Source organism: Amblyomma americanum, chromosome 2 (genome assembly GCF_052857255.1).
Source record: "Amblyomma americanum isolate KBUSLIRL-KWMA chromosome 2, ASM5285725v1, whole genome shotgun sequence".
NCBI classification, from domain to species: Eukaryota; Metazoa; Arthropoda; class Arachnida; order Ixodida; family Ixodidae; genus Amblyomma; species Amblyomma americanum.
Window position 1 is genome coordinate 60,249,521 of NC_135498.1, and position 69,764 is coordinate 60,319,284.

General features: G+C 48.3%; 3 protein-coding genes across 3 annotated transcripts in view; 1 reads left to right on the top strand and 2 right to left on the bottom strand.

Annotated features, from left to right (window-relative positions):
- The window catches only part of LOC144118596 (uncharacterized), a 33,114-nt gene extending 25,877 nt beyond the window's left edge, over positions 1–7,237 (top strand). The window contains exons 6-7 of the mRNA XM_077651491.1: positions 4,885–4,966; positions 6,949–7,237. Coding sequence (XP_077507617.1) covers positions 4,885–4,966; positions 6,949–7,172 — 306 coding nt within the window. The 3' untranslated portion in view covers positions 7,173–7,237. The remainder of the gene's footprint in view (positions 1–4,884; positions 4,967–6,948) is intronic.
- A 23,676-nt stretch (positions 7,238–30,913) lies between these two features.
- On the bottom strand, positions 30,914–34,185 carry LOC144118598 (uncharacterized). Its single transcript, XM_077651492.1, has 3 exons — positions 33,963–34,185; positions 32,409–32,659; positions 30,914–31,476 (listed from the first exon to the last, which is right to left on the bottom strand). Exons 1-3 carry the CDS (start codon positions 34,068–34,070, stop codon positions 31,215–31,217), a joined length of 621 nt encoding a protein of 206 aa, XP_077507618.1. The 5' UTR covers positions 34,071–34,185; the 3' UTR covers positions 30,914–31,214.
- Positions 34,186–64,192: 30,007 nt separating this feature from the next.
- LOC144121312 (uncharacterized) overlaps positions 64,193–69,764 on the bottom strand; it is a 6,464-nt gene continuing 892 nt past the window's right edge. Inside the window, exons 2-4 of the mRNA XM_077654466.1 lie at positions 66,096–66,118; positions 65,596–65,655; positions 64,193–64,553 (exon numbers count right to left, since the gene is read on the bottom strand). Coding sequence (XP_077510592.1) covers positions 64,332–64,553; positions 65,596–65,655; positions 66,096–66,118 — 305 coding nt within the window. The 3' untranslated portion in view covers positions 64,193–64,331. The remainder of the gene's footprint in view (positions 64,554–65,595; positions 65,656–66,095; positions 66,119–69,764) is intronic.

The window sequence follows — 69,764 nt, forward strand, 5'->3', positions numbered from 1 at the left end:
TGCAGTGCAGGGTCCCGTTAGCACGTTTAATCTGGTAAGCGCAACAGCTTTCGGCACAGAGAGCAATATGCGTACCTCATCACGGATATATACCCGTTGTTTTAGGAAAGCCGGCCATGAATACTTTAAAAATAGGGTTTCTGAGGTTTTCTGAGGTAAATAGAACCTTTTTGCGGCATAGTAATACCAGAGTTGGGGGACGTCAAAAAGCAGGCGACGCATGATCACCATAGTGAAGTGATTATTTAAATTATAAAGATAGCATTTCAACTATTACCTATAGGCTCATGATAGCCATCAGATATTTGTAGCCGGCGGTTAGTAATAGCCGTGCCATTTTTTTTTATTTTCAAACGCACGATTACTCTCGCCGCTGTGGCTCACCCAGTTTGGTCCATTTCTCGCGCCATGCGAAAACCCTTCACTTGCGGAAGGGCGCCAAGCGATGTCACTCAAATTGCGGCATTCCATGACGCAAGTGGCACGCGACAACCTCAGCACTGCCCGTGCTGCAGTGCTCCCCCTACTCACCACCTCGCTGCTCCTGTGCGGGTGGGGATAAGAATGTCACGTTGTACCTGCGTCACGGAGTGTCGGGATTTGACTGGGCACGGCCAGTGGCCCAGCCCGACACCCGTCCATGCTACAGCGCTTGCGCAGGAGGCGTCCGCTGAGCAAGTATGCACCATAAGTCTCCGTTATATACAGTCTACAGCGCGCAGTTCTTCCCTTCGATACCAGATGGCGCCACAGACGCTCTGGGATTACGGCGCCATTACGGGCCTCTAGGTCACCGGCGTGCACGCCTCGACGCAGTAATGGAAATATCGCGGGTGGTTGTCGAAGTGTTCTTTCTGCGAAGATGGGGCAATTCAGAGGAAATACATGCTGTATTGTGAATTGCAAGAATTGCGACAGAGAATTAGAGGTGCGAGATGCGATCGTTCGAGAGTTTCACGGAAGCGAACTGCACAAGGAAGTACTGCCCCTGCTCGCGCCCGTTCGCCATGCACCCTTTCCGAACCGGCGAACGCAGCAAACACGTTCTCCAGCGTTATATAGCCAATATAGAAAGAAAGGTTTCAATCACGGAAAATCTGCCAGGGTGTGTATGTATATCAAGCCTCTTCATATTGAAAGTATCGCATTTATGTGAATTTTGCCGCCTGCAGCGAACCCTCGCACATCCTCCTCGCCCGACTCTCTGCTCGGAGCTTTTCTGAACGATGATAGGCCCGCTCGGCCATCGCCCAGGCAACGCTCTGGAAAGGATCGTTTTCTTGTGTTTTCTTATTTCGTCGGCGCCATGTGCAGGCCCTCTGCCTCTGCTGCGGGTCCAGCTCCGTTGAGTTACGCGCTGACAATTCGAACTCAACTTTTACTGCCTCGTTATGCACGATTGCGGCGCATTTCAGTGCACAAGCCGGAGTGAAAATGGCGTCGTGCTGTTAGCGATTTCTCGAGGAAAGAATGACATCAGCCGAATAAAAAAGCGGATCCACAACATCGCCTATAAGGAATTTGTTCTGACAAAGCACACCGTCCTCGGCGAAGTACTGTGCATTTCTTGGTACCTAAACTAATGTGCATACTTAAAACTTCTTGCGAGATCATCAGCAAGCTGATAATCTTCCTTAATTCGCGGATCATTGTGCGTAGTTTCACATGCTAAACTTTCAATTTGTTGGCATTGCTCTGTGTGTTCTATTCGCGTCTGTTGGCCTGAGGATTGCGCCTATCACTTTAATTTCTGAATCTCAGTGTGGGTTTCCGCGAAAAACGTTTGCATCGTCAACGTTAATTTTTTTTTTGCTAATAAAATACGCGTGCTCCTAATCTTGCCCAAATAGAAGACACGTTGATTTTCGTAGCGTGTACGGCAGTCACTCTCCCTTGTGCCCCAGAGCTCTGGCGTGGTAGCTTAAAGTGTTATGCCATCGTCTGTCTGAGGGATTATAGAGGGTGTGAATCTTTAGGGAGATTAAGGCGCTCGTTCCACCGTCGCAACTACGCGCAACTTTACCGCGATTGTAAGATCTCATGCCACCTGAGGAGCGAGTCACAGAAAAGGTGCATTTTAGAGCCAGCTTTGGATAGTCGCATTCGAAATTGTTATAACTTCATTTAATGGTGTTTTCAAAATAACATCAGATTCTTTAGCTCTGTAGTTCATAAGTGTAGAAATTGTTTCTGTGAGACTCACTATAGTAACGGAATGAATACATAATTTCTTATCGTGCTTTACAGTAAAATTGTAAAATTGCTTTTTAGGCAAAAGAAATGGCGCAGTACCTGCCTCACATATCGGCCGACACCTGAACCGCGCCGTAAGGGAAGAGATAAAGGAGGGTGTTTGAAAGAAGAAAGAGGGGCCGTAGTGGAGAGCTCCGGAATAATTACGACCGCCTGGGGATCTTTAACGGGCACTGACATCATACAGCACACGAGCGCCTTGGCGTTTCGCCTCCATCGAAATGCAGCCACCGCGGTCGGGTTCCAACCCGGGAACTCCGGATCAGTAGCCAGGTTCCCTATCCACTGAGCCACCGCGGCGGGGCACTTTACAGTGCTGAATATTTATTCAGCACTGGCATCTGAAGCATTCCTTGAATACGTTCGAGGGATTAGCGTAGATGAGTCATCAAGAGAATATCGTATCTTTCCGCCACTTAATAAACTCTTCTGTTGGCACCAACAATCACCCCAAAATTTTAAGCCAAACCCTTGGCCAGGCTCGCTCCTACAGTAGTTAATAAAGTTAACGAAGCAACTAGAAAATAAAGTTCTTCTCTTCCAAACAGCCGTGAAATTTGTAATGACGGCAATAAAGCCGCGGCGTGTGCATCACTCCGACGAGCCAAGCTTAAAATTTTTGGTCTGAAACCTGCTAAAAAATACATAACACGCATTAAATAAAATTTCCCGGCATTTTCGCAGCCACTCACTCACTCGTGAAACGACTTCGTTACCTAAATTACCGCAATTTTTAACCTCGCTGGGTTGCAAAAGAACAGCGTCGTGAACAGTATTTCCGCGAAAATGAAGTGCTAGGTCAAATCTACATTTATCGGAGCGTCAGTGAGGTGAGAAATGTTTAATAAAGAACTAAACGCAAATCGCAGGCTAATAAAAACTCTGCCGTATTGAGGAGCACGAAGTGCGGTTTGATTGCTCATGCCGTAAGCGCACACGTTTAGTGCTTTCATTGCTCGAACGATCAAGTGATAAATGTGGTTCGCGGCAGAGCCACGCATGTCGCATCACTTTCTTGTGGTTGTGTTTAATAACAAAGTGTGAAAAAAAAGCGCGAACTTCGGCGCGCTCACGTGTGCCTGCGAACACATCGGGCCAGCGAGCGCGCGATAGCCTGCGAAGCGTGCCGTGCGCAGCGCGCACAGTCGGCGGGCGAGGATGATCAAGGAGGAAAACGCGGGAGTGGAGGAGAGTGTCGCTACTTTCAATATCAAGGGGCTTTAATGTAGTATAGCGAGTACCGCCACCTCTACTGCTGGCTGCGTACCGCGCGCCGTCATGCAGTGCGCCCCGTAGAGCCCAGATGGCGCCCGGCACCGGCCACCTGTAGAGTTGCTGTATAGTGCCTAGACATTCCCGTAGGTCCAACATATTGCTTTCCCAAGCATTCAAATTATGAGGGGAAGCCGCAACTCTTCCATGTAGGAGGCGATCTAGGTGCAGTGGTTAGAGCGAGTGCGGGCATGAATCCGCTTGATTCTGGCTGCCGAACTTGCTTTATTGTAGGCATTGAATGACGCAGCTTTATTGTAGGCACTGTTGCATTCAATGGCACAGCTTCCTAGCAATGCGTCAGCTCCACCAAGGCCCATGTCAATGAGTGATGAACAAAATAAGCTCCATGTGTTGGATGGGTGGCGCCATCTGCTGTAAACGGCGCAAAGCACCAACGTTTTATTTTTAACAATCGGGCAACACTCGTGAAAAAATTGCGTTTAATTGCTGACAAAACCTCGATTAGAGTGAATATGTGCGCTCGAACAAAATCAGGCCCCGCCAAGCACTGCGACAGTAGGTGTATGAGTAGACTGCCAACAGCGGTCTAGTGATAAACGATGCAAAGCAGTTTGCCTCTCCGCTGTGCATGGATCCTTTTCAACAATGTGATCGCGTTTAGGCAATAGAGGCGCGAGCGGCACTGGGAATACAAACGCGCAGCTCTAGGTTCTTGTAAAGTAACTCTAGCCCCCTGTAGGATCTATCTAGCTGCGTCTGAGCAGTGGCAGCGCGCCCTATGAGGTAAGCAGTATCGGTGGAGTTACGTCCTTTGCAGAAAGTCTCTGTTTGCTGTATATCTAAACGCCATGCTGATTCCCTATTTTGACGATCCGCGACGGCTTTGCTGCTCTCAGAAAGCTTGCGGTTCAACCTGTATTCACTGACGTCTAGCTTGCCAATTTAAAAACCCGCTAACAAACCATAGCAACAGCCATAACGAACGGTGTGGAGTGGGTGGTCTTACTACGCCACCCTTTCTCTTTGTTTTCATGGCTTCTTTTCTTACCGAATGAGGCGAGGAGACAGGCAAGATCAGCTCTCCAACGTTGGCGGCAAATCCGGCTCTACCATGACTGGAAGTGGGTCGTCTGCCAGATGTTGTACCCTGACTGGTTCGCCAAAAAGAAGATAGCTGACCTCAAGCGTCTAGTTTCGCATGTCTGCGAACAACGTTGGAGAGCTGATCTTGCCTGTCTCCTCGACCCTTTCTCTGTGCCGGCGGCAAGCATTCGCAGAGGCACACAAGTGCTACTCAATATTATCGAGTTCCTCCCTGTATCGAGCATTTCACATGTATTCACGCTGATATAGGCCATTGTTTAAGCCAGTTTCTTTTTTTTTTCTTCTTTTCAGCGTCCTCGGTGCAGGTGGCTGATCGGACGTCGCCGCAAGAACCCTGCCTGCTCAGTGTCGAATCACCGCGACGCGGCTTCGGGTTAGTTCTGGTTTTGAAAGTGTTTTTCTTTCTCTCCTGAAATTTCGTTCTTTGCTTCCATCAATAAGCCTAGCTCTTGCGCAGTGTTCCCCCTTTTTCATTTCAGCACTTGCTCCAACACAGCGGCAAAAAAAAGTATCTTAGAACATAAGATCAAACCTAAAATCTTAGAACCTTATAACTTTTCTCGAACTTATCTAAAATATTTCCGTTCGCTTCATCCTTTCCTATTATAATCGTACCGCAAGTATCACCGCCACGAAAGCTCGACCTTCTTCTCCCATCCTCAATATCTCGCCGGCGAATCCGTCGCTTAACTCTTTTTCACAACGTATATCACGACGTCAAGCTGCATGAAGATTTCATTTCGCCACCCAAAAACATTTCCCGTCGCATTAGTCATCGTCACAAGGTCGAGATTGGAAAATGCCATACCAACGCCTGATTTCAGTCTCACCTCGCACGGACTTCTGTCGAGTGGAACCGCCTTCCCCCCGATTGTGCGACCATTAAAGATACCCTGCGTTATCGCGATGCACTAGCTAACTTTGCATACTCAGGAGAAAGCTGAATTTGTGGCCCAATAATATTTACTTCATTGTATTCATTGTTTTGTTTTATCACATGCAACCCACTCTCCTCTCTAATGCCTCTGGCCATGAGGGTACAATAAATAAATAAATAAATAAATATTGGAGTTTGGATTATATGCCTTGCCCTTAAAATAACAACCAACATCGAGAGACAGTAAGAGGAATGAGCCTATGCGAGCTTTCTTCACAACGTAAGTGCTACACGAGGTATCACCACAATCATCATCATCAGCCTGACTACGCTCACTGCAGGGCAAAGGCCTATCTTATGTCGGTCCAATTTAACCCTGTTCTTTGCAAGCTGCGCCCACCCTATGCCTGCAAACTTCCTAATCTCATCCGCCCACCTAACTTTCTGCCGCCCCCTGTTACGCTTGCATTCTCTTAGAATCCACTCCGTCACCCTTAAGAACACGGCGTATAGACCTTGCAAAAATTCCTGCCTGGAGGTGCTATACACACCTCGTCGCAACAGTCCAAAAAGCGAATGATATCAGACTTGGGCGTATCCTATGTAAACATCTATATGAAAGGTCTGAGTTTCCTAGACAAGTACGGGATGAAAAGTCTAGGTTTATGTACCTCTCCGTTAGGTACAGGCAGATGTCGAGGCACTTGCAGTTTTGGTTTGGTTTAAGGGAGTTTGACGTCCCAAAGCGACACAGGCTATGAGGGACGCCGTAGTGAAGGGCTCCGGAAATTTCGACCTCCTGGGGTTCTTTAACGTGCACGGACATGGCACAGTACGCGGGCCTCTAGGATGCTGTTTTGTACTGCATGGTGACGTCCAGGGAGCCCTTTTCAGAAAAGTCCTTAGACTGTTATAGACCTTATCAAAAAGCTCTCCAGGGGCTGATTAACTGTGCGGCGCAAATCAAACAAGGAGACGACACACGAATTACATGGACTGGCGACATTGACTAGTGTCGTTCATGTGTCGTGTTCATTATTTTTTTTAACTTGCGCTCCGCAGTCAATATGGTCACTGACAAACCAGCCTGCCAAATGAATAAGAAGCCTGCAGGCTTCTCATCCATCGCTCTCTGCGCTAGGCCATATTGCTTGCTAGACTGCTTTGGAATAGACATTTAGTAAAGAACCATACGCCTTTCCAACAACCGCTTGCTGTGCATCACCGTGTTCTTCGCTAGACTTCTGTGCGCACCGTGTGCAAGCGAGGTTAAAGTCACACCGCGAGTTTTCAGCAAGTGTTCTCAGGAACTGTTCTCATGGAAGTGTTCTCAGGGAAGTGTTCTCAAGCGTAGTTAGGAGAACAGGTGCTTTTACGTCCACGTGTACCCGGTAGAAAGGACTACACAACATAGCACGACTACATAAGTGTGGCTGTGAGTCGCGGTGTTTGACCAGCCTGGCATCCTTGGCTTGCAGACGACAGCGAGACTGGGAGCAGCGAAACTAACGCCCGCACCGCCAGACAGCTGGAGTCGAGGCTTCGCGAGATGGAGAACGCCCTCAAGTGCGCCATCTGCCTGAGCCGCCGGCGCGACGTCGCCTTCCTGTGCGGCCACGCTGCCTGCAGCACCTGCGCGGCCGAGATCAGCAGCTGCCACATCTGCCGGCGGACCATCAAGAGACGAATCAGGCTCTATTAGCGCTGCTCTCAAGGCTTCTTCTACCCGCCGCGAGAGGCAGCCAATAAATTGTCCCATTCAGAACATCGTGTTGTTTTCTTGCGACGCCCGAAGCATGCGGGGAGTGTTGTCATGACGAGGAACTTAAAAAAAATCAATGGCTTAACTGGGCTAACCCTGGAATTCAGCGAAAAGCAAGGACGCTTGCTAAGCGTCTGAGGCTCGTCCACGGCAGCTCCGCCGCACGCTCGCGACAGTCTTTTTATAATACCCTCACGACCACGTGGCTATGACGTGGTATCATATGGTCTTACGACACTCCCATCGGATGTCATCACGTGGCTTCACATCACCCCATCGGATGTTCTTAAGGTCAAAGGTCGACTCAAAAGTCCCCAATGTCAAAGGTCAGAGGTCAACGAAAGGTCATGGGTCAAAGTCAGGCGTCCAAGGCTCGACACCATAGCTTTACCACATATGGTCATACATTGCTAACGTGGTTGGGCTGAAGGTCGTTCAATGCTATTCTCCGGCCTAGGCGACGACTGCTTTGTGAAGCTTTTCGCTTCAAAACAGGAGGCCTATCCTGTGCATCACTGAGTAGCACAGGACGTCAGCGGACGAAGTGCAGTGTGAGTGTCAACTGGTGTCCTTTCCTTGTAACCTTAGTCGGCTCTGTTCTTTCAATGCTGTCTATGACGAACCACAGGCCAAGGAAACACGTTGTTGCTCTTTTCTATCCAATCAGAAAAATATTTCAGAATCAGGGCCCGATGCTGGAATTGTCGTTTTATAGGCTACAGCCCACTGGAAACACATCTAAGCTGTAGTTAAGCATGCGCTGGACCTGAATTATAAAACTTGAAGTTTCGAGGAAATTGCCTGTCCTCTCGGGATTTCACTCAAAAGGAAGTGAGGGAGGCAGGGAGGAGGTGGGTGTGCTCGCAGCGTTTCTAACCGGGCGTTTTGTTCACTGATACTGACGTGCTCCTCATTAGCGACAAATTGCAACTCAGTATGCAGGCAAATCAGCTAACCTTTTTCCATTCATTTAATATCTACTACATCATTCGTCACACCTTCACCCATCTTGATGCCCTGGGGCAATAAATTTCGCTTTAAAAAAAATTGGCTCAACAACGCTGAGCAACGCGTTAGGATCTGAGGCTGAGAAAGTATTGGGCGAGTTAATGCGGCGATGAGTACAAGCGATGTTTACCTTAGCATTTCCATTATCATGATACGAGAGGTCGTCAGATGCTAAGGAAGGCATCAGGTGAATAGAACCCAGCTGGTAGCTTGCCGGAGTAACCTGACTTGACTAAACCAATACCAAACTAAACCAATCCCAACTGAGCGGTCAAATGAATTTTCACTACTTGGTTTTCCCAGATTCTGTCATTATATGGTCCCTTTCGTTGTAAGAACCTACTTGTTGTACTGATTTCTGCATTAAGAAACAGACATGCTTGCCACTCCTCACTCCATATGCCACCTAGCGTTTCCTGATGACTACACTAGAAGTTCTGGTTTCCCCTGCCAGCCAATAGATGGCGGAGCCTTTCCGCGTACTTTGGGAAGTTATTCTTATCTGAGTGTTTATTGGCCTGGTGGCTGTTTTCTTGGCGTGCTGCCGCAGAGGAGGCGCACCTGCGAGTAATGGGCGCAGTTGGCATTAATGGCATGCTGTTTCACCCTACTAAGTCACTGTAGAGCGTAGAAAACCATGGATTTTTTTTTCCACTCAAAGATCGAAGCAATAGAGAACACGTAAGCCAAAGCAGTTCGCCTCTGGCATGTCGCTCTACACTTCCGGAAGCGACACAGAAAGTAATATGAAATCTGCAATTGCGTTGGCAATTGTGCACTGAACTCTGCAGGCCAGATTCAAACACAAAATTTTGGCAGTTCCCAAAACGTTGAAGCCCACCGCGGTGGCTCAGATGTGATGGCATTCGTCTACTGAGCCGGAGTACCCGGCTTCGAACCCGACAGCGGCGGCCGCGTTTCGATGGAGGCGAAACGTAAAAGGCCCCCATGTGCATACTGTGCGATGTCAGTGCACGTTAACTATAACTTCGATATCCAATACGGCACCTCTCTCTTCCTTTCTTCTTTAACTCCCCCACTTATCCCTTTCTTTACGGCGCGGTTCAGGTTGCCACTGAGATTTGCGAGACATATGCTGCATGATTTCCTTTCCTCCAAACCAATTTTTTAAAGCGAAAGCGTTACTGACCGCACGTTGAGCAGTTTCGCGTGATTCCTGGAGCGCCGTGCTGCGCATGCGCGAGGAGCAGTGACGACACATGGCGCATTTATTCATCTCGCTCCCTAGTCACAACTGCGCATGCGCCACTAGTAGCACCGAGCCACAGGTGTTCAGGCCCTGTGCAGCGAAGCGCCTATCCTCAAAATGCAGATTTGAATTTTCAGTTTTCTATTTCTTCTTTCCCTCCCTCCTTTATCCCTTCCTTTACGGCGCGGTTCGGGTGTCCACCGATATATGTGAGCCGGTTACTGTGCTTTGCGCGCCCGCCGCGCCATCTGATATGACGTCACACCACACGGCTCGCCGCCGTTTGGTATGACGTCACACCGCGTTCCTCGTCGTTGCGCTCGCCTCCGCTCGCTTCGCCAGCTGCGTCGCATGCCTGATGACATGTCGGAGGATTGAAAAGGACAGCTCGCATGCGCCACAACCACAGTTGTGTCGTCTTTAATGAGACAACAACATAGCTAGACAACCAGACTAACTTGGACTTGCAATCAAGATTAACCAAGGCTATAACCATGCTATGACTTAGCTTTGGCTACGTATATTCTGGCATAGCCGAGCTAAGCCACTAAGCCACAGCGTTCATCGGGTGACCAACCTCTCACGATCAACCGTTAAATTAACCGCCACCTGCCAGGGTAGGTGCGTTGCCTATCCAGTGTGCGGAACGCACTCAACGTTACAGGCCAAGCCGCGTCTACTTACCCGATACACTGCAGCTTTCGCTCTCTAACTAGATTTAGCAGTAGTTGAACCGCAGCTAATTTTTTTTTCATAACTAGCGCTTTGAGGTACTTGGCGGTGGCGTTCGCCTGCAAAACACCGAGATTTCGCATAACCACCAGCAATTATTTTTTCACAGTAGTCTGGAGAGACGCGTTGAATCTACTGTAGGCTGCAGCTGTTTTCCAAGGCCCTATGCCTCAACAATGGAGTGCATGGCTTTAGCTTTAAAGCTACCGTGCCTCTTTCGAACCATTTCACAGATCTGCCATGTACGCACGGTTAGACAGTTTCAGTAACGCTCAGCTAAAATGACGCTGAACACCATTGAAATAAACGGAGTGGTTTGTTCCAATCTGAATTTTATTTCGTGAATAATTACAGCGCTCGCCACTTTATTTCATTGCACGTCAGTTGAATATTTGCCTTATTGGGAATATAAGCTTTAAAAACGGCGGCAAGAATAAACAGAAAGTGAAATGGTGTCTAGAGAAAACGGGTCTATCCGCCGTAAAGAGAATATATGAGTCTATCCAAAACCTGGGCCATTCTCAGCTATATGATTAATCCAACGAAATCCAAGAGGGAGACCAGGCTAAATCAAAGCAAAATCAAGCATAACATTAAAGGGAGTAATGAGGACCTGCCAGATAAGATTCGCAAAACCTATGTTTGTCAAAACCCAGGTTCTCCACTACCGGAATATGAAGGCGGGGAAAATAGAAGCATTGATTCTTCGTTCGACGTTGCAGAGGTGTGGGCAGCGTTACAGAACCTGAGAAAGAAATCGGCTCCAGGTCTTGACGACGTCACCAACACCACTCTGAAGAACTTGGATGATAATTCTATCTCTTATCTAACTGAGCAAATGAACAAGTTTTGGGATGGGGAGGACTTACCGGAGGGATGTAAAGCCTCTAAATCAGTACTTACCCCTAGGCCAGGCAAAAGTCTTGATCTGGGCAACATGCGACCAATCTCTCCGACGTCTTGCTTGGGCAAGCTCATGGAAAAAGTGGTGCAGACAAGAGACTCGCGCTACTTGGAGAGCGAAGGGTCTTGGCCTGTTGAAATGGTAGGTTATAGACCGCGTCTTAGCGCACAGGAAGATATGTTAAGGCTTAAACGTGATATACTTGATGATCCCGTTAAGGCTTAAACGTGATATACTTGATGATCCCGACGGAACTAAAGGGGGCAGGGCAATCTTGGGGCTGGACCTTACAAAAGCCTTCGATAATGTGGAGCATCGAGTGGTCCTTGAAGGCCTCAGTGAGGCCGGAGTAGGCATCAAGTGCTTTACCTATGCCAAAAGATTCTTAAGCAATCGAAAGCCCACTATAAGCTTTGTAGGAACAAAGGCCTGATAGTTAATACGTTAATACAAGTTAATACGAAATGCATACAAAAGAGCCCTCGGCATCCCACCTAACTCCTCAACGAAGAAACTGCTTAGCATGGAAGTCCACAATACCTGTGCGGAGATCGCCAGGGCAGTAAGAGAAGCGCAAATTTGGAGGCTTAGCAACTCAATAGCAGGCAGGCAGATCCTCAATGACTTCGTGGAGAGCGAGAGGAAACCCCCGTATACTGCAGAGCTAATCCTCTTAGACATACGGAAGCATCTCAAAATTGCCAATATACCTAAGAACATGCACTCGGAGCATGATAAAGAAAACAGAAGACATAGAGCTCGAACAATAATGAAAAACCTTGACCGGGGCCCGCTAAGTAACATAGCCTTCTGCGACGCAGCCTGTGGGTCCGATGGCGCCTCCGTCATTGCCGCCGTTGATGGGAATGGGGAGAAAGTGACTGTGGCAGCGATTAACTCTAGGAATGCGTTAGTGGCAGAAGAGGATGCTATTGCCCTAGCGTGCGTCAGTACCAAAGCCAAGATAATCATGTCTGAGAGTAAGGCAGCTGTTCACAACTTTTGTAAGGGGGTGATCTTCAATCAAGCCGCCAAATTACTAAGAAGATACCTCTCAAGCAGAGAGGTCTCCCTCATATGGGTTCCTGCTCATGAGGTCATTCCGCGGAATGAGGCTGCTCACAGCTTACCTCGAAAATTATACATCTCAGCTGCTCTGGAAGTGCCCTTGAGAGGGAATAAAGACCCTCTCATAACGTATAAAGAAATTACCGAAACGCTTAGACTGGATAGGTGAACACTCCAAAGGAGTGCAGGGCCTGGAGGAGGCTTCAGGTCAACAGATACTTTCCGTACTCTATACTACACGATGAAGACACAGGGGACCCTGAGCTCTGCAGTAGCTGCCACAGAATGACTTCGCAAAATCACTTAATTTGGGAGTGTCAGGATTCTCCTGGGGCTAAATCACAAAGCATCTCAGACCTTGCTACATGGGAAGAGCTGATCCGGAGCCACGACTCGGATCAACAGATTCCTAATCCGTCAGGCGGAGACAGCTTACTACAAGACTCTCTCCGCGGTCTCCGGTGCTGAGAGCCGGCCGAGAGGCACCCCCTCCTAATTGCTGCGCCCCGACCGTGAGGCCCCATGATGACGGGAATAAAGTTCATTCATTCATTCATTCATTCATTCATTCATTCATTCATTCATTCGTTCATTCAGAGAAAACGGGGTTATATTGAATGCTATGGAATGTATATGATGCTTCTATATAAAGCGTGCGAAATAGTTTTACGCCACGTGCGAAATAGTTTTACGCCACGTTCTAAAATGGAGACGTAATCACCGATTAAATACGCCAGGATGGTCAGGCTTCTCCTGATTACTTTTGGGTAGTCTAGCCTATAGCCGTCAATCATCTGGACGGCTGTACGTGGATGGATAAGCGACCATGCGTGATCTTGCGGGTTTAGTACGCAGAGTATAGAAACTCAACGGTAAACTTTCAGTGAACTTTACAGAGCAGCTGTAAAGCGCCGGTTCCTTTTGCTCGCGCCGGTGTTGTAGGCGTTCGTTTTGCAAGGGGAGGGCTCATACCGCAGAAAGGCAGAGATTGGTATGGGCAGCTAAAATATTGAAAAACAAAGCGCCGTGCCCGCACCGCCCGTTAGCACAATGGGCATAGCCACGAAAGGAAAAATAATAATTTAGGCAAGAAAAATTTAGGCAAGAAGAAGTTGGGCTGTGTCAAGCTAGTTGGAGAGATATGTAGAGACCTTTGTCCAGCAATGGGCGTCGTCATTTTGATGATGATGATACCTAATGCGAGAACTACTTGTATTATAACATCATCACCTTCTAACTGGACTCCACCTCGCCCTTTCCGACCCTCTTATTCCGCGTGGAGTAGCAGCGATGGAGGCGAAAAAAGCAAAAAGGCGCCCGTGTCCTCTTCGATGTCAGTGCACGTAAAAGCTTCCTCCAATTTTTACCGTACTCGGGTAGCGCCGCGTTCACAACAAACTCCGCCCAGATTTTCTGAAGTAGAAAACACTTTTCGCTGTCAGTCAGTGGTTTGGTTTATGCTGGGTAAACATTTACTGCACGGAAAAAAACCCTCCGCTCATCACCATGCAAAGCGCCTCCAACTGCCGAAGAACAAAAGGAGCAGAAGAGCAAGACGAAGCAAATGAAGCGTCCATGATGGCGGCGGTTGAGGGTTCCACCGCAGTACTCGTTCGGCGCATCAATATCACCTGGTGGAACACCAGAGATCGGCGGAATCGTAGCGGGAGGCGCTGCGAACTGGAGACGCTGGTGAACCACCCGGCGCTGCTCCTCAACTGGACGGGCCTTCATGTGATCTTCGCCGTGCTAGGCGTTTCCATCCTGGGCTGCATGCGTGTGCATGCCGACATACTGGCCGCCGACCACGGCAAGCTGGAGCGGAACGCCCACTGCCTGCGCACATACGTCGCGTCCCGGGGCGAGGAGGCCGACCAGCAGTGCAGCCGAACTGGCGCCAAGACTGGCGCAGCCCCCCCCCCCCCTCCCCCCCGACGGCCACGAGGCCTTGCTACCGGCAGCAGCTCCGGGGAGGTTGGGATCAAGCCAAAGGCGGGTAGTAAGTTGCGCGATGGAAGTTATTTCGCCGTGGTCCAGAGCCAACTTGAGGTCCCCTCAAATGAAGTCAAATACTCTTCGTCGTGCCAGCGCCCGCACCCTGACAGTGTCGTGCTTTCGATGTGGTTGTGATGTAGTCGAACGTCTCTCTGATTGATCTCGTGTGCCAAATGCACGAATCGAAAGACAATCCCTTTGACTACACTTTCATCGTAGATGACTTGCTGATAAAGAGCTATTTTAATGAGGCAAGCACCATTATCATAAAGGTAAAGCTTCAGGGCTATTACAGACTTGAACAGATTGCTGTCCCTCTGTACCTCATCGAAGCGGGTAGAGCACCCGCATAAATAAATGTTTTTCACCACCATCACCCGCCTCGGCTACGGGAGCTTGTGGTTCGACTCCCACTATCGCCGGGTACCTACCGGTCATCCTGAAATAGGTACAAGCCATTCGCCGGCCTGGTGCTCGGCTTCTCAGGATGCATGACTTGGGAATGAAGCCCGCGCCTTCAAACCCCAATACTGTGTGAGCCGGGAAAAAGGGCCACAAGTGGGTTTCTACCGCACGAGGCGGAGATCAGTGAGTGCAGCGGAGGCGGAGCTGAGTGGAGATGAAGATTGCGTTGCCTAAGTTGTCTGTCTCTTCAGCCGGGCTCGGTTGGCGTGAGCCTTTAAAGTGGGCCAAAAGGCTGGCGGAGATTGGGTTTCCGAGAACATGGGTGAGCTCTCACCCGAGGCGACCCTACTGAAATAGGGCTCGTCTGTGCTCCCTAAAGGGGTACGGCACCTCGGGGCTGACGGTTGTTTGGAAGTGGTGAACCGCGGCCCCGACTAGAACATTAGCAGTTTCACTGATGATGGGCTGGATTTACCGGTGCCTAGTTGTCGGCTGTCGACCGGATGGTCGGCTACCTGCACGGAGTCTAAGTCTGTAGCCGGGGCTATGGAGTACTAGGTTTGTTCTCAGGACGGCTGACGCAGGGAGGGGTAGCGTCCTCCTGTTACCTAGCGGGGTGATGGCACTGCCGTTGAAGGCCCTAAGTGTAACGCTGGGAGTAGTTGCGTGCTCCTGCAATCCAGTGAATAGGAGGCGGCGCTAATGATGAACCTGAGAAGTGCTGGTGGAGATCCTTTCGAGGGACCTGAAGCGACAAAGTTCATATGCCATGGTAGTCTAGGGATAGGCTGCTGTGGCTAAGTCTCAAGCAGGATGTTGTTGTTGTAGTGGTTTATTAAACAACAATAAAAAGGAAAGATAAGATTTTTTGCTAGCCCCGGCATCTGCCATCGATAGTGAAGCACCTCAGCTGGGGCAGCGTAAATAAATGGTAGCAGGCAGAATGGAGAAATGAAATAAAAGAGGTGAGGGGAAAGGAAGACAGGATAGGGGGAGAGGTAATATACACAAATTATTTACACCACAAGAAATGTGTACAGGTTGCCCGCCTGATTAGTTCACGATGGAGCAATAAAAACACACGCGCATAGCAATATGTTGACTACGATTGGAGCGGGACATCCAGTTGTTGTTGTTGTTGTTGTTGTTGTCCTCACACAATGGCACATACCCACAAGGGGGATTGGCCATAACCAGGCGGTGACTATTTAAATGACCAGTTGCATGTGGCATGCATGGGATGACCTACCAAAATTTGGATCGCACAGTTTTCGTAGCCGAGGAGGTTGCAGGAGGTTAGGGGGGTCATACAAACTAAAATTTAGGCAAAGAAGAGGTAGGGATTACTATAAGTGGTTGTAAAAACCGAAATACAGAAGCTGATAATGGGATGGGCAGGACGAAAGCTCATGAAGGTAGACGTTTTGATTCTAGTAGATAATTTTCAACGGCAGAGCAAACATTCCCATTGGTATGGCCAAGCATAGAAGCGCCAAGAGACAGAACAACCACAGAAGACAGGCGCAAACTGAGATTCTGTATTGGAACTTCTAATAGTCGCCTCCTAATCTATGAGTAGCGACGGCAAAAAAGAAGAAAGTGCTCTATTGTTTCCGGCTCCGCACAATACGGACACAATGGGGAGATCGCCAGACCAGGCCTGTATAGGTAAAAATTTAGTTGCGGCACTCGGCAACGAAGCCTCGTGAAGGAAACTTCAAGATTGCGCGATCGCCAGACTGAGCTTCTCCATGGGAACAGTAGGTGCTGGAAGTCGTCCAAGGAAGTAAGCGCTGATGCGCCCAGTTCGTTCATTACAGTGTACCGTCGAAAGCGTGCCGCCGTGATGAAAGCAGTTGTTGGAAGCGGGTCAACAATCGGTCCACTCAGGGCTGCCTTCGCTAAAGCATCAGCTGATTCATTTAATAGAAGACCCCTGTGCCCAGGAACCCAAAGAAATCGAATTGATGTGATGTGTGGAGGGATCAGGAATTTTAGAATCCGAAAGAGCTGCGATTCAGTGGACGCCGAGAGGGAAGTGCATAAAGATAACGAGTCCGTAATTATTATTACTGCTGATAAAGAAATTGATACCTTGCGCAGAGCGAGAACCACTGCTAGAAACTCAGCCAAATAGATAGGAGTGAAATCTTGGAGACGGAGAGAAAAAGACCAGTCAAGGGACTGGGAGTAAATACCTACACCTGCCTTTTCTGCACACACCGAGCCATCAGTCGCAATTGCAACATGTGAGCTGAAGGTCGACAAATAATCCTGCAACATACCATTTACCCATGAGAAAGGCAGTAATTTTGCATTACGTGGATAAATATCATCGTAGATGATAGACACATTTGCAGAGATGGACCGCACCGGAACAATTTCAGGTATTCGCACGTTGAGTGGGCCCAGCAAAGATTCAACGAAACAGATTTGGGGAGTTTGAAGGCGAGACCATCCGACACCCAAGAACTCCGCTCGCTGCCCTAGGAAGATCAACTCGGATGCATGCTGGTCCGAGTCGCAAAACTTTAAAAACGTTTGTACTGTCAAAAGGCGAAACCTTGCAGTAAGAGACGGCACCCGCGCTTCCAGATACAAAACATTGTTTGCCACGTATTTAGGGAGACCCAAACACAGGTGCAGAGCTTCTCGCTCTAAGAGCAGAAGTGGGCGCAGTTTGTATGCAGCTGCTCCAGAAAACAAAACGCAACCGAATTCCAAGATTGGCCGGATATACATTTTGTAAATCAGCAGAAGAGCATGTCTGCGCATACCGCAGCGAGGGCTACTCATCCTTCGCAGAAGGCCTACCGCCCGAATCCCTCTCGCAACAACCTGATCTATATGTGACCGCCAAGAGAGAGAGGAGTCATAAGATACCCCGAGATACTTTAGGGAACATACCTGAGGAATGACATGATGACGATAAGACAATGAAATGTGTACCTGTTGAGTAACCGGAAAAGGTAACAAAGCGCACTTGTTTACATTAAGACTTAAGTGTAACTCAGATAACCATCGATCAAGGGAATTTAAATATGACTGTAAAACCATATACACAGAATGCAAATCACTCGCAGCAGCAAAGAAAGCTATATCGTCCGCATACACGTACGTAGTCACGTCAGGGGAAGTCGGAATCGAACTGAGTAAGAGGTTGAATAGAACAGGGGAGAGAACTGCACCTTGAGGCACACCTCTAGATTGATGAAATTTCCTTGTAGAAACTCCGCGTTGACAACAATAAAATTCTCTGTCAGCCAGGAAAGCTGACACCCATTCCACAAAATAACTTGGCAAGCCCAGAGCACGTAGTCTGTACATCAGAGGCCCATGTTCGACACTGTCATATGCTTTCGAGATGTCAAGAGTTACCAGCGCAGCATACTGTCGACGCCGGCGCGCTAGTCGGACACGGCTTTCGAGGTCAGTATGCGCACACCATATAGAGCACCCAGGCTTGAAACCAATCTGACAGGGGTTAAGTAGTCTCTTTTCAGTAATAATGGGCAGCACGCGTTCAACCAATTTCACCAGATTCGATGTCAATGAAATTGGTCGAATGTTGTCTAAGACCAACCCTTCGCCTGGCTTTTTAAGCACCGGGATAATTTTGGAAACACGCAGTACATCCGGGATCCATGGGGTTCTAATAGAGTAACGGGTGCGCGCACTGCCCTGCCGCAGCAATAGCGTCTTGATAGTGTCTGGTAGTATGTCCAGCGCCCTAATCGCTGCCATGAAATTCCCGTTCACTAAAGTAATCAGGGGTAGGGGCGTCCTTGTGTAACCCGAGCCCTAGGACCACTCGGGAGCGCTGCTTGGGTCTGTCCTCGTCCCCCTCCGTGTAACCAGGTCGATCTCCGGGAAACGCTGTGGCCTGCGGGCGTCTCAGTAGGCTGAGAGAACGAGGGCGAAGCGAAAGCAGAAGTGGCGATGGCGTCACTTAAGAGTCTCTGAGTAGTACCGCTGTACCAGATGGATGTGGGATGAAGCCCACAGTCGAGCTTCAGGTACGTAGGCGGTAGGTCCTCACTTAGTAAAAAGGGCCTGCGTCAAATGCAAGACGCTAGAATCGGGCTCTCGCTTGAGGCGCGGCGCGATGAGATTAGCCGACGTACGTCAAGGGCGCCTCGGAGTTTGGCAGCGGTGCTCAGCCCGGAAGCGCACCACGGGGAGTAGCAACCCAGCCTGTCCGAAGCTTGTGGTTTAGACCCACATACCACCAACGCGGTGGCAGTAGATGAATGACCCGCCATGCTCGTTGGGAGGACTTTCGACCCCCGAGGACGGCCAAACCTAAAGTGGTACAAGCGCAGTCTCTGGTGTGGGGGTCCACCAGTTATGGAGCCTCGCTCTATAACTTACAGGAACTCGCTCTTGGACCCGCCGCGGTGGCTCAGTGGTTAGGGCGCTAGGCTACTGACCCGGAATTCCCGGGTTCGAACCCGACCGCGGCGGCCGCGTTTCGATGGAGGCGAAACGCTGAGGAGCCTGTGTGCTGTGCGTTGTTAGTGCCGGTTAAAGATCCCCAGGTGGTCGAAATTATACCGGAGCCCTCTACTACGGCACATCTTTCTTGTTTTCATCGTTCACTCCCTCCTTTATTCGTTCTTTTACAGCGCGGTCCAGGTATCCGTCGATATGTGAGGCAGATACTGCGCCATTTCCTTTCCCTAAAAACCTATTTTCAAATTTTTAATTACTCGCTCTTGGGATGTGGTCTGGCCCTGGCCTGTTCCATGTATGGCTATGGGGAAACTCTTTTGGGAGACCGCAAACTTCTTTGAACCGAAGCCGTGGACATGTGGTAGAGCATCCGCCTCACAATCGGGAGGTACTGGGTTTGATCCCCTTTGCCGCCGGGCACACACCGGTTTTCTAATGGACTCAAGATTTCCCTCGGCCAGGTGCTCGCCTCTTCTGGTTGAGATGCTTGGGAAAAAGGGTCTTGCACCAAACCGTTGCTTTGACAGGTCAGTAACTCGTTCCGCCGTCAAGCAACCCTAAATCCGCCTCGTGCGGTAGAAGCCCACTTGTGGCCCTTTTTGCGGGTCATGCAGTGCTGGGATTTGAGGGCGCGGGCTCCTTTTCCAATTGAGTAAAGCTGAAATTTGGACGAGTTGGTATTTCATTTTTACGTTCACTATATATTACCATTTTTCGTTCTTCAATAAACTCAGTTGCTAGTCAGCGCTTATCTTGCCTTTGTCCCGCCTTTGTTGCGCTGTTCACCCACCATGACTCCTTTTCCAAGCCTTCCACCCTCAGGAGCCAAGCATCAGACTGAGGAATGGCTTGCAGCCATTTCAACATGACCAGTGGGTACCCGGTGGCAGTGAGAGTCGAACCCCACCCCCTCTCGTAGCCGAGGCGGGTGCTCTACCACGAGGAAAATTGAAAATTTGTTTTTGGGGAAAGGAAATGGCGCAGTATCTGTTTCACATATCGGCTGACACCTGAACCGCACCGTAAGGGAAGGGAAAAAGCAGGGACTAAAAGAGAAGAAAAGAAAAAAAGGGGTGCCGTAGTGGAGGGCTCCAGAACAATTTCGACCACCTGGGATATTTAACGTGCACTTACATCGCACAGCAAACGGGCGCCTTAGCGTTTCGCCCTCGTCGAAACGCGCCCGCCGCGGTCGTGTTCGAACCCGGGTACAGCGGATCAGTAGCCGAGTGCCCTAACCATTGAGCCACCGTGGCGGGTGGGTAATAGGCAGCGAACGTGGGAAGGATTTGAGGCAGCCCTGTCCGGATTGGACCTCGAGGATACAAGAGCACTCGTGGAAAAAACACGAAAAAGAAAACGTAAAGCTGAAGTGATTACGTGCGGAATAGAACAGAAAGTTGAGGAAGTTGGCACCAAATTCCGAACTGAAGCTAGCTGGTGTGACATTTTTTTCTAATTGAAAAACAATTGCCGGTTTTTGTTTTAGCACAAGCACACCTTGGTTGCGATTATGCGTATATTCACAGACAGACACAGATGACCGACAGATGGCGAAGAGCTCTGTGGTGAGCGGCAGGACTGGCCGATGGCGCCATCTGTCAGTCCTGCAGCTCACCACAGAGCTCTTCCTCATAAATCCTCCCACGTGGAGCCAACGCTGTAAAAGCGATGACATTCAAGTTTCAAATTATCGCTGCCCAACCCCCCAACACAGCCCTCTTGATCGTCTCCTTAATTGGGGAAACTTCTGCACAGTTTCCACCTGCACTGCTGATTACGACAACCACATGGCTGCAGTAACACATTCTGTGGCGCCGTGGGCTGTAGAGTGAGGGCGCTGCTTTCGCAATAAAGTAGCATACTATGTTTCTCAACCAGAGGGCGCACATTTAGCTGCCAGTCGAGCGGTTTCCGCCAAGAAAGCATACACGCTGCGCAAGACGCTCACCGCTGATGTCAGTGTCGCTCTCAGCTGCCCGAGATCGAAAGGAGGAGCAGAAGACGGCGAAGGAGAACAAGCGTTCATGGTGGCGACGGTCGCGGCTTCCACCGCAGCTCTCATTCGACGGTTCAGTATCACCCGGAGGCAGGTCCAGGCTCGACGGCGTTGGGACGGGAGTCAGCATGGACGCCCAGCTGCTGACGCTGGTGAGCCTTCCAGCGATGCTCAGCAACCGAACCGACCTTCACGTGATCGCCGCCGTGCTGGGCGTTTCCATCCTTGGCTGTGCGCGTATGCTGTCCTACTCGCCCACCAACCACGGCAGGCTCGAGCTGAACGCCGAGGATGTTGGCGTAGGGACGGGGAGCAGCACGGACGCCGAGATGCAGACGCCAGTGGACCAGCGAGGCTCAACAACCGGGCAGACCTTTACGTGATTGTCGCCGTGCTGGGCGTTTCCATCCTTGGCTGTGCGCGTATGCTGTCCTACTCGCCCACCAACCACGGCAGGCTCGAGCTGAACGCCGAGGATGTTGGCGTAGGGACGGGGAGCAGCACGGACGCCGAGATGCAGACGCCAGTGGACCAGCGAGGCTCAACAACCGGGCGGACCTTTACGTGATTGTCGCCGTGCTGGGCGGACCTTTACGTGATTGTCGCCGTGCTGGGCGTTTCCATTCTTGGCTGTGCGTGTATGCTGTCCTACTCGCCCACCAACCACGGCAGGCTCGAGCTGAACGCCGAGGATGTTGGCGTCGGGACGGGGAGCAGCACGGACGCCGAGATGCAGACGCCGGTGGACCAGCGAGCCTCAGCAACCGGGCGGACCTTTACGTGATTGTCGCCGTGCTGGGCGTTTCCTTCCTTGGCGTGTATGCTGACCTTTAGCCCACCAACCACGGAAAAGTGGAGCGGAACGTCGACGATGTGCGTAGCTACAGAGCATCTCGCACAAGGTCGGCGACAACGGCACCGGTGTTGGGACATGCTCCGACGACGTCCGCCTGGTTATATTTTGAAGGTGGATTCCTAAGATGCTTGGCGTGAACGAAAAACCTGTGCAGTACGCACGGTAGCGCGACCAAGGTTGTTAAGAGGACGATAATCTGGTATTCTGGCCTGAAATATCTTCGGCCAGTACATGTAACGGTGAAATATAGAAGCTTTGCTCGTGTATACGGATTCCATTGTGCCTTAATATTTTTGGCGACGGCGCCTGCTGGCACCTCTTGCTTATACAATGACGCGGTCGGTTTCACTAAAAAAAAGTGCGTTACAAATAACGCGCCGTAAATAGCACGCAAGCAAGAAAATTGAATTTTGAGATGGTTTATCACTCAAGTTATACAGTGTTTCTAGAACTTCCCCTGACGACATCGAATGATAGGCTCAGCAGCAGCGAAGAGAAAAAAACGAGGACGATTAAGCTTCGCCTTTAATAGTGGAATGCGACAGGAACACGTTGCAGGGCTGCCAGGGAGGCCACAGAACACCATCGCCCGTTCGGCACGACGCCTTGCCCGCTGTACAAATCACTCGGAATCTCTAGGCGACCTCTCAACGTTCTCAGCAGTTTTGCACCTTTGAACGCATTTCTCATTTTTTAAGAGCGTTCGCTCTTCTCGCATTCGAACGTTCCTTGGCCGTCAGAGATTTCAAGATGGCGGCCGGTCATGCGCGGCAGAATCGCGGAAAATGTGACCTTCTATCACGTGACCGCGCGGGCGCGCCAGCAGTCGTCGGGCCGGCACAGCGGCCAGTTTACTCCCTCTACTGGCGTTCCGTCATTGGCTCCGCACAGTGACCGCAGCGCCGCCGTGGCAGGTATGACGATACTGGGAGGGCGAACGCGGCAGCCGCACTACCCGCTTTCAAGTCCTCGCTGCGTTTTGTATACGACCGCTGGCCGTGTTCATGTGTTGCTTTTTGCGCTGTGCTTTCTAATGAAATGAAATTGACATTGGCTTTTGGGGAAAGGAAATTGCGCATTATCTGTCTCGCATCTCGCCTGACACCTGAACCGGGCCGTAAGGGAAGGGATAAAGGAGGGAGTGAAAGAAAGGAAGAGGTGCCGTAGTGGAGGGCTCCGGAATATTTTCTACATTCGGCCCATTTCCCTCTTGTCTAATTTAGTTACGTGTCTGTGTCTTCTTCCTTCGTGTTTTCGTCTCGTTCCTTGCGCTGTTTTTTCATCATGGATTAAATGTTATTGAACGAATTGTGCACAGCCGTCTTACAGATCATGTGCTAGCGGTACAAGCCTTCAGTGCTTCTCAGATAGGGTTTCGTCGGGGGTGCTCGATTTGAACAGCACACTTGGATTTGGAAAGTAGATTTAGGATCGCAATGGAGAAGAAAGACGTCGCGGCGTTAGTCACCTCGGATATCGCTAAAGCGTATGACAGTGTAGAGCATTCGATTTTATTGCACAAGCTGGACGAAATTCGGACGCCTTTTTATATTCTTGCATGGGTTCAGGAACCTAAAAGAAAGGCGGTTCTTTCGTTCGGACGGTTCCTTTACTTCCGAGTCGTTTTCACAGGCTAGAGGTGCGCCGCAGGGTTCCGTACTGTCTCCGTTACTTTTTAACATACTTGTGCGAGATATATCTACTCAGGGTGACGTCAAGGTGTATGTCTATGCGGACGACATCGCCTGTTTCGCTTCTTCTAGAGACATACATTCACGTTACCAGCTTTTGCAGACCTACCTCAATGCACTGGAAGTATGACTGGGCAACTTACACTTAACTCTAACCGTGAACAAATCTTCAGTTCTCATTTTTCCTCCAGCGTCCCCTCAAGTCTACAGTATTGTGGCGCCCAAATCCCGCAAGTGGGGTCCCTAAAGTATCTAGGTGTCATTTACGACCCTCACCTCGACTGGCGACCTCATATCGAAAGTAAGTCTTAAATGGTGAGCGTGCTCTCGGTCGCCTTATGCGAATCAGCAAAAGGAAGTTTGGTATGCGCAGAGGCACTCTCTTATTTCTTTATAAAACATACGTAAGACCAATTTTGGAGTTCGGCTGCGTTCTACTCTCAGGTTGCCCTAGATATAAAATTCAACCTCTGATTCTTTTGGAGAGGCGTGCTCTACGGCTATGCCTGGGTTTACCAAAATCAGTGCCGAATTGTGTCCTTTTTCTGGAAGCTCGCATACGGGACTTGAAGTCTCGCTTCCAACTTCTCACAGTGCGCACCTTCTTACGGGGACTTGAGCCAATGCCTGGAATGGCTCCTCCAATTTTTTGACAACCCCAGCATTCTTTCTAGATAAACATTGGCCCATTTACAAACTGCCTCAATTTGTGTTTACCGAGCACCTTCTGTGTAGAATGGCAGTCTCGCTTAGGTCTGTGCAATGCGTCAGCGATTTGCAGGCTGCACCAGCTGTTTGCTTCGACCATGTGGTGCTGCTACATTACGCAAAGCAACTACCTGCCAACGTGCTGAATGGTCTCCTGGTGTAGTATCTATTACATTATCCGAGCCATGCTGCAATTTTCACAGATGCCTCTCAACAAGCCGAAAAAACAGGAGTAGGTGTTTATTCACAAACACTAGATTGACATTATTCTCTCCGGATCCCTGATTATACACCAATTTTCACTGCTGAATTTCTCGCTATTGGTTTGGCCCTTCAAAACGTTCCCAGCAATATTTATCAAGTCGTAATTCTCTCGGACTGCCGCTCACTCTTGGATGCACTAGAAAGCTCGCAAACTACTCTCCTGTACCGATCCCTACTGTACTTTGTGCCTCCTCATGTCCTAGAGGTACGTTTTCAGTGGATCCCAGGACACTGTGGCATTTCTTCAAATTCTATTGCCGATTTCTGAGCGAAATCTGCCATCAATGGCCCTGTTGCCCAGGGCGTTCCAAACCTCACATTTATGCCGTATGGGGTTCACGCCATCGGAACTGTGTGCGTCATGCGGGGACGTTTAATCAATAGATCATTTCATCCCCTACTGCCGGAGATTTGCACGGCAGAGAATTCAGTTTTTTGGTAAATCCTCTCGCTCAGTTAGGTCTGCCGTTTACTCTTCCCGTCCTCCTCTCATTCGGTGCAACCGTCAAAGGGCATGCCATTTGGCAGGTGTGTCAGATACTCCACAAGTATATCATTGCAACCGGGAGATTTTTGTGTTAGCCTCTCGTTACCTTTTCTTCTCTCTCAAAATTATTTGCGTTCTTATCAAACTTCAAAATTCAGTACTTCTACTCGCACCGCTTGTTTCGTTTCAAATCGATTTCTTCATGCTCAATCTAATTAAGGATTACCTTTTCATTCATAACCTTCTTATTTGATAAACCGCTTGAGATTCACTTGGATTAGAGCTTCCCTGTTTGGATCTGCACCAAACCCTGGCCAATCCCCCACCGTGGATATGTGCCATTATCTTTCAGGCAACAACAACAACACCTAGGGATGTCAAACGTGCACTGACAAACTCCAATGAAAAAAATTGAAAATGGGTTTTTTGTGGAAAGAAAATGGCACAGTATCTGTCTCGCATATCGGCCGATAATAACAATAATTGGTTTTTGGGGAAAGGAAATGGCGCAGTATCTGTCTCATATATCGTTGGACACCTGAACCGCGCCGTAAGGGAAGGGATAAAGGAGAGAGTGAAAGAAGAAAGGGAAAATGATGTGCCGTAGTGGAGGGCTCCGGAATAATTTCGACCACCTGGGGATCTTTAACGTGCACTGACATCGCACAGCACACGGACGCCTTAGCGTTTTTCCTCCATAAAAACACAGCCGCCGCGGTCGGGTTCGAACCCGGGAACTCCGGATCAGTAGCCATATCTGCCGACACCTGAACCGGGCGGTAAGAAAAGAGATAAAGGAGGGAGTGAAAGAAGAAAGGAAGAGGTGCCGTATTGGAGGGCTCTGGAATAATTTCGACCACCTGGGGATCTTTTACGTGCACTGACATCGCACTACACACGGGTGCCTTAGCGTTTAGCCTCAATAAAAACGCAGCCGCCGCGGTCAGGTTCGAGCCCGGGTACACCGGATCTGTAGCCGAGAGCCCTAACCACTGACCCACCTCGGCGGGACAACTCTAATGTCGCAAGTGGCCTTTTCTGGCTTAATGCCCATTAAATGCTATATGTTGTTCCCGCCGTCTGAAGGGCTTAATTGAGTTACATTTTGTTTTATTGCAGAAATTCGCCTTTTCCCATTACTGGAACGTAGGGCTCCAATGAGTCATGCGAACCATGGTTGTTAGGGACGATTATGGTGTGTAAAACACACCAGATATCTTTCATCTCTTGAACGCATCTTGGTTGCATCGACTCCGCTAAAAATATAGTAATTGGCATGCGTTCCAATAGCGCTTCTTTTATATGCGTTCGCGAGGTGTTTAGTTCAGCCGCTTGTTGACTAATTCGCCGCAAATTCGCAGCCATCACTCTATAGACAAGATATGACAAAATAAGCAGAGAGCATGTGATCTGCACTATGGTGAGGGGCCAGGGCGCAGGCGCAAGAAAATAACGCCCCTCCCTCTGGTTAATTTCCTGCGCCCCCCCCCCTCCCGCTATTATCTTATGCCCCTTACTGATAGCGTCACCTTATTCTAGTAGTGCCTATTACCAGCGGAAGGACTCTCCCCGTCATACATTCATACATTTCAGGGGATGTGCTTGCGTGGCAATGCCGAAAGAATTCCCTCACCTCACAGTCCGTTAACTTTCGATTCCAACAGTGCGTACGTGTTTCAGATGATCGCAACATCAAGAAACTAGATTAGGCGCGGCGAGAGGCCGCACAAACACCAAAACTGCGGCTGGACGCTGGCAGTTTGAAAGCATAGTTATAGCTCTACCAAAAAGTTGTAACGTGTAGTTAATTTGAAAATATATCTTTTAAGTGCGCGCCACTATGGTTGGCATTGAACGTGACACGTGACAGAGCATGTCGACTTGACTCCAGTACTGCTACAATCCACTTCTCGGCCATGGGTTCTACCCGAAAACTTGCACATTTTGATGCCAAGATTCTTTCCCGGCTGTAATAATCCTGGACGCAGCGTAACCGGCAATGGTGGATTTTGATTCCTGGAATTTCTTAGGCCCCGCCGCGGTGGCTCAGTGGTTAGGGCGCTCGACTACTGATCCGGAGTTCCCGGGTTCGAACCCGACCGCGGCGGCTGCGTTTTTATGGAGGAAAAACGCTAAGGCGCCCGTGTGCTGTGCGATGTCAGGGCACGTTAAAGATCCCCAGGTGGTCGAAATTATTCCGGAGCCCTCCACTACGGACCAATTTGTTCCTCTCTTCTTTCACTCCCTCCTTTATCCCTTCCCTTACGGCGCGGTTCAGGTGTCCAACGATATATGAGACAGATACTGCGCCATTTCCTTTCCGCCAAAAACCAATTATTATTATTTCTTAGGCCATTTCCGGTAGTACTCGCCATCATTGCAGTGTTGTGAAAGCGTCTGGAAGCGTCCGCTTAAAAACAGTTAAATAATGACCGGTCGTGAGCGGTTGCTCGGAAAGAGCAATCTGGGTCGCACAATCCCCACACGTGGCAGCACTTGCCATCGTCGGGCAGTGGCACATCGCTTAAGCGCTGCACCACTGCGCACGAAATGGCAAGAGCACTTTCTCTCTTTACCTGCCGCGGTGGCTCCGTGGTTAGGGCGCTCGGCTACTGATCCGGAGTACCCGGGTTCGAACCCGACCGCGGCGGCTGCGTTTCGATGGAGGTGAAACGCAAAGGCGCCCTTGTGCTGTGCGATGTCAGTGCACGTCAAAGATCCCCAGGTGGTCGAGGTAGGTAAGTAGGTGAAAACTTTATTGATGAGCTTTATGGATGAGTCACTGGCTAGGGTTGGTGTGGTATTCGGGCAAGAAGGCGGCCCGATGGCGTCTTTGAGAGTCTTGTGCAGTGTTTCGTCAAGTCTGCTTCTGGAAGCTGCATTTTTATGGAGGCAAAACGCTAAGGCACCCCTGTGCTGTGCGATGTCAGTGCAGGTTAAAGATTTCCAGGTTGCAGGCGCGATATCGCATCTCATCCGCAGAGTTTCGGGCCATCATAGAGGCATGAAGGAGCGCGACCTCTGTCGCCTCATTCATGCCTTTGTCCTCAGCCGTGTGCTCTACACTACCCCATACCTAGAACTATCCAAAGACGACATAAATACTTTGGATGCCTTGATCCGCAAGGCATTCAAAGTCGCACTTCATCTTCCCCTCAACACCCCCACAGACAGATTACTAGGCCTGGGCCTCCACAACACGATCGGGGAACTCATGGAGACCCATCGACAGGCCCAATACATAAGGCTTACACAAACCTCCACAGGCCGGTATATCCTAGACTCCCTCGGAATCAGAATACCGGCCAACGACCCGACCCTCCTCCCCATTTCTCGATCCCTTCACCGAGAGCTGGTCATCAAGCCACTGCCAAAAAATATGCACCCCTCCCACCATGAGCAGCGCCGCAGAGCCCGTGTGAAGGCACTCCACCGAGTGTACGGCTCCGAGCCGGACGCCGTATGGGTGGACGCCGCCTGCACGGGTGACGAAGCAACCGCAGCCATGGTGGACTGCTCTTCATCCGCCCTCCTCACACTACCTCTCCCCCCTGACACCACCCCAGAGGCTGCAGAGGAAGCCGCCATCGCAATTGCCATCACCCGCACGGAAGCTCGGTACATTTTAACAGACTCTAAAACTGCAATTCTAAATTTTGCGCGAGGCCGAGTCCACGTCCCTGCTTTTGGCATACTGGGCTCGCCCGATGCACCCTCACCCCGCCATGTAGAGCTTATATGGGTGCCTGCGCACTCCGGGAATCCCGGAAACGAGGCCGCCAACCTTTTAGCCCGAGGTTCTTTAAACCGGGTTCAGGTGGCCTCGGATCGGGGATTCGCGAGGGAGCGAATGCATTCGTTCAGCGAGATGACGCAGGCCTACAGAGGCCTACAGGCCTAGAGGACCTCAAGACCTGGGAGGACTGGGAGACCCTGCTGCGCTCGGAGGACCCGGCCGTGCAGACAATCGCCACCGGCCGGGCTGCCAGTGTTATGGACCTTAGGGACATGAACACTTGAGTGCAGTGGGGTCGTGCGGAGACCCAGGGGCGTGCCCCGACTTTCTCTCCAACAATAAAATTTTTTTCTCTCTCTCTCTCTCCACCACGGCACCTCTTTCTTCCTTTGTTCTTCCAGTCCTTCCTTTATCCCTTCCCTTACGGCGCGGCTCAGGCGTCCACCGAGATATGCGAGAAAGTTACTGCATCACTTCCTTTCCTCAAAAACAAATTTTCCTCTTTTTATTTCTCTCATTCTTCTTTCACTCCCACCTTCCTCCCTTTTCTTATGGCGCGGTTCAGGTGTCCACTGAGATGCGAGATAAATAACGCACCATTTCCTTTCCTCAAGGTGGCTCTTGAATGTAAACGAGACTACGCAGCTTAATTACTTTAAATTACTAAGACCTCTAGGCAGATACAACCGCCCACTCTAGAGGGTAGCCATACCACTTCCGCAACTTATGTGAAGAATGTGAAATATGCCACCGCTTCTCAATCATCTACGCATGAAAAGGTAGAATTCAGCTCTTGAAATAAGCCGTCGCCTATTAGATTGCTCATCGGATCTCTGTTGATCAGAACCGATGTTCATTTTTTCGGCTCCGTTTTCAGCACCGCAAACGCTAAAAAGTGTTCGTTATCCCGACTCTGGTGCGTTGGGCTATAGCGGACAATGCGACAACCAGGAGCCGTCGCATACATGCACTGTTAGATGTTATATTTTGCGCTCTGCGACAAAAATAACACCCTGAAATTCCTTCCTTCGGTTTTGTCTGCCACTAGAGGGCACAAAGTATTTCAACCACCACATACTCAAGCGCTGTGGCCACCACCGCTGTCAGGTAAGTGGCGCCTATCCTGATAGCTCACACACACAAATTGGACCTGCCCAGGTGCTACACTGTCACCGCCCTACTCACAACGTTGGTTCCTACCAGTGAGGCACCCTATTCTTGGGGGAGCTGGGCCGCTCCTCCAGTTGCGCTGCGGCAAATACTGTGGCCACTGCTTATTGTCCATATCGCCCCCGTTACCGCCCACGTGTTGGCCGATATGAGCTCAGACGGTCCGACTTGAGACGGCGATCCGGACAAGGGCCGGAAAGTAAATGTTTTTATCTCTCTCCCTGTTCAGGTTCTTTTGATCAGGGCATGTAATCGAACTAGAAAAGCTTATCACTATGATAGCTAAATCATTTCGTAGTTTGAAAATTGAGAGCACTGAAACCAGCTGTAGAGAAACCCGTTATATTACGACGGGTATGCGCTAAAGACACTTAGGTAAAGCGGCTTATGTACAAATAAAATATGCGGGAGTTCGAACAAACACAAGAGAACAAAAAACGAAGACAAAATGACGGAAGAAGCGCTCGCTACCACCACTTGCACTGCAGCTCAAGTCCTTAAAAAAACAAATTTTTCACCTAATAACCCCCTTAGTGGTGAGCGCATGTGCTGTCATTCTTCCTTTCGCTAGAACTCTGTACTTTGCGTTTGTGCTCCGACGTTTAGCCGCGTACAGGCTGCGGTGCCCACGTATCTGAGCGACGTAGAATCTGCTGTCCAGCTGCAGATTTTCAAAAAAGAAAAAACATTTTTGTTCGCATCCATAAAATATGAAGGGAAGTTGAGGGTTTACGCATCATCCCCGTTCTTGCAACAACCTTCACATCACCATTTTGATCCCTCCGGTGTTCATCGGTGCTATGGTTACGCGGGGTAGACTGAAAATTTCTCCTCGCGTGTTGAGACGGGGTTAACGCTTGTTTCGAGGATCGATCGGCGCACGCTATCGCAACTGGCGAGTGCTGTGCCTTCTTTGGGTGCGCCTTCAATTACTGTAATAATATATTATCAGCTGTTTTACTAAAATAACTGTGATGCTGAAACTTTGCCCTGGAAGATGGTGGAAATTTTGTGAGGTTTCTTTCCTTGAATGTGTGTGCTATTATGATACTACAGTCTACTGGTGATCAATCGCAGGAGAGAGAAGGTGCTTCTTGAACCACGTACTGTTGAACAAAGGCCTGATGAACCAATGCCTCTGACTTCTGAGTCTGCTGGTGAGACGTCTACTTCGCTGCTGTTTCTACAGACGTCTACAAACACATTTGTGACTGCAAAAAGCCCGGGGCCAAGCTGCCTTTAATTCTCACTGCTCGAGCCAGGCGGCGGGAACGTCCAGGGGCGAGGTCCGTGGTGCTCAGAAGGACTGCCAGTCGTAAAGCTGGGTGGCCGAGCGCATCTGGTAGAGGAGCAGCTTGAGTTGTTCCATGGTATCGTTGTAGAACTCGGAGAGACTAGGCTTTCGCCGGACGAGCTCCATGATCCAGCTCATGTTCTCGTCCATGTTCTTGAGGATGTGGTTGGGCCAGTAACGGAGGTCCTCCTTGGAGATGCGCTCCGAGCTGTAGTTCACAACCGTCGAGAAGTAGCAGTCCAGCTCCAACTTGAGCATCACGTACCTGCACGTGCGCGAAGTTAAAGTGCAACCCGATTTGTACGGCAGTGGTGGTGCCTTTGCGGTCACTCCATTCGAGTCTGCCTTTCGTACCTCAACAGAGCTCAATAGTGGGTCAGTTCGCAACATACTAGTACTAGCAAAACCAACGTATAATAAAACTAAAACACCTTTATCACCATGTCCTTTTGTCATGCTCCATAGAGGCCAGAGCATGATGAAAGCTATGACGCGATAGCCTGTGCAGTGCCTTTTCATTTGTATATTTTCTACCTTTTTCTCCTGACAGGCATAGCACCAAGAAAACGAGGGGTAGGGAGGGTTAGAGTGTTAAGCACCATAGAGAATCTTTGCATCATGCAGTATGGCAGAATGCACAGGATCTCTACTTGTGTTTGATGGGTTGTCAGTAAGCTGCTAATATTACTTTGAACGTCAACTGGCCGCAGCCTGGCTCAGTGGTTATGGCGCTCGACTGCTGACTCGGACGACTCGGGTTCGATTCCGGCCGTGATGGTCGAATTTCGATATAGACGGAATTCAAGAAGCCCGTGTACTGTGAGATGTCAGTGCACATTAAAGACCCCAGGTGGTCGGAATTTCCGGAGCCCTTCACAACGGCTTCCCTCGTAGCCTGAGTAGCTTTGGGATGTTACACCCTCATCATTCATAATTCAGATTTGAACGTCGACTAATGAGGGCTATTCTAAGGATGAGTACAGCCATGACAAAGTGAAAGCTGCCGTACCTAGCGACCATAATGAATGGTGTCGTCATATCGTCCGAATAGTTAGCAGAAATTTCTAGGGCCGCACAGTGCCTACAAGTCACTTATACGTCGCTGCAACTATCCATCCGCAAAACATTTGTTCACTCTGTGCTGCCGCTGCAAAACGTAGGTCAGAAGGCGCGCCTGATTGCGCAATAGGCGCGTACCTCTTGAAGGAGGCCTCCAACAGCTGCGCGACTTCGGGCAGGTCCCGGGGCACGCGGTCGCGCATGTGCGCGATCATGGACTGGCCCTCGGTGTAGTAGCTGTACATGAAGTCCTTGAACTCGTCGAGCGAGCCGAACGGCGAGTCCATGTTATCGTGCGGCGCGGTGAACGCGATGGATGGCTTGCTCTTGGACGTCTCGCGCTTGTTCACGTCGCTCAGCAGGCTGTCATACATGTCCCGAGGAGTACCCTGCGACCAGCAAAGGTGCGTTCGGGTGGCACTAAGCGGGATGCGTAACTGTTCCGAGTTGGCGGCGCCCAGAGATGCTAGCATGAGTGCAGAGAGAATGCGCTCGCAGGTGGAATATTTTCGGCCATGTCATCTAGAGTGTACTGCATGTGGGTTTCTTTCGCGGAAGGCGATGAAACAATATGTTGGAAAAGAAGTACGACGAATCGTACCCCTCCTGTAAAGCGCCCTCACTCAAGGGCCCTTCAGGTATCTATAATAAATAAATAAATAAATCGAGTGATTAGCATGAGGCCACACAACGAACATGCACAGCAGTGGACACCGGACAAAGCAGAGTTGAATTTGAAGAAAATATGAAGCCGTCATTTCCACCGCTTAGTTCTTATAGGACAGAGTGAAATGACTGCAAATTGTTTCTCCTGTGGATGCATCGCCATGACATCACGCCTGACGGGATTGGCAGGTGGATTAAAAGGGGCTTAACGTGGAGCAATAAGGCCAGAAGTCCATCGTCATCATCAGCCTGACTACGCCGTCCGCAGGGCACATGCCTCTCCCATGCCTCTCCAAATAACTCTGTCCTTTGCCAGCGGCGCCCACTGTATGCCCCCGAACTTCGTAATCTCATCTGCCCACTTAACTTTCTCCTGCCCCCTGCTACACTTGCCTTAATTCTCTTGGAATCCACTCCGTTACCCTTAAGGACCAGCAGTTATCTTGCCTTTGCATTACATGCCCTGCCCAAGCCCATTTATTCCTCTTAATTTCGGCTAGGGTGTCATTAATCCGCGTTGGTTCCCTCACCCACTCTGCTCGCTTCTGGTCTCTGAACGTTATACCTATTATTTTTCTTTCCATGGTTCGCTGCGTTGTCCTTAACTTAAGCTGAACCCATTTCGTTAGCCTCCGCGTTTCTGCCCTGTAGGTGATTACTGGCAAGATACAGCTCTTGTATATTTTTCTCTATCATTGGTCATTTCGTGGGTACCGAGATCACCACGCAGCAAGGCTGCACTTCAGTATTGCACGTTACTACTCGGCAAGGGTGCATGTTAGTACGCGAGTTGCAGCCTAGGACAGGGAACACATCTTGTTCTCTCGCTATCTCATCTTTGGTTTGTGTTGTGAAAAAATTGAAAATATTTCCTGAAGCAGGACTGCGTCGGCGTGCATCGCCTGCACAGTAAGCCGCCAGCGGGCGGTTACACGAGTAAGCGCAGAAAGGACAGCCAATATTCACGAATCCCGAGTGGCGGCAAGGGGCATCACGATGGGCATAGCGCGACCGCGGGTGTGTCACCTGGGTCGCCTGCTGGGACTCCCGGAAGTGGGTGCGCCTTCCCCCGGTCGTGGGTCCAGCGCTACCACCGCTCCCACTGCGGCTGGTAATGCGCGGGCTGGTCGTCATAGTAGTCGCCCCTCCGGCCTGAGATGCACGCTGGATTTGAAGGAGACGACGGGGAGAAGGCCGCTTCCTCTTCTTTCTTCGCTCATTATTCCTTGCACAGAGACCGAAAAAGTTGAGGTCCTGCAAGTTTTTTCTTTTTAACAGCGGTGCCTTTATAAGCAGGGTAGTAGCGTATTCGCCACATAAACCTGCCGCGCTCAACTTCCGAGCCACAAGGAACATTTGGGCAACACAGAGGGCATCCTAGAGAACCTGCCATCTGCGGCCATTTTGTACAATTTGGCCTGGTAGTGAATGCGCTGAGAAGGAGAGATGCACAAGGTTACGGTACATTTATCGCTGCGACCTGTTGGCACAGGAGATAGATATCAAGTCGATAAAGTTTTTTTTCTTTGCCCAGTGGGCGCATAGCCTGATGAGAGGAATTCATTGGTGAAACGACCCAAACGTTTAGGTTGCTTCCAAACAATATGGCAGACAACGCGTCCGAGATAAGAGTTCGCCGACGATTATCGAGCCACCGTGACGTAGCTGTTGAAGGAAAGTGAGCTGTAGGCGCGAGCTTCACTACATATGGCATCAACAATACAAAGGCTGGAAGGAAAAGAAGCAAAGAGGCGCAGGCGGCAGCTGCAGCTCGTGCATGAAGTGTCGATCGGTGCGCCGCCATTTTATCGCTGTGCTCCCGTGGACCAGTTTTCATTACCTGGACAAGCGTCATGGAGTCGTCGGAACTGGACGCGGAGATCAGCGTCCCGGTCGTGCTCGTCAGCCGCGACAGCCTGTACGTCATCGTCGCCGTACTGAGCGCGTCCGTCCTGGGATGCGTGACTGTCCTCGCTTACTCGTTCACCAACTACAACAACCTCAGGCAGAACGCCGAAGAAGTGCGCAACTACATCGCGTCCCGGGCCAAGGCAGCGGAACAAAAGCACAGCGGGTACGGTGGTGCAGGGCAGCGCGCTGCCGGCGGCCTCTCGGCCGCCATGAATGCCCCGGTGCCAGCGGCCTCGGCAGCTGGAAGTCAGAATGTGGGAATGCCAAGGGGAGGCGGCGTGCTGTTCACGGAGGCCTCCAAGGACAAGCTCGCTGAAGTCGCGTGGCAGGAGGTGCCCAGTGCGGAGAACCTGGTGCCCGACGCGCAACACCAGGACACAGATCTGCGTGCCGTAACCGGGGGTATAGCTGCGGCTGTCCCCGCTGCTGCCAGTGTTGAAGAGACAGTGCGCTCCGCCGCTGCCGCTAACGCCAGCTCGAGCAATACGGTGAACGGAACCGCCGAGACTGCTTGAACCAGGGCGGCACTCCTTATCTCAATAGGGCGAAGTGCGCGGCCTTTCGCGAGCTTCTGCTGTCGATAAATGATGGTTCTTTGAGAAGACGTGCGGAGAAAAGACTGCCAAAAGTGTGCGGCGAAGACGAAATATAAGCGACGCTTCACGGCTTTCTTCTTTAACATTTGCAAAATAATTGGAGTACCCAGTTTCTATTGTAGTCTTGCATTGTTACAGGCTGATCTACAGCCTGGCACAACACCAGCGACTGTGCTACTTGAGTTACCACGGTCGGCAGAATCGGTGTCTTCTATGAGGGCGAAAGGACGACGTATCTCTTAACCTCAAAATCTCTGACGCACAAGATGTATGCGCGATATCCTGGCACCGCATTGAGCGCAACATATATATATCCTCTCGTTTTCAACTAGTCACAATACAATCGCAAAATACGATACATCAAAGAATGCGCAATTTAACTTTGCGAATGAGTGACAAGGCCATATAGGATGGCCGCACACATTTGTGGTACCAAGCTGTGTACGAGGCCAAGGTAGCAAGTTACAATGCTTGTGCGTATTGCGGATGGCTCGTATGGCAGCACAACTTGCACAGGTCACTGGACACACAGCAACCACCTCTCGTACTACCATGTATTCCACCAGAGCCTGCTTATTGGAGGATTAGCCCAATAAGCAGGCACTAGACGCGGGTGTCGATATTCTTGGAGGCCAGACTGCTTGGGGGATTCGCAGATCTGCTATATACGTGCCTGAAAAGACCTTTGAAGACTAAATGTAGACTTCGGCAGAATAGGTTAGGGCCCGTTGATTGCACTCCATAATTGTGGACTGCAAGCAAAAAAATATATATATGCTATTCCTTACAAATGTGGGAGGCACCCATATGGCTATCCGACACATTTTGTCTATTCTGTTTTGCAGGGCCTCTTGCTGAAAAGAAAAGAAAAGAATACCGTTAGCCGTAGAGCGCGTATCACGCGACACGGCGTATACAAAACCACGAGGAAGAAATAAGTAACAACAATGGCTGTCTGACATATTTTAATCATCTTCATTTAAAATCACCCAGGCCCATTTTGTCCGTTCCTTGTTCCCAGGCACATATGGGTTGTTGGTTATGTTCCACATGCGTGGGCCTGGGTGATATTAAATGAAGATGATTAAAATATGTCAGACAGCCATTTCTCGAGTTCCACATTTAAATTGGACACTCAGGAAAATGATTACAAGTTGTAAACTACACAGTAAATAAAGGTCATGAAATAACATATATGTAAAATTCCCACTCCGTGCACACCGTTTAGAAAGAAACTTTCGAATTCAAAATAAATCATGTTGAGATTAACCAAACTTTCTTAAGCTTAACTTATATCTCGACACCGAGGCAGAGCTGCTTGTTTTCTTTTTAATCTCCGGCTTCCTCTGTTAAAGTAGTCTTCGACACCTATCTTACAGGCGTGAGAACTTTGAGACGAGTTGGAATAACTCTGTGCTGAATGCCGACTGGATATACGGAACCCATGCTTTTTGGATGGCCACAGCCTGTCTGCATACAAAGGCGAAGAGGAGACGAAAACAAAGGTTTGTTTCACCAAGATTCTGTTTGTTATTTTACTTTAAATATTATCCTGTCGTTTTTCATTGATAAATTTTTCAACATTCACACTTGGCGCTAATATTTTGTCGTAATCTCCTATGAAAACCTCCTTGTTTATGGTACTACCCCTCGGCCAATCCCCCCATGTGGGTATGTGCCATGTTTTAAGAGGAAGAAGAAGAACAAAGGAAGAAGCAGAAGAAGCACGGACGGCAACGGTCACGGTCGCATCAGTGTCGCCGCTGTCATTAATTTGCGGCGACATTTCGTCACTACGCGCCCCGGGCTCGCCGACACCACCGACGGAGGCAGCGTGGAGTCCCGACCACCGCCGCAGGCCAGTCATAGCGGGATCCTCGCCCACTGCAAGGATCTCTACGAGATCGTTGCAGCGCTCGGCGCCTCCGTCCCGGGATACGCGCGCGTCTTGGTTACTCCTTCACCAACCACGGCAAGCCAAAGCGGAGCGCCAAGGACGTGCGAAACGTCATCGCGTCCCGGGAACAACCGAGAGGTTGTCGATCCTCGCACACCGCAAGGACCGCTACGTGACCGTTGCAGTGCGACGTCCCGGGATGCGTGCGCGTCCTCGGTTACTCCTTCACCAACCACGGCAAGCCAAAGCGGAACGCCGAGGACGTGCGCAACGTCATCGCGTCCCGGGAACAACCGAGAGGTTGTCGATCCTCGCACACCGCAAGGACCTCTACGTGACCGTTGCAGTGCGACGTCCCGGGATGCGTGCGCGTCCTCGGTTACTCCTTCACCAACCACGGCAAGCCAAAGCGGAACACCGAGGAGGTGCGCAACGTCATCGCGTCCCGGGAACAACCGAGAGGTTGTCGATCCTCGCACACCGCGAGGACCTCTACGTTACCGTTGCAGTGCGCCGTCCCGGGATGCGCGCGCGTCCTCGGTTACTCCTTCGCCAACCACGGCAAGCCAAAGCGGAACACCGAGGAGGTGCGCAAAGTCATCGCGTCCGGGAACAACGCAAGGGTTGTCGACCAGCACGGCAGCGGCCACAACGGCCAACCCACGGTGCAGACCTGCCGTTGGCGTCATTGGAAGCCAGCGGAGAATGCACCTTGCAGATCACGAAGAGAAGCGATGTTTACTTGCCGCGACAGATGGCTTCTGTTTGGATTCGGCGCCCAGCGCAACGGTGAGCAGGGCTGCACTCAACTCCTCTATGTCGCCAATATTAGCCGGAACGCCACGGAACATCACTTCACCGACGCTTCATGAGCCAAGCAAGCGCTTTTCCAGGTACCAGGAAGAACGTTTTCCGCGACTTGAAAGGAATGATAGACTGGACGTTGCTGCTTAGTGTTCGGGGAGAGCAACAAATGTGCGGAGAAAGGTTTCCCAGAGTAAAACCCTGCTGATGAAACGAGAAAAAAAAATAACTGGGGAGAGACATTGCCTTCGGCATGAGAGAACACATGGTTTGACGCAGCGGCACTGTGATGATCAGTCAGCTGGCTGGCGAGATGGCATGACAATAAATGGGCTGAGACTAGTGACACAAAAACTATGTTTGAATAGCGCGATGTGTCGTTCTTTATGTGAATAACTAATGATGTTGGCAGCTTTGAATCCGACCTTCAAACCATTTTCTATTACCCGATGACGTAACCAAGTTCACCCTAGTCTGTACAGTCGCACACAAACGAGCGATGTCCTCGTAATGTAATGTAAGCCAAGATCTTAAAGAAAGGAGAGGTGCATTTAATATAATTCCTAACATTTTCTCATTCACCGAATAGAGACGGAGATAATTGTTATTTGTCTCACAAAACTGAACGGAGCGTAGACGGAGACAATGTTGTTGTTGTTGTTGTTGTTGACCTGGCTCTGCTTTCACGGTTTCGTTCTCTTCTTACTAGCTGCCCCTGCTTTGTCGCGCTGCGCACCTTTCTTCTTCAACATCATCATTATCATTATCAGCCTGACTATGCCCACTGCAGGGAAAAACCCTGTTTCATGTCTCTCCAATTAACCATGTCCTTTGCCAGCTCCGCCCACAGAAAAAAGGTGGTTGTTTTTTCGGCCAGTACTTAGTGAATTCTAGACCTACGCAGATATTAGTGCAACAGCGTACTTGCACTGATTGGCTTATTCCCCCGTCAAGGCCGTAACAGTACGTGTGTCACGGTGAAAGCTGGCACGTACGGCACTCCTTTATTTGGTTCCGCATCTTCCTCGTTTACCCTTAGAGTATTTGAGTGCAAAGTGTGAAGAATGAAAATGCGCTACAAGCAGTACAGATGGAGCGTAGAAAGGAAACGGCTGTAGACCGACACCAGTCGCCGGAATCGATACGCCCGCCCAAATCAACTAACCGGAAGGAAAGAGGTCAAGTACCATTTCAGACAAAAACTAAGTACGTGAACTTCCTATTGTTAGAACTATCCTATACTTCACAACCATTTTGTGAAGACCTCGCCACACAAACGACATTCGAAGCTCAACCTTGAATTCACAGAGAAGATCAGCTCTGCGCAACTTCATAGCAGCAAAAATTGTATACTTGAAAGCTTGCAATGTTGCGGGCATCAAGGCGTGGAACGGTTTTCATAACAGGGGGTAGATCGCAGTATACGGCAAGCCGACACTGCCACCACTACAAGCTGTTGTTGTTGTGCCGTTGCAGAATGGCACATATTCAAGAGGGGGGTTGGCTACACATGTAACCGTCAAAAATAGGCAATAGACTACGTGGTGCTAGGAAAAAGAGAAAACGGAAGAATGCAATAGGAGAGCCAATAAAACTCGTACTGATTTAAAATAGAACAAGTTGTTTAATTTTGGAACGATAAGAAAAGGAATAATAATAATAATAATAATTGGTTTTTGGGGAAAGGAAATCGCTCAGTATATGTCTCACATCTCGGCCGACACCTGAACTGCGCCGTAAGGGAAGGGATAGAGGAGGGACTGAGAGAAGAAGGGAAGAAGGAGGTGCCGTAGTGGAGGACTCCGGAATAATTTCAACCACCCGGGGATCTTTAACGTGCACTGGCAGCGCACATCACACGGGAGACTTAGCGTTTCGCCTCCATCGAAACGCTGCTGCCGCGGTCGAGTTCGAACCCGGCTACTCCGGGTCAGTAGGTCCTAGATATAGAGAAATTCGCTTCCCGGACAGTGCAGGGGGACAAATTTCAGAGAGCCGATTGAGGCCCATGTATTTTGTCGTCTTGATACGTAGGCGTTGAGAACGAGATCTCCACTACCCCTACCACTCTTTCTGCATTTTGTGTGCAGGATGTCAGAAACATACACTGAAAAAGTGGCAATGACCGAAAGCTCGCCCCTTTTTTTTTAATTTCATGCCTCACTGAGAAACTTGCCCAGTAAGAGTCTTTTGTCTTTTGCCGAAGCCTCTTTTCCATTTACCGTATTGCATGAATGGCTCTGAAGAAATCTAGCTGAAATTTGCGCTACGCGGTGAGCCTATTTCAGCAGGTGTCAGCCTACCGAGTCGGGGGCTCCGGTCATTTGAACAGTTGTCGCACCAGCTCGGTCATTCAGCCGCGAGCTTCATCAAGTGAATCATGCGCAGATCACGACGCCCGTAAATCTGCAACACATTACATCAAGCATAATTTCGACTAGGTCATTGGTTTTTGAGGCTCTAAATACTGTGTCATTTCAAATACACTGACCACCACTGCATATGCACAGAAGCAGAACCTAATCAGGAGCGTTCTTTAATGAACATTTTTTCCTTCGCGATTCGTTATTACGAATTCATCAACTTGTTGGGACGAAAATTGCTGAAATTGAAGAGGCATGAAGTACTCGCTTGAAAAAGAAGAAAATACGGCATAGTTTCTCTTTTAGTATGAAATATCACGTGTTGCGGCATCCACCAGAACAGCCCTGCCGTTCACCAAATGTCTACCCTGTGAGTATTGCAGCTTTACATTTAACGATTTGCCTTACTCGATCTGTCGAGAGCACATGTAGCACTACCCTGCTACGTCAGAACTGGTGCATTTATGTAATACACGAGGCTTCTATTCCTCAACCATCTACGTGGAATGAAGCAAAGCTAACATCACGAAGCTGGGAGGTTGTGCGTGCTATGTCGCCCAACCGAGAGGATATGTGGCCCAGGTTGTCTTTACGCCATCTCAGAGTGGCGAGCCCGTCATTGTGAACCATCAAGACGGCGGCCTCTTAAAGCAGGGCAGGAACCAACTAGAGACGGACGGGTGTAAGGTCCGCAGCGAATGCGACTTGAGGATTTTACCCGTTGAGTCTGACAAGGTGGCGCTTTCGGGAGAGGAGCGGAGAGGACAAAATATGCCAGATGTCAGCTAGGTCGAGTTCCACACAATCCTTACACTCTCAACAAATGATATAATACATTTCTTTGTGTTAATGTTACTGGCTAAATTCTTTCATCGGGCCAGAAGAGGAGGATAATATTCAGGGCAAATTATTTTTCAATATTAAACTGGGTGGGGCACTTAATCTCCAAACGAGTGCCGGTCTAGTTGGTACTTCGCGTTTACATTCCCAAAGCGCGACAGCGAATACGGACAACAGGGACACATCAGAAGGCGTTGCGCTTTGTGGCGTCCCCCTATTTTCAATGTTCGTACTCGCGCTGGGTGAATGGGAGCGCTTCTGCCCCGCCTTAAGCGTACGATACTTTGGCGTTAATGGGTCCCTTCATCGGGTCCTATTTACGTATCACTTCGCGGACGCGTACAATGTTCTTTCGCTCTGCATCAGGGTACGCTTAACCTACCCTTAGAATTAGAATCCCATACCATTAGAGATCCCTCTCGCGCTTCTGCTCCTTTGTCGCCTAGATGCTGTCTACCGGCCCATACGTGCGAAATGGTCATTCTCTAATTTCAATCAATAGGCCGCGAGCAGTCCTCATACCGCCCTTGGCACTGATGTGCAGCTGTTTATCTATTTACACTGCATCGGCAGACGGCTGTTTCAAACAAAGCCATCGCTGGACCTTGTGAGACCTAGGCTGCTCCACTTGAGGTCGCGTAAGGCTTATGCGCCGCCTCACAGCGGGCAGGTGGCAACTGGACTGAATTCATTTGAAGTAATGTCATATCCAAGTGCCGCGGGAGGAAGGCAGCTCGCAACCCGGTGCATGGGTGGGTTGCCACCCCTCACGCCGGACAAGTTTTAATAACTTTGCGAGGTCGCGTGACCTCTCTCAACGAATCATTTCACTGCTGCTACGGGCCGCTATATCACAATATGATGGGCAGGTTGGCACTTGCCGTAGTGCGCAGGTTGTGATGACATCACAAGGTCATCGGTGTTTGACGAAACGTGCGTCACCTGCTGTTCTCGACAACTCAACGCCGGCGCCAGTTTCACGCTGAAAGGGACGTTTAATTCTATATCCTTAATACACTACATCAAGGCAAGATACAACTAGTAATTCATTTTATAAGAAATCCGCTTGCACGGAATTCAGCATCTTCTCGCTGAGCGCGTTTGCACGCAGCGTCTTAGCAGCGTTCGTCCTCTGTTTTTTTTTTGTAACGCTACTTATTGCCTCAGGGCATAAGAGGAGTTGGGAAGGTAGAAAGAGAAAGAAAGAGTGGGTGGGTGTTGAAAAGAAAAAAATTGGCTGCGGTTTAGCTCTGATTAACCCAAGTTTAATTGCGAAAGCTTCGTTTACTCGGCACGTCTTCTACGCACCGTCTCATTCCGACGCTCTCGAGAACTCAAAGCGGTCACTTCCGCTGTTCAAGAGTCACTCCGGAATGTGGCACGACTTCTAGCCGCATCTTCGCTACGACTCTTCTCAAGTCGTGCGGCGCGTTCTTCTGGCGTCTCTTGAGCGTGTTGTCTGTCCTTGCTTCGTTCTGTCGCTGTTTTTCGCGCTCTCCATAACGGCTACAATACACTAAGGAGAAGTGCATATATATGTACTCCCCACGAGACGACACCTCCTCTCCCTGTACCCTAGCGAAGCACATCTGGTTGAGCGAGCGGCGACGGCAGCGGCTTTGACGGCGGCGCCATCTGTTGGAGCGCGGCTGCGGCTTTGCTAGACAACGGCAGCTCAAGGTCGTTCGTCGGCCACAGCATGCGGTTGAAGTGCGCAACGAGCCGAAATGGCTCCCTGACTGGCGTAGGGTTGCTTTCGCATCAAAAGGTCCTCTGTTCTAGCTGCCAAATCTTTTCGGATTGGCCACTCGCCTATAGTTCAGCATTGAGAGCACCACTATTGTGCCTAGAATATACTGGCACTATAGCACTATAACAGAAACCCTATAACAGAAACCTTATAACAGAACTACCCTATCATAACACTATAACAGTATAATACTACAGCAGTATTACAGAATAACACTATAACAACATAACCGTATCACACTATAACAGAAACCCTAGCTAATCTTTTCATATTAAATAAGATATATCCAACGCAGTACAAGGACACGTGCCTCAAATGCGGAGGCAGACCCGCGGTGTATCACGCAACGTGGGAGTGCAAGGACAATTATAGATTCCATAATCAGAAAGAACGGTGTCGGTAGCAGTGGGAGGAAGCGCTTTCAGCCACAATCTAGCCTTCCAACGAAGGCTGGTACAACCTGCTGTGAAAGCTGCCAGCTCCAATGGGGCCCTGGAATAGGGGCTCCACTCGCTGAAGAGGGCGAAAACATCGCAAGATGAAGACGACCTCTGCACTCTTAAGTGTGTAGAAACTAGAGCAGTAAAGTTTATCCTATCCTATCCTATACCACTATAGCACCACGACCCACTTTCGTTGCGCCGACAGCCTTCGCTGTATGAATAGATGGAAGGTAGGAGCGTCAAATTGAAACGGGGTGATGGCGGTTGCTGCCATGCTCAGCTTTTTTTTTCTTTTTTTGTTTAACTGTGTTGTATGTTATTAAAATTCGCCATTTTATTTAAATATGTCTTCCTACACATTTAACCTTATGTCACCTTTATGCTTTTGAGCAACCAATCATCCAATCGCTTTTTGCTAATTTCCACCGCAGATTTATTTACTTGATTATTGTTAGCTCCAAACCCTAGGGCCTCAGGAAAAGTGACTGTGCCTGCATCGACATCGGGATGGATACCATCAAATTTTAATGTGAGGTGTTCCATTCTTTCTACAGATTTAACACACCACAGCAAATATGTCATCTTCGTCGTTAAATTTCTTTTTGTAGCTGCGCATTCTAAGACATCCTGACCTAGCTTCAAAGAATAGGGCACTGCCTCTTGAGTTATCATAAAACGCTTCCTTACTGATGTTCCTTTTCCAGTAACGATATAGTTCTACGCTATTCTTCTTTTCCATTGAATTACTCAAATTTTTACCTTCCGCGTTTTTAACCTGTCTAATTTTTCTCTTCCTCCGTCCTCGTGTCCGGCATCCTTACTGCGTAGTTTCCTAGTTCTTTCCCGCCTGTGTGAGTCAACGCTTTTTCTGTATAGGTATTTAAAAACCTGAGCTGCCAACTGTAATCGTCCAATTTCCTCAGGCGTTCCTCGTATAGTATTTTACTCTTAGCTTCCCGTGCTTAGAACGATGCCCAGCCCATATCCGTTACCCCGTTTGTGGTTTTCCCGTGGGCATCTAGTGCTAATCTTCCGACAGCTCTCTGAGTTGCTTCTAATCTGGACTGAACTTCTACCCTTAAGCACAGAACCGCATTCCCGAAAGTAAGCCCCAGCACCATTATAACTTTCCAAATACCTCTCAGTACTTCATACTTGTGGTACCTCCATGATTCCCTATGTTTCATTAACCCGGCATCTCGTCGCCCTTTTACCAAAATAGACTGTTCGTGCTTTTCCGTGTATATCTGCCCTTCGTTTACCTATACTCCGAGATATTTCTATTCGGCCACTCTGGGTATTTAATGGCCTTGTATTGTAAGCACCTGATCAGTTGTATCGTTGAAAATCATCATTCCTGACTTAGTTGCGCTGAAACTGAAGCCTAGACCCCTTCGTCTCCACAGCAATTGACCAGAGTTTGCATATCTTCCTGGCTATCTGCTAACAGCGCAATATCGTCCGCATACATTAAACCCGGCAGCCGTTGCTCAACGACCTTTCGGCCTAATCTGTACGATAGATTATAACCTAGTTTGATTTCCTGTAGCCTTCTTTCCATACTTATCATATAAAGCATGAACAGCAGCGTACCGCTGCTGTAGTGCCACGTCAGTGCTGGCGGCTAGTGCTTCTACTGACGTCTAAGTCTGCTTGAGGCGCTGGACGCAGACTGTTGCAACGGGATGGTCACGTTATCGCGGGCGCAGTGGCATCGCTGCCACCAGCGGAGCTTTCTATGGAGGAAGGGAAACTTCACTTTAACAGCGAGCGCTTTATTAAATGTAACACCACCAAAGGGGATTTGCAAGCACACTGTGCTGATGCGCGCGAGAGGCTGTCAACACAGTTTTTTTAGCACATTTTCCTGAGACTAGGCATGTCTAACATTCTTGGACAAAAATTTTTAATTGAGAACTGTAATATGAGAACTGTATGGTACTGTTTTGAAAATATTGAAATTAATGGTCCGTCCATCTGATGTCTAGCAAAAGCGTTGTTTTAAATTGTTTTGATATCTCGCATCGAGCAGTTAAAACTGCCCTGGAAAATCAATGAGGAACGCTTTTGACGACAGCAATAACGTTAATAATAAAAAAATGCCAGCAAGCGGACGGGAGAACTGTGGATATATTGATTGGTATAGTGAAAGCTTACAATAAATGAAAAAAAAAATGCGTTCATAGACTGTTTCCCGTTAAAATATCCTTTTGTTCACAATTGCTGGGTATGCACCTGCCCATGCATGATCACGGATTCGGGTTCGGTCTGGACGTCAAAGCTTTAAGTCTAGTGGCGGGAACATTTTCAATTAAATTTCCCATTATTAAATTTCATATTTTACAGCCAAGTAATCATGAACATAACCATTGAATATGAACATAAACATAATATTCTTAAAGAATGAGCGTAGTCCCCTAAGGGTTCCTGATTTTTACGAATAGCGAAATTTGAAGGAAGTGGTTCTCCGTGTTCCTTTATTTATATAGAACGAATTTCTGGAGACGGACTACTAACTCTGTGCCACTGAGGAGAGGTATGAAAAAAGGAAGACTGTGAGCATAGGGACGCCGGGGTAGACGTAACACCTTTTCGCCTCGCCATGCCATAAAGAGGGAAAGGTACACATCGGGTACAAGGCTGGACTTCATCGGGATCCGTTCTAGCGGCCGATACACCGAGGACACTTTCCATCCCAGGGCAAGAAGCTCGTTTCCTTCTAATAATGGTGACGTTAATGCACTAACGCAGTTCGCGTCGATTGGAAGGCTTCCGCCTCGAGTTCCTTGCAGTCTTTATATCCGAATACCCCGATCCCTTTGGGCGGCAAGTATGGGTTCTAAGGGGGCGGCTCTGATCACCGCTTCCTCACTGCTCGGACGCGAGGATTTCAGACTTAGTGAACTTATTCTCAAGACTTTTATTTATTGATGGCGCTTTTTATTGGTCTCTTGTTATGAATAATAAACGTATACAGTGGCTGGAAAAATTTCGGAATAATTTCGACCATCTCGGTATTTTTAAAGTGCCCCCACATCGCACAGCAAAATGATAATAATTGGTTTTTTGGGGGGGGAAAGGAAATGGCGCAGTATCTGTCTCATATATCTTTGGACACCTGAACCGCGCCGTAAGGGAAGGGATAAAGGAGGTAGTGATAGAAGAAAGGAATAGGTGCCGTAGTGGAGGGCTCCGGAATAATTTCGACCACCTGGGGATCTTTAACGTGCACTGACATCGCACAGCACACGGGCGCCTTAGATTTTTTCCTCCATAAAAACGCAGCCGCCGCGGTCGGGTTCGAACCCGGGACAGCACAATTGTGCCTTTGCTTTTCGCAAAGTGAGACAGATACTGCGTCATTTCCTTTCCCCCAAAACCAAATTTTCCTAAAACGCCGGTGCACTTTGATGCGTTCAGCGGAGCTTTAGGTGTGATTCATGCGACGCCTGCCGTGGAGACAGACACCGCGGACCACGGCCGTAATAATAATTAATAATTGGCTTTTGGGGAAAGGAAATGGCGCAGTATCTCTCTCAAATATCGGCGGACACCTGAACCGCGCCGTATGGGAAGGGATAAAGGAGGGAGCGAAAAAAGAAAGGAAGAAAGAGGTGCCGTAGTGGAGGGCTCCGGAATGAATTCGACCACCTGGGGATCTTTAACGTACACTGACATCGCACAGCACACGGTCGCCTTGGCGTTTTGCCTCCATAAAAACGCAGCCGCCGCGGTCGGGTTCGAACCCGGGAACTCCGGATCAGTAGGCGAGCTCCCTAACGACTGAGCCACCACGGTGGTTTCCACGGCCGTAAGGTTAAATTGGTTTTGCGGGAAATGAAATGGCGCAGTATCTGTGTCAGATATCGGCGGACACTTGAACCGCGCCATAAGGGAAGGTATAAAGGAGGGACACCGGAAGAAAGAGTGGCGACGGCGGTGACGAAGTGCGCAGCGCACCCACTCTTCCTCCCCGGTTGCCGTGGTAACTGCGCATGCGCACAACGGGCCTCTTGCGTGTAGCGCGAAATGCTCGACTGGTTGCCTAGTGCAGCTCCCGCGACCAAAGTGAAAAGAGGTGATAGGTGATAAAATTTTACCGAAAGGCTCTGAACTCGCCGCCACAACTGGGTACTCAACGTTTCGATCACCGTGTTCAGTGGAACATACGCGCACCGCGACGTGTACGGTATGTCAGAAGTGGGGAGACTGTGCATTGCTAATTTCCTACAACTTACACGGAAATTTTCCTGCAAAGGGGGATTGACGTAACTTTAACCATGTATTGGTGCACCGGAGCTAGTTTAAACCAAATACATATCGTTTCCCGTCATGTGGCGCTCCTCACAGTATTTTTTGAAGATTTCGTTTAAATAGTTATTAGATTAATTATGCAGAAAATTTAACATTGAGTTTAGAGTCAATATGACGTTTCGTTAAGTTCTAGAGCGGGGTATTAAGCAACCGATTCAGTTTTTTGTAATAACGCATTTTCTACGTTGTCCTTTTTATCAGAATTTAATGAAAGTCCGCCAAATATGGAAAACCTACGTGATAGCGCTCTTGCGCTACCGCATTGTGGCGCCGCCAAGCGGATTTAGCATTTAGTATTGGGCGGTTCTCGATGGCCGCAAGTGCGACCAAACAATTTCTAGTTCCTCCCTGAATTGAGCACTTCACATGCATTCACACTCATATCGCTCATTGTTAAACCGGTTTTTCTTTTTTTTCCCGCAAGAACGTCCCCGCACGAACACGGCATGATCCCTGTCGCATCGATGCGAGGAGCCCCCTGGGATTAACGCTGGTTGCAAAGTGTTTTCTGTGGCGACATTTCGAGCTCTGCTTCCATTATTGCCTCTAGCTGATGTGGAGTGTTCTTTATTTTATTTCGGCAGTCGCTCAGGCACAGCGGCAAAAAGAAAAAAATCTTAAACTCAATATTCGCGTTTCGATTGTACGCGTTACCCTTCAGATGTACAATCTTTGTCAAAAGTATACCTCCGAAAGGGTCTGCAGCGCCGCTCCCTTGCATACTCAGGGACCCTAACCGCACGAAGGTGGAAAGAACTTCAGTCCTCAACCCTCCTAAGCTGAGGGCTGTCAAATATGCTTAAGATTTCGGCTACACGGCTTGGAAGCAGTCCCCTTTGGCGCTATATATTTGACAAAGACTGTACAAATAACAGAGAGAAACACTAAGAAGACATTACAAAGATCGCACCTTGGATGTTGTCACTTTCCTCGCCGGGCTGATGTGAGCGTTTGGCGCTAGAACACTGCAAGTGGCGGCGCGGGCTGTCCGCACTTCGTCGTCCAAAGAGCGAATGTTTTTCATACCGGGGCGTATCCTATTCGGATATTTATTTGAAAGGTCTACGGAATTAAACGTCTAGGTTTATGTACCGTTCCGCTGTGCACAAGCACATGTCGAGACACTCGTTCTATTGAACCGCGTGGAACATGGCGCACGGTGGCGCTTCCACATGTTCCCAACTTGGGCCGGCTGCACGTGGTGTATTCTAGCGAGAAACATGGTGATGCCCAGGAATCCCGTTTAAGAAACGTCTTTAATTGTTACAAAACTGAACAAGCTCTCCATGGGCATTTCAACTGTGCGGCGAGAATAAGACAAAGTGACGATAAACGAATGACACAGGCTATAGCGACATGGAGTTCGTGTGGCGTGTCCGCATTTTTTTTTTCACTTTTGCTGCGCAGCCGGCAGCCTTCCACCAGACCTCTGATCCATCCCTCACTGGACTCCGCCAAATTGCGCGCTGGACTGCCTTCGCGCAAACCTTTTTGTAAAGTTCCCTAAGCCTTTCCATCAAGCGCTCGCTGTGCATCGCTGTGCATTGGCATCTTATGCGCTAGACTTCTCTGCGCGCCGAGTTCAAGCGAGCTTGTAGTTACACCGCAAGTTTTCTGCACGTGTTCTCAATAGTTAGAAGAGCAGGTGCTTTGACGTCCGCGTGTACACGGTACAAAACTAACGACAAGAGCGTGGCTACAAAGTTGTTGCTATGAATCGCGGTATTTGACTAGCTTGGCTTTCTTGGCTTTCAGTGTCGCAGTACAGACGGCACATTTGAGACTTGAAGCGTCGCCTGCAGGAGCTCCTCCCTGTACAGACGGCGTATTCCGGACCTCGAGCGTCGACTGCAGGAGCTCGAGGTTGAGATGAGGTGCGCTGCAGTCAGCCCCGGCGGCCGCCGCAGTGTGGCATTTAAGTGTAGACACGACCCTTGCCGGCGGCCAATGGGCAGAAGGCTGCGCCTCTATTAGCGTGCACTCCTCTCAAAGCTCTGCCGACGTGCCACAAGAGGACGCTTTTAAATTTGCCCGTTTAGAACACGCTGCTGTTTTTTTGCAACGCTAGAAGCATGCGACGCGTGTTGTGATGACGAAGAATAAAAAACAGGAGCAAGATCATGCGCATCACGAAGTAGCACAGGAAAACAGCGGACGAAGTGCAGTGCGAGTGTCAACTGGTGTCCTTTCCTTGTACCCTTAGTCGGTTCTGTTCTCTCAGAGCTGTCTATGACGAACCACAAGCCAAGGAAGCACGTTTTTGCTGTTTTGTAACAGCTCTGCAGGCGTCTTACTAGTGTGCCTCTGCCAGTCAAAAAAAAATATTTCAGAACGACAATGATAAATATTTTAGATCCCGCAAGCGATCCCCACAACTACGCCTACGGATAATTTGTTGGGGTTAGGAATACACAACACCATAGAGGAACTGATTGAGGCTCACAAAATATCCCTGTTGAAGAGACTCGCTAACTCTAAAATCGGCAAAACTCAATATTGGCTATGTCATCGAAAAATCCGAGAAGCATCGAATACCTAAGAATATTTACGCGATGATTCAAATTAAGCCGCTTCCAAAAAATACGAACCCCACGAGACATGAAGCTAGAAGACTGGCTAGAGCTAAAGCCCTCCATAAATATTACGGTGGCCAAAGGGAGGTAACCTACGTGGACGCGGCAAAGCATGAGGAGAGGAAGGGCCACGTGATAGCCGCTGCAAACCGGGACGACGAAACAACAGCTGCCACTGTCCTCACAAACAACATCGAGGGAGCAGAAGAGGCAGCAGACACCCTGGCGATAACCAACACACTATGTAGTGTCATAATGAGTAACTCGAAAAGTGCTGTAAAGAAATTTGCACTAGTAAAAATACACAAAATTGCACACCAAATCCTCGGCAGGGCAAAAGATATTTAAATTCACCAGATTAAATTGTTCTGGGTCCCCGCGCACTCCTTTCATCCAGGGAATAAAATGGCTCATGAAAAAGCTCGAGGTCTCCTTAACCGAGCCATGAGCTCTCATTCCTGGCAGATAGCGGAGGAGCGCAAGGCTACATACCAGGAGATTACAAACTATTACAAAGAACAGAGATTAATATACCTGGCCCTGCATAAATCACTAAATGAACAGAAACAGGTTGTTTGGAGGCAACTTCAAACAGGCACATTCCCTAGCCCACACAGAAGAGCCCTAATGTACCCCGGCAACTTTAAACCTCAGTGCCCCATGTGTAAGGATCCAAAACGGAACCTTGCACACATAATGTACGGATGCCCCAGGCTTAAGCCTAGGCTAGAATGGCATATTGGCAACAAAGAACAGTGGGAGACTGGAGTAACCAGCTCGGAACCTGAAGTTCAGAGGCTGGTGGTGGATTGGGCACTGGAGGTCGCCTGCAGGAACGAAGCCGCGGCCATCGCCTGAACCCTGGGGCCAACACCGCATTCACGGCGGTGACAACGCAATCTTTTTGCTTCAATAAAGTTTTCAATGAAAAAATGAATTAATTTCAGAACGAGATCAAGATTCCGCAATCGTCTGGACCCGCTGGATACACAGCTCAGCTGAGGTAAGGCATGCGGGACAGTGTGGGTGACGACGACTTTGATTAGAAAACTCAAAATTTCAAAGAAATTGCCTGTCTTCTTGGAACTTCACTTGAAGGAAGTGAAGGGGAAGGGGTGTGCGAGCAAAGATTCTAACCGGGCGTTTTGTTTATGGAACCCGACGTGCTCCTCATGGACGACAATTGGCAAGTGTTGACGTTGAGGTTGCTGCAAGCCACAGGAGCGATTAGCCTTGAGGATTCTTCCGGCAATAGCTTCGTCTAAGCGGCACTTACATGTTAAATCAGGTCTACAAATCAGGTAAGTATATATGACCTGGCTGATCTACATCGCTATAGTACACGCAATCGCCAATAATAGTCAAAGGTTATCTGCTGTCCCCATCCGGAGTCGAGATCCGAGTCCTGGATGAACTTTAAAACAAGGTGTGAAGCCTCCTTTCTACATGAGGGGCTCCTGCCTTTGAGGGTAGGAAACAACAGACCTTTCCGCTTGAGCCGCCGCGGTGGCTGAGTGGTTACGGCGCTCGGCTGCCGGCCCGAAAGACGCGGGTTCGATCCCGGCCGCGGCGGTCGAATTTCGATGGAGGCGAAATTCTAGAGGCCCGTGTACTGTGCGATGTCAGTGCACGTTAAAGAACCCCAGGTGGCCGAAATCTCCGGAGCCCTTCACTACGGCGTCCCTCATAGCCTGAGTCGCTTTGGGACGTTAAACACCCATAAACCAAACCAAACCACACCTTTCCGCGCTGTGTACTGCATTGTTAAATGGCGGAAGAAGGGGAAAGGCGGATTAAATGGGTGAGTGGGTTTGGAATGCATTAGGATCTGAGGGTGAGGGGATTTCTTACTATGGGGGCAAGTTCATGAGGCGATCAGAAGAAGCGCTGTTTACCTAAGCACCGGTGTGGCTTGTGCGACCCAAGTTGCTCTCCCCGAGCAATCTTTATCGATCAATCATTGATTTCACAGCCACCTGCCATGGTGGTGTTTGCTCACAATCCGATAGCATGATGATGATACCATTTTATTTTCCACGAGATAAAGATAGTGATGACGCCACAAGGTCACGTTACCTAAGTGGTTCATCTGGGTTGCTTCTCCTCCGGGTGACCACCCTATTTTTCCCCCGCAACGCGAACAACGCCGACGCCGGGTTTTTTGGGTAACTGGGCCGTTGAGTTTCCCCCTTCAGGTGGTGATGAGAGTAAATACCTTGTTGATGATGAAATGGGAGTTTCTTGATGACCCGGTGGTCCTAACTCGCAAACATTCACGTTACTCGAGGAAGGGAGAAGGTTAACTATTTATTTACAACATAAATAAAACGAGAAGAAACAAAGCAAGGAGATAACTATTTACGTGACTAAACCGTTGATCAGACGAATTCAGCCCTCGTTCAACCCAGCGCGCTTGTTTTTAAACCCTCTGTCTCCGCCCTTAGCGGGGACAGCCACCAATAAGATTACAAGCGACACACCTCACCAATCAGTGGTCAGGGAAAGGAAAATAAGGTTTCCGCCATCTAATCACAGATTGGGGAAAGAGTGCTGATTAATCATTTGGGAATGGAGAGGTTGCAATCAAATACACAAACAGCACAAACGCGACCACCCTCTCCCACGGCACCCACGGCCCAGCCGTTACCACTTTCCTATCTCTTTCGCACGCGCGACAAACATATGCTGACGAGACGATCCCTAAAGTTGTTTACAGAACACACCGCAAGAGAAGAAGACAGTCGTTACGGGAATAGTGGGCTTCCGGTCACTCGGCTAATACTCAGCCGTATCTCGTGCGCCCCCGAAACCTCGTCAACGCCTTGACAACGAACGCATGTCGACAGCTGTACATGGTTGGACGTCCGCCGCAAGCACTTGAGGCCGAGACGGCGGCGGGTCCCTTGTAGGGTCATTGTAGGTGATTAGTCTGTCCCGCGCAATCCCTCTCGACTGTTTGGCCTGCTTGGTTGACGTACGCTCGAGCAGTAGAGTGCGCCTCCTCGTTTTCGGGGTTGCCTGCGTGGGCTGGCTCCCAAGCTAGATGAATCGGCTTGGGGTCGTGGAGTCTTGATTGTAGAATTTCGTAGGTGGCAGAATGGATCTGTCCCTTTGCAGAATTCCTGTTGCGGTTTTGGAGTCGCTCGTTATGAGTGTGGCAGTGGAAGATGCTATGGCCAGTGCTATGGCCGCCTCTTCCGCTTCGACGGAGGTGGTTGCCCTTATCGAGCCCGAAGTCTTGTGTTTGAGGTCGTGTGACACCACGCTTAGGGCGTAGGCTGGGTTGCATGGATATTCTGCCGCGTCTACGTAGACTGCGTCTTCGTTTGAAACAGTTTTGCAAAATACGCGTACACTTTTACTTGTAGAACATTTTTTTCTGCCTCTCTGCGTCTTTCACGCCCTCTCTCTTTCTTTAATGCGAATAAATAAGCTAAGTAATCGAACGTGATCGACCCGTCTTCTTACAACCTAAAATACTGTGAAGTACATGCCGTCACCCTGCAGGCAGTGATCGAGTTATTAATACAATAGCATTTAGGCTGCCGTCTTCCAAAAACCATTACGTTTCTCCGCAACTAAATTCCCTGATCGATCGGGGTATGATCCATAGGTGTAATGTGAGCTGGCTCGTAAAAATACGCCTTCGCAATATTGTTCTCAAGGCAAAGGTTTCGTCAACTTCCGGCTGATTCTGCATGAAGTAAAGGATGTTAAGCTCGAAGCAAATCGAATGGTCAGGTAAAGGTATTCTACCCCTCACTTTCTGAGCGCATTTTTCATAACAAATATGGAACCAATTCTGAATTCCTCATTTACCTTCAATACACCGATTGAATGTCTCTTAAGATATCTTTCGTTTCTAAAGAGTTCATTTCATTTTGTCACTTATAATGTGCATCTACCTGTGTACAAATTACAACGTTTATCTACCTATGTACAAATTCAGTGACTACAATTCTTCCAATTTCCTTACAACAAACTTTTAATAAGTGATGATTTTAATTCTCTTTTATATCCTGCCTAGGCGACAATTCTGTTCTTTCACATTAAGGTTATCACACGCTTCAAACCAGAAACTGAATTTGCGAGGCAAATGCCTTGGGATTCAAGGCAGTGCATTTGTATGACAAAAATATTGTGCCTTAACTCTGCTGCAATATAAAAAGCGACAAATTTTTGTCGCATTTTGTGGCTATGAACTCTTGCAACAACAAAATTTTCTATAGTATTGTGAAATCCTTTGTCGTAGTGACAGGTATAAAGAAAATATTACAGTACTATAAAAATACTACAAAACTGAAGCAAAAATACGACATTATTATACAAAATTCTGTTCTCGCAACAAAACGAAACAACGTATTTGTGGTATCTTAGGCAAAATTCGGTGGCTTCTTCCGACTCGGAATGTAATGAATGAATAAATGCCTTTAATGCTTCACCTGGAGAAAATTAGGACAACCGCAACTAACCGCGAGTTGAAAAGCCATGCTAAACTAAATATTTATTTCTGCATTTTCAAACCAAAACCATGGATCATTCAGTTGACATAGGAGCGGCAGCTAAGCGGCTCTAGTTTGCGCTAGCCGTCAGTATTGCTGTGGATGCCTTTTATTGTTTTCATGTACAGGCAAGCATATGAGTGGGAACACACCTAATGCACACACATGAAGAACATATTTAGGAAAAAGAAAATATTGTATTCGTCAATCATGCCTATTTAGTAATTATTGGTTTAATGTTTGTAATGTTCTCCCTTTTACCATGTCGCCACATGTACGTTTCATGTAAGGCGCAGGCTACTTGAGTTCCGAATATCGGAAGTCATCACGCTAGTTATTGTCATGAAAGAGCAGCCACAAAACTATTTCAGTTAATTCCTCACAAAGCGGTTTCTTCAACTAAAGAAATTATTCTAACGTGTCAGTCGAAGATACCAGCTGAGGAAAGCCAGACATAATATATTTCACTTGCAGAACACCGGTTTCTTAAGATGGCAAGACAACGAACGCTGCAGTCCGAAGTGCGTGCCACCCTCAATTTCAATGATGTTTATATATCACGGAATGATTTACGCGTTCTTAAAAAATGCTCATAAAAATGTCGCTACCGCAACGTGCGACGTTCCAAAGTGGACAGGAAATAAATCAATTCTGAAGTCGAAAAAAAAAATAAACCGTGTGACATCAAAAACGATGCTAGATGCTAGTTTTGCCAGTTTTACTTCCGCCCGCTTCCTTTAGAAGGCTATTGTTTCTTTGCACGAAGATAACACATGCCGCTAAACAAGAATAAACGTAAAAGCATGCTGATGGATAGTGAAAGAATATTTGACTAATGTGATGCAAAATTGAAGAGACTGGTGCGTTTTTAAATCTGAACAGATGCATGTAGACAGCCTAATCTGCATGCTGTCCGCAGCTGCTTTTGAAGTATGGGCCCTCGAAATCGCAATATTGTGCGTTTACACTTGCGCTGAAATCGCAGCAATGCACGCCGGCAATGTCACACAGGCTTTTGTATCAGTTCTTTCGGTTGTTTCGATTTGGAAAGTTTCAAGAAATATCTGCTCGGAACATATTGTGCCAATCTTAATTCATATCTGAGCTTTTATAGCTCTTAAAACTGTGCCTAAAGAGAAAGTTTCAATATCTGACAGACAAATTCAGGCGATATTTCGGAGAAACGCAGGGCGCTTAAAGTGTTACATCACAAAAAGTACAAAAAATGCCTAAGAAATCGTTGTAATGGCTACTTCAGGTCTTTATAAGAAGTTTAAAAAACAACCTTAACAATTTTTCTATGCAAAAATGCCTGCGGTCAAAATATAGCCTCTCGCTTAGAACCCTTACGGGGCTTCCCGACTTATTCTTGCCCCACAAGTATACATGCTGTATACAATGAAGATGACACGGCTTATGTAAAACCTTGTTGTAACCTTGGTAGTGAAAATGGTAATTTTTTCCCCTGTGCACACGCAAAAATTGAGCCACGTCATTTTTATCTGAGTCGGGAGCATTGCTATCCCTCCATAACAAGGTGCACGAACTCGACATAAACGATACGAACTCAGCGTAAACGACGTGAACTCCACTTCATTAATTTCTTTGTTTTCCATAACCTCACTCCTTCCAAGGACAAATTCTAAGTGTACGGGAAGCTAACTAGGAAAGTAAGTATAGTTATAGCAACAATCCTGCACATGGATACAAATGAATATTCGTAAACTGCGCGACCAACCTTTTGGAGAAGGCTTTGGAAATAAAGGTGTTCAAAATTTTAGTTTTCATTTGTAGTCAGGTCTGCTTTCAATGAGTTAATAATTTTTCGGAATTTTTTCTTTCCTAATTGAGAAAAAATCACGCGCCGACGAGGTAATTTCGTTACAATATCCATTTGTTGCTTTGTACGCCTAACTTGCTTCGTTCGCGCAATGGGTTTGTTATTTGGGGAGACTTATTATCGGGCCACTGCTTGCCTGAATACATTCTGAATACTGCTTGCCTGAATACTGCTTGCGTGAATTGCATTCAGTCAATTATTTTTTTGTGAAATTTAGGCCTTCAGGCTCGGCTTACTTCGTCCTTTTGGTAATGACGTGCAATCCCACTCCTTCTAGTGAGAGCAATCCTGTTTATTGATAATAATAGCAGTGCTGGTTTGTTCTTTTGTTCTTTTGTTGTGCCTTTAACTTCAACAACCACTGCTGCTTTTTTGCATTCCCAGTATTTGTATTTTTTTACTTTCTTACTTTAATGTCTGCTCCCAACTTCCTGCAGACATTTTTCCCTCTACATTAAGAACAGCCGAACTCGAAAACTTTGCTTTTAAGAGACATAACACCCTAAACTTTAAGTACAGTGATTTATTGCTCTAATTTAATATGCAAAAGTAACTTTGTGTACTTTTTGCACTGATTGATTTTATTATTCTTACAACATTCGTGCACTTTGAGTAATAATTAAGGGTTCCATGTTGATATAAAAGAACATCGTTTGTTTAGTGGAACGAAAACACACTTCCCCTGGCGAAGGTTTTCTCGTACTGACTTCCGTCCCTTTATTGTACATAAGTTTGTGAGAAGGAGAGACAGGAGGGTACTGTAGCCGACAAAGGCGTGATTTTTTTTATGGGCTTATGGGAATTGTCTTCAAAAAAATAAAATATGATTTGTCTTGCTCACTCGATTCCACTACAGCTGGCTGGCGAATAAAATAATAAACGGCTTTGTCCTAGGCCAAATCATTTTTACGTGTTCATGTGAAGACGTGCACGCAAGACTGCTGGTCATGCACGTGCACTGGTATGAGGCCGATGCCCATGAAGGATAATTTTCACCATGAAAATGGAGCTGATATTTATATCACCACATATATCACCGCCGGAAAAGCCAACCCCATTTCACATTTCGTGAAATATGCAGCGGGTGCTGATGCTGCCAACAGAGTTTAAACTTTTAAGGAGACGAAGACAAAAAGCTGAGCCCATTTGTTGCATAGTGGGTGCTGTTTTTCTTACCGTTTTTTTCTGTCGCAAAGGCGACCAAATATTATCACCCTGCGTTTAGTTTGTGCTGGCTGTGCTGCTGATCGAGAATTCATGGTCGGCACACCAAGTAATTACAGACCAGAGATCTTTTTGACTGGAAGTAGCCCTAAGGGCTTCCTAATAGTTCATTTCAAAGACTCTAGTGCGCAAAAAGAACTGACCCAACTGGCAGCTGCAGCATCACTTAAATTTAAGTGCTAGTTTTGTAGTGAATAAACCTCCTACTCCTCTCCCGGAGGCCTGCGTGCCGTGCCGGAGAGGGTAGGTAGGGGGGGGGGGGGGGGCAGTTCGAACATAATAGGTTATTCTGAATTCGCGTAGTGTGATGCCCAGCATCGAGGACACTCTCCTCATCAGATATAATTTGAAATTTCTCTAATACTCAAGGGGAAGAATCGGCAAGAAAGCGGTCGAAGTAACAGAAGGCGCAATTATAAACAGATATGTAAGAATAACATGGATCCCAGCACATACTAGGGATCCAGGCAGTGATGCCGCAGACAGAACTGCTCGTCTTATATTATCAAGACGAGGGTTCTACTGGGCTGGAGCAACCAAGGTAGTGGAAGCGGAATGCTATACTCCAAGGGAGAAGATTGCCATGCAAAGGGAGGACAGAAGAAGGCTGTCCATTCCAGACAGGAAGGAGCCAAGCTACAGAGAGTGCAAGATATTAAGAAGACTTCAAGTGGGAAACTACCGCTCCCTAAGATGGAGGGCATGGATCAAACCTAAAAAGTAAGATGGAAAGGCCCTAAGTCAAGAAAAGAAATGCATATTTTGCCGAGGAGTGGCCGACATGGACCACATCATCTGAAAATTCGAAGAAGTTCCAGGAAAAAGCAAATATGAATACGATAAAATTTGAAATGAAGTATTAAGATGCCCGGACTCTAGGGGAAGAATTCACCGGTGTTACGCTCCCACGGGCTTTTCCTTTTTATTAACTGCGTTCAAATGAATAGCCACCCGATTCTTGGCCGATCCCCCAGTGTGGGTATGTGCCATCTTTTGATAGCCTAACAACAACAACGACTCTAGGGTGCAAAACGAAGTGACCCAACTGGCAGCTGCAGCATCACTTAAATTCAAGTGCTAGTCTTGCGGTGAATAAACCCCCTGCTCCTCTCCCGGAGGCCTGCGTGCCGTGCCGGAGAGGATAGGTAGGGGGGCCGGTTCACACATTAAAAGTTATTCTGAATTCGCGTAGTGTGATGCCCAGCATCGAGGACACTCTCCTCATCAGATATAATATTAAATTTCTCAAATACTGAAGGGGAAGAATCAGCAAGAAAGCGGTCGAAGTAATAGAAGGCGCAATTATAAACAGATATGTAAGAATAACATGGATCCCAGCACATACTGGGGATCCAGGCAGTGATGCCGCAGATAGAACTGCTCGTCTAGTATTATCAAGACGAGGGCTCTACTGCGCTGGAGCAATCAAGGTAGTGGAAGCGGAACACTATACTCCAAGGGAGAAGATGGCCATGCAAAGGGAGGATAGAAGAAGGCTGACCATTCAAGACAGGAAGGAGCTAAGCTACAGAGAGTGCAAATATTAAGAAGACTTCAAGTGGGAAACTACCCCTCCCCAAGATGGAAGGCATGGATCAAACCTAAGAAGAAAGAAGAAAAGGCCCTAAGTCAAGAAGAGAAATGCATATATTGCCGAGGAGTGGCCGACATGGACCACATGATCAGGAAATGCGAAGTTCCACGAAAAGCAAATATGAAGACGATGAAATTTGGAATGAAGTATTAACAAGCCCAGACTCTATGGTGCAAAAGGAAGTGACCCAACTGGCAGCTGAAGCATCACTTAAATTTAAGTGCTAGTTTTGTAGTGAATAAACCTACTACTCCTCTCCCGGAGGCCTGCGTGCCGTGCCGGACAGGGTAGGTAGAAAGGGGGGAGGGGGGGGGGGGCAGTTCAAACTTAAAAGGTTATTCTGAATCTGAATCTGAAGTAGCCCTAAGGTTCCGCGCAGCTCAGATGAAGCCTTTTTTTACCTGTAAACATACGTAGAAAATGTTAGGAATATGTATCTTCATCTCGCCCTTCTTAAGAGTGAAGAAATCATAGAGATAGTAATTCTATTTCTCATGACATGAGGGCGCCGACGCCACGGTGGCTTACACGGCCTTTGTCGGCCATCCTGGTGCATTTACCAGATTCATCTCTCGAAAACATAATACCCACTAAATAGAGGCAGGGAACCAGTAGTGGACGGGACTAGGCGGGGACCAAGAGCGGGAACCCAGGAGTAGAAGGTAGCCATCTTACATTGTAGTACATCGGAAGCGCTGCCCGCGCATCTGGGGACAGCCCTGGTCTTATCACACTGGCTCAAGTCGACTAGATAAAAATGACAGCGACTAAATGGAGGAAATGAAAGTCCGATAAAAGGAAGCGAGGCAAATGTTTAATCTCATTTTAAGAAAGCGAAAAAATAATATAAGCCTGGAGCAAAGTAAATAGGTCGAAATGTTTACAAATTCGAAAAATCAACACTGTATATTTCCGGTAAGAACCGAGACTTCAAAGCGTCGTGACTTCAAAACCACATGACAAAGGCTATAGAAGCACAGGTTATACGCATGTAACAAAATTCTGCGACAAGTACTGATAAGATATGGAAGCACTTCGGAAAATTTGTGGGGTTTTACGAAAAATGGGCTACAGACACTTTCATTTTGTTCATGTTAGAATATTTTCGTCCTTCTTACAAGGTATATATAACTGTTGTGCTTCTAAATCTTTTTGCGCGTTGTTCGTTACCTTGTATAACCACTCTCGTGTGTCGATGGGTTAGCGGCAAAACATACTTTTTTTTTCTGGCCAGCTTGACCAAGCAGCATGTGAGCCCATTAAACAATTTTTTTCATTTCGCAAACTTGCCCTAAAGCCATAATTTGGGTTCTCTGTATACTATATAAAATTATATAACTTATTTTCGTGAAGGAACTGGAGAAGGCTTCTGCTTTTCTTGCCGGTCAGCCAATTGGCATAATCCTCCTGGATGGGCAGCAATGTTAGTTCTGATGGTTGACTTCTAATAAACATCAGCTGAATGTCAGCGGTTGTTTATCCTACTTTTAGGTACCTTTTTCCCATTCCTTAGTTCTTTTGTTAGAATAATATCTTGCCTACTTGCCGAACAAACAATGCTTTGAACGCGCTGACGTTAAATCTTAAGTACGCTCGCTCATTGTCGCACCCAGAGGCGTATTTCGTAACATTTTATTCACGCTTCAATCTTATAATGTTTTATGTAAGGAAAATGAGAAATGATTTACCACTACGCACTGGCACCTTTGCCTTTGTGTTTATCTCATTTTGGCTCCTGGTTTATTATTCGTTGTATACCCTGTACACCCTAAATACCCTGTAGCTCGTCGCCTGTATACGCTGTGAATCACCTAAAGGAGCCCTTTAGGTTCCCTTCGATGAACAGCCTACAGTTTCCCTGCACGATTGCGTTGCGTGCATCTAGCGAGCTATCATCTCCGCCTGCAAGACAAATTTCTAGCGCGTGCAGTTATAAGTACCAGTGTTGCACTATTCAGTTCGTACCTGTGTCGAAGTGTACTGTCGGAGACAAAAGTCTCCAGCACGCGTCAACGGGAACCGAAGCTCATAGCTCTGCGATTAGCTGCTGGCTGGAGACCACACTTGTCTAGGTGAAAATCGCACTCGCGTGCTGTGATTTGAGCTAATGATAGGAGGGGATCGCTAAAAAAACATGACAGCTATAAGCCAAAATTACTTGTCCTGGATCCCGGAGAATTTTGTCCACGATAGGACGTCCTGCTCGACGCAATCATAAAATAGGTTGTTTCAGGTAAGAAAAAAAAAACACTCCATTAGCACACGACTAATTGCTACCAGGAGAACAACAGAAAATAATAGATAAAATTAAAGTGCTAATCCCGCTGGGCGCATTTCACCGCTCCGAACGAGGCGAACCCTTTTACGGCCCTCCTCGCGGGCCGGACACGTAACGTCAATTAGAGGCGGTTTAATCAAAGCAGCGCAGCCGCGTGCGACTGATTGGCGTCGTTGCAGGAGGGTGGTCTGGGAGCTCTCCTCACCCTCTCCCCCCCCTCCTCTAAGCAGCCTTGCAGAAGGCTTCGAAGCGAGCGAGCGCATTTAGTCTAGGCGATAGAGCATGCAGCGTCCTCTTCTATTTGCTCACTGGGCACCGGGATTTGGCCGGTAATGAAATGCGCGCTCACGTATTGCCGACTGGTCATCGGCAACGCCAGAGGGCCTTGCCTACGCATACCAGCGTGCAGTGCCCGCAGTGGCAGCGGGTTCTGCGGGCCGTTGTTCTCGAGTGAGCGCTTGTCTGGCCCTGTGATGAGAAATGACTGGGCGCACCTTGGCTTTGGTTTTGTTGCGTTCCTGACTTATTTGAGATTGCACCCCTTGTTCTACTTTCAATCGCCTATAGGCAGATCGTCAATGTGCCGTCCTGAACCATTCTGAACGAGACCGGTTGTCAGTATGATGTCGAGAGCAGTTGTTCTGTGCTCGGATATTTTATATGGTGCATTATGCTCATCATTACATCGATGTAGATTTTCTTTCGAGTGTGTCATGATTCAGGCTGGAAAAATCGCGGCTTAACTTTTTCAACAACCATTTTTGGTTTCCGTTGAAAACAGATGTTTTTTCTTCGCCTAAATAGTGTATTTAGACCTGAAGACGGCTAACGTGTTCTTTGTCCAGTGCTATGTGCCAGCGGGCAACTTTTACAGGCATGTACAAATTTATCACAAAATGTCACTGTGATTAGAAATAGCATCAAAATGCCAGGCGGTGGAAAAAAATTACCGTATTTTCTGAACTATATTCCGGGTAGTAGTTTAAAAGGTGATATTTCCGGGTGGTTCGTACATCTAATTTCTCAAAGGTATTTTTTGCCGTAGCCAAAGAAACCTGACGTGCCTGCCGAAGTAAAAAAAACGGTAGATGACTGCCTCTGCGAAATCTCGCTTTGCTAAATCACACAACAAAATCAGCTGCGATCTGCAAGCAAATACTGCTGCCGACACTTGAAGTGGCTGCTTTCCAGTGCTTGGATTTGTGAGCACATGCACAAACTCTAAATGATTAACGCCAGGGGCGTTGCAGGGCTCCCTGAAGAACAGTGGCGATGGAAACATCGGTCGTATTCTCGTCACTTATAGACCAGAATACGATACTCTCGCACCGGGACTGGCTCACGCGCACTCTCAAATCCAGGCAACAGGCGCCATCTTCCGCCGGGCTGCCAAAACTCTACTAAGTGCCTTTGCGCGATGCACAACATGCGAGCTTTGTAACCCTTCAGAGTGCTTAAACATGCCCTTGCCGTCCGTCTGGAAGTAGAGGAAGTCATCTGGGCCCCAATGTGTTTCTACGCATGCATGAACAGCCAGACGAAAAGAAGCAGCCGGCTTCTGGAGTGCTGTGTGCGATGTGCGCGAAGTGTGCCGAGAGCTCTGCCACTGCACTGTGTTAAGCTTGCATCGTTTCCCATCGGGCGTTAAAAATGCAGAGCTGTATCAGATATGGATTGCTCCTGTCCGTAGAACGAAATACGAGCCAAGTGCGAAAGCACGAGTAAGTACTTTCTTAAACGGTCGACCTAACTGCATGGCCATCACAATACGTTTAGCATTCAGTCGCTCTGCCGTATCCACCCTGTGGATATTGATGGCGCCGCAGTGGTGCCCGTGCAGCCTGAAACTACACAGCGTTGATTTTCTATGTTTACACGTTAGTTTCATCGATTAATGTGTCACGCTGAAATTGCGCGCTCGCTTGCAGTATGACCGATAGAATCCAATGAATTTGCTAGTCGGGCGACCCTCCATGAGCCCATTTTGCTCGTTGGAATGGGCTCGCATTTGCAGCTCCATTGCTCAAGTGCTACTATGTGCTATCGCATGCACGGTGCTCTTGCATTCAGTTTCGCCATGGATGAGAGCGCTATTGACAGTGTGCCTGAAACGCCTGCGAGGCGCTTCAAGCGTCTAACTAGGCGTAGCCAAGTGTAATGAAGCTTTCGCTCTGTTTTAACTAGCTTCAGAAAAGTTAAACCATTGCCATTTTTTTCTTGATTGGGGTTTAAATTTCGCAGAGCGGCAAACGAGGCATTCTTAGGCAACCTCTGGGAAGCGAAACTCCGATTTTTCCAAGAAATGCGACACTGAAACGAACGATATGATTAGGGCTTTATTGTTGTACGAGAAATAAAGTCGAGCTGGCAGCCTCTTGCGGTCCGATTAGGGGGTAGCATTTTAAGCATTTGTGAAGCAGTCGGCGCTCCCTTCTCAGGAGTAGGAGGAGGAATAAACTTGATTCCTTATTTTTTCGGAGGCACATTGAGGGGGATGTGGACCTGCACTCCCACCTCTCCCTGGGGACGGTCCCTGTACCAATTGCCGCGATACTGGCCGAAGCCCTGGGAGGCCTCGCCGTAGGCGGTGAGCCTCTTGCCGTCCTCCGAGCGGGCAATGTCGTATTCTCCGCGGACTCCGAGGTTCACGTGGCCGTCATTTGCAGAACCAAACCCGCGGAATCGGTACTGCAACGAAGGAGGGGAAATGATTGTAGCATAGAAAACTGCGTCCTTTGGCTTTCAAAGTGCGCTTGCTTGAGCAAAAGCGGAGAAACATCATTTTAAAGGACCACCGTGTAACATAAAAGAAAGAACGTGAACAAGCTTGCGAACGGCCAAAATATAATAATAATAATAATTGTTTTTGGGGGAAAGGAAATGGCGCAGTATCAGTCTCATATATCGTTGGACACCTGAATCGCGCCGTAAGGGAAGGGATAAAGGAGGGAGTGAAAGAAGAAAGTAATAATAATAACAATATTAATTGTTTTTTGGGGGAAGGAAATGGCGCAGTATCTGTCTCATATATCGTTGGACACCTGAACCGCGCCGTAAGGGAAGGAATGAAGGAGGGAGGGAAAGGAGAAAGGAAGAAAGAGGTGCCGTAGTGGAGGGCTCCGGAATAATTTCGACCACCTGGGGATCTTTAACGTGCACTGACATCGCACAGCACACGGGCGCCTTAGCGTTTTGCCTCCATATAAACGCAGCCGCCGCGGACGGGTTCGAACCCGGGAACTCCGGATCAGCAGTCGAGCGCCCTAACCACTGAGCCACCGCGGCGGGGCAAGTAATAGGCGCCGTAGTGGAGGGCTCCGGAATAATTTCGACCACCTGGGGATCTTTAACGTGCACTGACATCGCACAGCACACGGGCGCCTTAGCGTTTTTCCTCCATAAAAACGCAGCCGCCGCGAAATATAAAATCACAGAACGCTGATTGCTTCAACGCGCGTCTGTGAACGTTGTCGTATTTGCGAACTTGAGACCCTGGTTCTCAAGGTGAATTTGTTCCCTTCAAATCTGCCGAAGAACACGTGCACAGGTAAGCAATCTGTTTTTTTTTTCAGGAGAGTTGATGGTTAATGCAATGAGAGTGTTAGACCTGGGGGTAAACCGCGAATGTTCTGCATTTTTGTCCGTTCTTACTTTCTCAACGTTCAGGAGGAGCTGTACCAACAATCTGTATTCACACAAGCTCAAAAACAGGATTGTCGAAAACACTTACCCGTGGAGGCTCTGGCGTTATAGAGATGCTTGGAGGCCTTGGGGGGCTTCGAGGGTCCGTCTATTAAACAGAAAACGTTCTTGTTAAGTACATCTTAATACGGCTCCTATCACCAGCGGTACCTATTTGTACATGAAAAAGATGTTTTCTAAGAGTATTCAGATTAGATTACCCTCTAAATATTACTGAACTAATTTATGTTTGTTTTTGGAGTTTCCGCGTCAATCTTGTTTAACGCCCGCTTTCATAAAGAAACCTGGCCTCCCTTTGATCCCATTTCTTATATCAACTGTCTTAGGCCCTGACATGACTGCAGAGAGACAACTCGAGAAATGTAGCGAGAAGGATTACGTTAACGCGTGCACGATTTCCTTTTTTGTCATTCAACAATGAATCGAAGGAGTTTTATATAGCTTATACGTATGTACAGCATGTTATGATGAAGATAACTCTCCTAGGGCGAAAACTCATCACCAAAATGGCACGAAAAGATGGCTCACCTCTCCAATGACAGTGACGACACCTTGAATAAAAAACGGTGAAGGAAATGTATTAGTCGACAGCCTGTTGATGTTTTGCAGGTTGCTAGTCATACGTTCAGATGCATGCGTCAACACAGAAGCAACAATGAACTATTATTCGCAACTTCAATAAAATGTGAACATAACAAGCAGCGAGAAATGCAGTAACAAGATAGCCTTGGTGAACACGTACAGTAGTGAGCAATATCATAGGGAACAGAGTTTAAGCACTCATTCATTCATTGCTCCGTAATTGCGTGTCGCAAGAACAGTTTTATCTCTGTTGGAGCCCTCCACTACGGCACCTATTCCTTTCTTCTTTCACTCCCTCCTTTATTCCTTTCCTTACGGCGCGGTTCAGGTGTCCAACGATATATGAGACAGATACTGCGCCATTTCCTTTCCCCAAAAAAACAATTATTATTACTCTGTTTGCAAAGTAGTTTTCCTCCTATCGTATAATATCCAAAAGTATTTCGTAAATTTCGGTAAAGAAAAAGCATGAAATTTGCAGTTTTGTGCAAAACATTTATTCCCTTTCGTATTGCTCACGACTGTACACATAATTAAAAACTACAGTGTACCGCCTACTGAAGCCTCATCGTTTGTGGCAGCCAACCATTTCCTATTCTGCTTTGGACCCCACGTGCATAGCTCACTGCATTACGGCATTACCACCAGCATTTTCACTGGTTTCTTTTCTTCCTTTTTTCCTTGACTTTTCCACTTGATGGAGCAGTACGGCAGAATTGTGCGCCACCACTCTACCCATCCCTAACGCATATAATTTCTTTTTGACTCAAGCAGTTTGTCGCTTTGTCAGCGCTGCCGTCACCTACTCGCATTGGCACGTGCAGGTCGCGAAAATAGAAAAACAATCACAGTTTTAACGCCGTCGGACCGAGTATGACGTGCGAAAGCAATCGATTTTGAATTCCCTTGACTATTGCCTAAACATTGCCTTAGATTGTCCTCTGAGACAATTTCTTTTAAACTTTCGTACCGCCTGACCTTCCCCTGTAGCCACGCCGTATCCAAGTCATTTCATCTCAAAGGTCAAAAGTCGAGGCTTCAGAGACGCATCGTTTTTTTTAGGGTTGCTAGTGAAGTAGTGCTTTTCCACTAAAAAGTATAAAGCTTCCGTTTCTTGTCGAGCTAGCCTGAGTGAAAAGTTCTTTGGTGGCTCTGTATGCCTTATATCCGCCGTGTGAGGCTCCATTTCCTAGGGAACTGCGACACTTCGCGAATGGCGCAACGTCGCCTCGTGTGGTCTCCTTGCTTCTCTTTCTATTGGCTGGTTTTGGGGAAAGGAAATGGCGCATTATCTGTCTCACATATCGGCGGACACCTGAACCGCACCGTAAGGGAAGGGATGAAGGAGGGACTAGGAGAAGAAAGGAAGAAAGAGGTTCCGTAGAGGAGGGCACCGGGATAATTTCGACCGCCTGGGGACCTTTAATGTGCACTGACATCGCACAGCACACGGGCGCCTTAGCGTTTCGCCTCCATCGAAACGCAGCCGCCACGGTCAGGTTCGAACCCGGCAACTCCGGATCAGTAGCCGATCGTTGTAACCACTGAGCCACCGCGGCGGGTATATTTCTATTCGGTTCCATTCCGTTCTAGCCTTTCTTTGAGCTTCGTGTCGTTGGAAGTTTTTGGGGCGTCTAAAGAGGAAAATGAGAAGCACTCTGGGGGGCGGAGTGTTACGGGCCGGAGACTTAGTCTGCTCAAAGGCAGCATTATCAGCCAAAGAGTAGCATCTTTCATGGTCGCGTATTGCCAGTTAACTGTGCTGCAGGCGTCTCGCCGGCCCGAAAATGAGCTCGCAGCAGAAATAATCACCTAGAAGCGCCACTTCAGCTGGCTCTGCAGATATGATAGCAGACAGTGCGCGGAACAGCAATTCACACTAAAATAGCTGCTTCCTGCGGCCGCTACGGGGTCTTTTATGCGGCTGCTGCTTTCGAGTGGACGCACGGAGAAAAAGCCGCGCGCGCTGAGACAATAATTACGGATTGCTCGAGAAGGTTGCGACATCGCACGTTGAAGTGAAATGATAATGATTGAAACTCGAGTTCAATTTTGACTATGAGATCGTAGCATGACTGAAATGTCATTATGGCACATAAGGGTGTAAATTAATTTTTAATTTTCCTAAAAAGAAAAAAAAATTATTTGGGAAGCGAGGATACCTTCGAGGGTATTTTTGTCGGCGGACGCCCTACGTCCTGAAACCAAGGTAAGGTCTATTTACAGCCAACGCCGAAAAAGTAGCGCCGAACGACAAAGAACCCGCGGCGGTGGCTCAATGGTTAGAGCGCTCGACTACTGATCCGGAGTTCCCGGGTTCGAACCCGACCGCGGCGGCTGCGTTTTTATGGAGGAAAAACGCTAAGGCGCCCGTGTGCTGTGCGATCTCAGCGCACGCTAAAGATCCCCAGGTGGTCTAAATTATTCCGGAGCCCTCCACTACGGCACCTCTTCCTTTCTTCTTTCACTCCCTCCTTTCCCCCTTCCCTTACGGCGCGGTTCAGGTGTCCAACGATATATGAGACAGATACTGCGCCATTTACTTTCCCCCAAAATCAATTATATAATTATAACGACAAAGAAATTGTAAGCAACGTGTACACCATGTGAAACAATTTGTACCATCGTGAAAAATTCACAATTCACCAAAAACTTTACTGCGCATCGCGGCAGATGAATAACCTCCGTCTGTGTAACTTCAGGCCAAGTGACCTCACGTGAAAGATATACGAAAATAGCGCGGAACAACTGCACGCCATCCAGCAGGTGGTCGAAATTATTCCGGAGCCCTCCACTACGGCACATCTTTCTTCCTTTCTTCTTTTACTCTCTCCTTTATATCCCATTTCTTACGGCGCGGTTCAGGTGTTCGCCGATATGTGAGAGAGATACTGCGCCATTTCCTTGCCCCAAAAAGTAATAATCATTTTATTTCACTTTTATTTCAAGTGTACTGACATTGAACAGCACACGGGCGCCTTAGCGTTTCGGCTCCATAAAAACACAGCCGCCGCGGTCGGGTTCGAAGCCGGGAACTCCGGATCAGTAGCAGGGCGCCCTAACCATTGAGCCACCGCGTCTTTTTCCCTCATCCAACTCCGGCCTTTTATCTTTCGTACAGAGTGGTCGGCGTAATCCTCGTAAAGGATGGCCGCAACTGCCCAGCTGAAGACAAGACCTTTGATCTAAAAATTAGTAAGCGGACTGATGACATAAAAACTACTCTCGCTTTAAACAGACTTTGTGCGATGAAAAAGAACAAGAAAGATAATGCATGTGTCGCCATCATCTGCCGATTCCGTAAGTATATTGGAGCTCGCTGACATAGTTTTTTGTTCGCGGATACCGGAGGCTAGACTACATAGCTATTCACTTCCAAACTGTGATCACAGAGGCCTTCTCACGACACCAATTTGAATCGAATGGCGGGAAAAGATTTAAATCCAAAATCTCGCCAATAAAATTTATTTTTTATTTTTTTTCTGTTGGACTAATACAAACATAGCGAGAAAGAGCAAGTAAATAGATTATTATCAATGACATTATTCAGATCGAGTTATTCACAGCATTTTTAACTAAGCAGCGTCTTCCTCACTTTGTTTTTGATTGAGCTGC

Coding starts and splice junctions, on each gene's coding strand:
- LOC144118598 (XM_077651492.1), bottom strand. CDS start 34,070: ATGACGACCAGCCCGCGCATTACCAGCCGCAGTGGGAGCGGTGGTAGC. Junction 32,660..33,962: donor AGTCCCAGCAGGCGACCCAG/GTGACACACCCG, acceptor TGCTGGTCGCAG/GGTACTCCTCGGGACATGTA. Junction 31,477..32,408: donor TTGGAGGCCTCCTTCAAGAG/GTACGCGCCTAT, acceptor GCGCACGTGCAG/GTACGTGATGCTCAAGTTGG.